The sequence below is a fragment of the Patella vulgata genome, chromosome 1, assembly GCF_932274485.2.
Source record: "Patella vulgata chromosome 1, xgPatVulg1.2, whole genome shotgun sequence".
NCBI classification, from domain to species: Eukaryota; Metazoa; Mollusca; class Gastropoda; family Patellidae; genus Patella; species Patella vulgata.
Window position 1 is genome coordinate 8,152,983 of NC_065879.2, and position 72,089 is coordinate 8,225,071.

Consider the following 72,089-nt stretch of genomic DNA (forward strand, 5'->3'; position numbering starts at 1 on the left):
CTCGACACAAACTAGGTCATTTCGGGACTAACATATGGTTTAATTTTTTTTTATTTCAATAATTCGCTTGCGCGTAGGGGTCTTTAGCAGTGGGAGGAAACCGAAGGACCCGGAGAAAACCCACGAGGTTGGACAGGCGACCCTACTCCTTGTCACGTACAACCGGGAATCGAAACCCCGCCAGTTGACTCAATGACAGACCGTATGATACAGCACGCGCGTGCTAACCATTCGGCCATCCATACCCCCTTTGATATTGCAGTATAATATATCCCATTGTTTATATTATATAATCGTATTTTATGTATTATAGGCAAATGTGAATACATGTTAAATTAAATCTTCAAACGTATGTAGGCCTATATTGCACTGTAGGATATTTACTTTCATGCTTATATGAGTGTACATATATTATATTTAGTAAATAAACTTTAAAAACAAAACAAACAAAAAGTAATGAAGATGGTAAAAATATGCAATAATATTTAAGGGTTAGTGCTAAGTACTAAATGATAAGGCCAGCTCAATATTTAGTCATAGGTCACGAGATGTAAACAGGGCTAGCGCTAACCCTGGACCTAGACCCAAAGCTTACCCTAACCCTAACTTACAATCTCGTCAACAATCACGTGCTCTATCCTTATTTACACCTCAACGACCTTGCCAATTGAGCCGCAATAAAAGACACCGGAGTCAAATGACCCCAGATGGAAATCAGAAAGAAGTTATAGTAGGCTAATTAATACGATGGGTATATTTAAATTTGTTCTACCAGAATGCATTAGAGTGTGGGATGATCTAGTATTCTAGATTGTCGCGCTTCGACCTTTAGCTGATTGGTTCAATGGCGGCGCAAAGGGGTGGGTGGGTGGGGCATTCTTACCGAAACCATCCTATTGTAAACCTACTATAAACAATAACACGTTAACCACTTGAGATGTGCATTTTATAGTTTCGTCGCGGCGAGAATATGTATTCACTTTGATTCGCTCACTCCGTTCGTTTGACACCTCCCTCTCTGTTGGGATAAGCTAGTGTTTTGTCGACAGACAGTATATGGTCAGCTCTATTATCTCGTCGACCAGTGTCGGAAATACTGCTAGACTGCATTTCCGGCAATCTATTTCTTAAAATATCGTCGCGAAAATATTCATTCACCTTGATTCACTCACTCGGTTCGTTTGACACGTTCCTCTCTAATCGGGTAAACTAGTGATTTGTCGTCAGACGGTATCTGGTAAGCTCTATTTATCCCAACGATTGCATTTCTGCCAGTTAATTTTTCAAAAATTTCTGGGGACGCCCCCCCCCCCCGCCCCGATACCCCTAGTTGAAACTCGCGCCTTTGCCCCATTATCCTTTGACTTTGCGCCGTCACTGGGTCGGTTACTTCAGGCATGCGGTCGTGGTTTCAATCCCTAGTGTGAGCGCATGTGGCTTGGAGATAGGGGCGCCTTTTCAACCTAGTGAGGATTATTCCGGGTAATATAATAAATGAAATGAAATGAAATGGGGTTTAACGTCCTACTGTTCTGCTCCTATACTGGGCTAATGAAGACGGGCATACAGTGTGCTATGAGGGAAATTTTGCCCGGACAGCGGCACTATCGCCTACTCCTATATCGAATTCCAACTGCCAAGGGATCTTTTACGTGCATTCCAATGTATACACGGGACCTCGGTTTTTCGTCTCATCCGAATGACTAGACAGCTGTCCTTGTCAGGCCCTCCGTTCTGCACCACTGACAAGGAGAAACCACGTTGGAAAATCCCAATGAACTTTCTCGGCCAATGCAGGGATCGAACACCCGACCTCCAGGCTAGCGAGCCAGCGTCTTAACCAACTAGCCACCGTGGCTCTGGTAATATAATAAGATAGGCCTAATACAAATCAGGCCCGTAGCCAGCTTGCTAGCTTCGGAGGGGCAGTGAAGTTTTTAGGGGGGCACACCCGGCACAGTCTACGGTAGGTATTTTAGAGCTATGGTCGGCAATTTTTGCCCCCCCCCCCCCGAAAAAAAATTGCCGACCCTGGCTGCGGGCCTGATACAAATGGAAATAAAACAAACCTGTATGTGATATCACCCTCGGTGGAAGCGGACGCTAAACACTAAGAACAACAAGACAATGTATGATACCGCAGTCCAATTGCTACACTTGGCAGATTCCAGTAGCCTACACTACATCTAGCCTCGGCTGTATGACGAAGTCCGCCATTGGAACTACTTTCAAGTTCCCGGATTACCAACGGCGTTGCCCATGACGACGCCTTTGAAGAATGTTTTATCATACAAATTCAAAGTCTGAAGCTGTTTTACTTTCATGTTTATCCGTTTTTCTTCAAACAAGGACAACTTTGCACTGACAATTCTACAGACTCTGTGAACGACGCAATTTTAAGAACTTGATTTTAGAAGCGGCAAGTTTTCCTAATAAATAAACCGGTGCCGCATCGCGTTCCTTTACGTGCACGCCAATGTGTGTACGCGAGACCTCATCTTCCCGTACCTTCTGAACGATTCTGGGAAAGAGATAGGGCCTAACTTTATGTAGGGAGTGAGAGAAATGGTGTTTAACGTCCACTCGACACAAACTAGGTCATTTCGGGACTAACACATGCTTCAATTTTATTTCAATAATTCGCTAGCGCGTAGGGGTCCTTAGCAGTGGGAGGAAACCCACGAGGTTGGACAGGCGACCCTACTCCTTGTCACGTACAACCGGGGAATCGAAACCCCGCCAGTTACTTTATGTAGGAATAATTCTTGGGATTAAAAGCCTGCGGTTTACAATGTTATAACAGAAATGAAATGGGGTTTAACGTCCTACTGTTCTGCTCGATTTGGGCTAATGAAGACGGGCGTACGCCATACAGTGTGTTATGAGGGAAATTTTGCCCGGGAAGTAGCACTATGGCGGGCCTGCTCTTATATCGAATTCCAACTGCCAAGGGATCTTTTACGTGCATTCCAATGTATACATACGGACCCTCGGTTTTTCGTCCCATCCGAAAGACCAGACAACTGTGCTTGTCAGGCCCTCCGTCCTGCACCACTGACAAGGGGAAACCACGTCGGAAAATCCCGATGAACTTTCTCGGTCTATGCAGGGATCGAAATAGTATTGTTATATTATCCTCATCAATTTATTTGTCAATTGTGCATAAACTTGTTAAATATCCCTATTCTTCATTGATCTACCTATCTATCAGCGCATTTAGGATACTCGTAGTGCGTTCCCAAACTGTTCCTGACTGTCGGAACAGCACTTCGGATGCAATGCCGGGTTGAGGATAAGCTTAGGGGCGTGGCCGATCATTTCGTAGGTTACAAAATAATTATCATCATCAAGAAATTTGTTCGTCTTCCCTCGCCTGTCTGGTCAGTTATATCTCATAAAATTCAACCATATTATGCCTTAATGATGTTTAATTGCCTATATATATATAGGCTACCTATATGCCTATGTTCAGCACAAAAAAAACAATTTTCATACTAATTGAGTTGCCATTAGGCTATTTCATATCCCTACTTTATCCTATAAAAGGGAAATGGTATTATTTGCGTTTATCCAGATACAAAGAGCTAGAATAAATATTTATTTGGTTCGCTCTACTGGGTTTTCGTTCTTTTCTTACATCTCTGGGAGATATTATAGGCTAATAACCTTGGACCTTACAAGGTTCACGCTAATACCTACGCCACTGACACCAACCCAAATGCCAATATTGCATGATCAACAGAAAAGAGAATATCACACTTTAAATGTAACAAGTAATAAATTTCACTTTTAAGTCTACTTTTCAGTGAGTTTTTTTTTTTCTCGAAATGATCACTAGAAAACGTCAAAAATATGTTTGCCCTCCGAAGACTGTGCACTTTAGGCCCTACAGTTCCCTTTTATTTGCAAAAATCCTGTATTCCTATCCCAGTTAAAATATATAATTTGGGTGATTACACAAATAGACCCCTGTCGTTATACGCATCTTCCAAAACTATATTTTAATAAACAATAACCCTCCCTGAGACAATGTTTTGCTATGCTACATCCCTTTCCTGAGAGAGCAAACACTAGAATACGAAAGCGCGGGAAATTTTGGTCCACTGAATAGCTGACTGAGCATGCGCAGTACAATGGTGTATTTTGATGGCGGCCTCCAATGAAGGAAGGGAACAGGTACATTGAACACTTTGCTTCTCAGCTTTCTGTCTTTTCTAGATATCCAAGTTTTATTCGAGGCAATTCATGTCATAATAGAGCAACGGGCTCTTATCCCATTTATTCCAAATAGAAAGATGGAAGCTAGCACAACGTAAAAGCCTTTGTCAAAGCATTCCGCGTGAATTAAAAATCGTCTGGCTGGGCGGAGAGAGGAAGTAGTGGTGTCGGCCGAAAGTGTGTCAACAACAACAGTCACTCAGAAAGGACTTGGCTTTCCAGAAGTGTTGTACGATCGTTTACAACAGTATAGCAAACATATCACTAATTCATTGCAATGTCAATCCTGACAAATAAATTGAAATGTCACAGTCCCGATTCATATTTCGTAAATTTGCTCGAGTTTGTGTTTGTTGAGAAGCGATTCGGCACTCGATGCAGTGAAGAGGAGAGGTTGCAATGTGCTAATATGATGGTGCTCAATTGAGGTCATTTGTCATTCTCATAACCTATTGATTAAAATCATTATTTATGAATTGAAAATAATATTTTATGATTAGAATTAAGAAAGGCTGCCAATTAATGTGATGTAAAATTAATTGTTCTACTTCTAACAGGATAAGTTTGTAGAGTGTAAGCAGTGGAAAAGAATCAAATGTTTTGGCATCAAAACTGATACTGATGAGTTCCAAATTGATATATAGGCCTATTCATCTCCAGCTCAGAAACGGTTTAACAAATACTTGAAGACAGTAGGTCACTAAAACACCTCAAATGAATCATCCACTTTTCCAAAACAAATCAAGACATCATAAATCTACCAAATCAATTTTTTCCCCAAATCAGAGGTCCTTTATCTTTTTAACTGTCTAGTGCAGTGATTCTCAACCAGTGTGTTGCAAGATTTTCAGTGTGCCGCGAAATTTTGAATGGCACACTAAGAAAATGTGCAAAACCATGTGATCCCAATTGAGTGTTCACTGCTGTCTGATAAGTTCATGGCTGTGTTTTTCTTTATTTAGTTTGAGTCATTCTATGTGTCTATGTCACATGGCATCGTTAGCCTTCGATATTTACTGGATTACAAATCCATTAATGATTAAATCAAAAAAAAGATAATCAAGATTATGTTTTTATCGTATTGATTAAAGAAATGATGATCGAGGCTAGGCCTAAAATACAATCACTAAATTCTTGATTCAGGGTGGATCAATTTGACTGAAATTTTCAGTAAATTCCCTTTACATTATCTAGTTTTTAACTATTGTAGTGAGAACTGTCAGCTCTTTATCTAATCTCCTATAATGTATCTATAATAAGGTTATCTTGACAGAAAAGAGTTATGAATTTTAAGAGCAAAACTTCGTAATGTTATTACAGTTTTTCTCTGGGTCCCTATTAATTTTTCTGGAGCCACAGTGGCTAAGTGCGCAAGAAGCTGGTTCGTTAGCCGAGAAAGTTAATAGGGATTTTCTGCTGTTTTCCCCTTGTGGTGCAGGACGGAGGGTCTGACAAAGACAGCTGTCTAGTAATTCGGATGGGATGGAAAAAACAGTCTTCTGTACACATTGGCGTGCATGTAAAAGATAGCACGCCAGTGTCAAAGCAAAATTTCACTCGTATGCCCGTCTTAGCCCAGTTGGAGCAGAATTGTATGACGTTAAACCCCATTTCATTTCATTAATTTTCCTATTACCGGTGTTATTGAGTCAACTGGCGTGGTTTGTTTCCCCAGTTGTACGTTACAAGGATTAGGGTCACCTGTCCAACGTCGGGGGGGTTTTCTCTGGGTCCTCTGGTTTCCTTCCACTGCTAGTGCTAAAGACCCCTACGCACAATCAAATTACTGAAAGAGAATTGAACGATGTTGGTCCCAAAATGACCTAGTTTATGTGAAGTGGACTTTAAACCCCATCTCTCTCTCTCGGGTATATTATTGCCAAAACTATATTTATTTGTAATACTTTTATGTTTTACCATGACAAATTATATATATTATAATGTAGAATTTCATTTGCAAATTTAGTTGTTAAATTTTAAGATTAAGAGTAAAACTGAGTTGTTACTGTAGTTCATATCAAAGTATAAATCTTTTACTGAGTGATTAAAAAACTAATATTTGATCTAATTTCTGGTCTGCAATGTTTTGATTAATTTGTGCATAAATATTGTGTAATATTTGTCGTCCACACTCTCCCACTGCTATACATTTAATTAAACCTAGGCCAATATATTGGAGTTGTTATTGGTGCATTATGTAACAGCTAACTCTGCCTATTATTACAGGTTTTTATTTTGGCTTCAAATGTTATATCGGATGACACAGATGTAAATGTATTAAAATACAATTGCCATAAAAATGATTTAATTTAAAAATGGAGAAGCGATAATAAATGCTACGATAATAAACAATCTGTCACAACTTCAAACAGTGGTAACTAAGCTCAGAAAAAACGTGATTTAAATGAAATGTTCTATATTAATTTTGGACAGGCCTGGAAATAACGGTTGTAGATGTACCTGACATAATGTCAGGCACTAATGAAATAGTACCGGACATTTTCAACTTAGTGCTGGACATGTATTAATAATATCAATAAAAAAGACAAATCATTGTCGGACAAAATGACAGGTGCCTTATTTCCAGGCGTTATTTTGGATTATCTATTGTGAAACTAGAGCAAGAATGTTCAGCTCAATATTTAAACATACATTATGCAAGAGCTAAATCTACCTATTGTGAGTCTTTCTTTAGGTCTGAAATGTTTTCTAACTTATTAATTAGACACAAGATACAATTTTATGGATACACAATTACTGAGTTTGATATTAAGCGACATTTCGACGCGGATACACTCGTCTTTATCAAGCAAATGATACAGTAGGCTTAGGTTCGTTTTCGGCTATCTTACATTACATCAAGAGACTTTTTAATGACAGCAATAAAATATTCTAATGAGACCGAAATGAAATGAGGTTTAACGTCCGAAAACGAACCTAAGCATACTTTATCATTTACTTGATAAAGATGAGAGTATCCTCGTCGAAACGTCATCAATATCAAACTCAGTAATCGTGTATCCATAAAATTGTATCTTGTGTTAATATGTTCAATTACTAAATGCCAATCAAAGAAGATATAAATTAGACATTTATTAATGAAACAAGACCATAACAACTCTCGATGACTTCGGTAGGCTGTGACGTTTATTTATTGGATTAGGTTCCGATTTGCTGTCCATTCGTGATTTAATCATGAAATGGATAATCGAGACTATGTTTTTTATCGTACCGACTTTAGTAATGATTGATGACTGAGGCTAGGCTGAAAATTCAATCGCTAAATTCTCGGCTCAGAGTGGATTAGTTTGACTGAAATTTTCAGCAATTTCCCTTTACATTATCTAGTTTTTAACTATTATAGTGAGAACTGCGAGCTATTTATCTAATCTCCCATAATGTATCTTTAAATCTTACATAATGTATCTTAAAGAAAAGTCCTGTTTTGTCACTCGTGTAAAAAGATTTTGAAAAGTAGGATGTGCATGATATTTGGATGCAAAGCCTTCTTAAAAATAGTTATTATTATAAAGGATTTTCTAAAAGTAGCTTGTGACCTAGTTTCTTTCCACTATATTAATATCACATACATGTAAGTATATACATAATTATGTCTTTTGTCAGGACTTTCTTTTTACTGTGTATGTATTGCAACCTTATAATACACTGTACCTGTAGTTTTTGAAAAAAATCAAAACATTTCAACCATTTTGAATTGGTTGACTGATAAATTTGGAGTGGCAATAATTATGACAGAATAAAACAAACCGATCTCATAACTCTGATCCTCATGGATCTATCCTGGCTACCAGTTATTTAAAGAACTGTCTTCATTTTGACTTTGGTCCGCCATTTTGTTTAAGAAGAAAATTCTAACCAATTATATGTACTGTCCTTCCTGTAGGTAGCGATAGTCTGTTAAAAGCCTTAACAACTTCGGGCCTTCTAAGTATTCTATGTGGAATTTCATGTAAGAATTTTCAGCCATGACATGCATTGGGCCTTCTAAATCTTCTATGTGGAATTTCATAAAAGAATTTTCGGCCATGACATACATTGGACCTTCTTAATATACTATGTGGAATTTCATAAAAGAATATTCAGCCATGACATACATGTATTCTATCTGTAATTTCATGTAAATTTTGTTAAATTTTAAAGTCCATTGATTGCATTGGTTATTTTTAGTGACTTGCTTGTATATTCTGCAGCACAAGGAAACCGTGTTGCATTAGTAAACAAGACAGGGGTGGGGGTGGGGGGTGTTGGATGGCCAAATGGTTAGCATGTGCGCGCTGTATCGTAAGGTCTGTCATTGAGTCAACTGGCATGGTTTCAATTCCCAAAGTTTTACATGACAAGGAGTAGGGTTGCCTGTCCAACCTCGTGGGTTTTCTTCAGGTCCTCTGGTTTCCTCCCACTGATAAAGAGCCCTACGTGCAAGTGAATTACTGAAATAAAATTGAACCATGTGTTAGTCCTAATATGACCTAGTTTGTGTTGAGTGGACGTTAAACCCTATTTCTCTCTCTTTCTGTAAGTACCAGGTTTTTTTTATTTAGAAGTGATGTCTGGCTGAGAAATGATTGTTTTTGTACCAATGACAAATAATCCACAGTCCCAGTTTTGTCATGGATTTCATTTCCCATGTGGTCTTTGAGAACAATCTTCCAAGGTCACTCTTGCAGGGTTGTCAAGTAAATTATGTCTAGTTGTTCAGAAGGGACAAAAAAAATAAAGGCCAGTCCATTGATATACATGTAATTGAGCAGTGAGACATTAAATCCAATTGCACACATAGGCATGGAAATAAAATTAACAAATATATATCTCTTTCTCTTAATGACCGATATATTGTAAGATATTAGTATGGCCAGGTAGTATTTAAATAAACACATTCACCCAATATTAAGGGGTAGACTTACACCATAACTGGGCACCCAAGATGGATTATCTAATGTAAGGGGATCCATAAACCCCAGGTGATATTAGTACCAGTTAAAATTTTCAGGTCTTAAAAAGTACCATTTAAGTCAGAGTTTTCAGTCATGTAGAACTGTCTAAACATTAGTTTTACAGACTAAATGTAAATGCTTTGATTACAGCCCTTTGATGTACAAGTGATTTAATCCAAGAAAAATATAGCAAAATGGTATATCTTTAAATGACACCATTTTTACTTATCTGAAGGCTTCTTTCAGAAACCGGGACTGTTGGATGGACGAATGGTTAGCGTGTGTGTGTTGTATCATAAGGTCTGTCATCAAGTCAACTGGCTTGGTGTCAATTCCCCTGTTGCACATGACAAGGGGAAGGGCGCGCCTGTCCAACCTCGTGGGTTTTCCCCCGGATCCGCCTGTTTTTCTCCCACTGCTCAAGACCCCCACTGGCAAGCGAGTTATTGAAATAAAACCTTATGTTAGTCCCAAAATGACCTAGTTTGTGTCCAGTGGACATTAAATCCCATTTCTCATTTAAAATAGCTGTTCCTATTAGAGGATGGGGGTTGGATGGCCGAATGGTTAGCATGCGCGCGCTGTATCATGAGACCTGTCATCGAGTCAACTGCCGTGGTTTCGAATCCCCGGTTGTACATGACAAGGAGTAGGGTCGCCTGTCCAACCTCGTGAGTTTTCTCTGGGTCCTCCGGTTTCCTCCCACTGCTAAAGACCCCTACACTCAAGCGAATTATTGAAATAAAAATTAAACCATATGTTAGTCCCGAAATGACCTAGTTTGTGTCGAGTGGACGTTATACCCTATCTCTCTCTCTCTCAGTATTGTATAAAGTGTTGTCTAGTCTAGGCTGTTGTATCATATATGTATATATTATGCAATGTCAGTCTATAAATTTTTCATCATATCTAGGTCATTTGTTATCCTTTATTTAACTCCTGTTACAAAATCTAAGCTTGTATTGATACTGTTGATTGATTCCTGCGGAAAGGCTGCACTGTTTATCTGTTCTGGAAGATTTTACAAGATTACATCTAAAATAATGGCTTATTTATATTTTCTATCTTGGTTAAATCTGGCTGTGCATTTAAAATGATCTGTACCTTGACATGAAATATGTAGGCTTTTGATTGATGAATGTATAACTAATGCTTGTTGTAGATTCTTATGTTTAAAGAATGTGGAGGCTTCTTTCTTGTTCTTGAAAACAAAGTATTATTGGGTGAATGAATTGAAATATGTACATACAGGTCTTATGTGTTTGTGACAAAAAAAATTGTCTTATTAATTGAACAAGCAATGACAAGCAAGCAAATCAAATAAAGCAATGACCCAAAACCCTTCCTCGAGCAGATTGTGTAGTTGAGTCAGTCTAGTAGAGCAACTTGAAGCTTACAGTAGAAATAGATTCTAGCTCACTCATGATAAGAGCAAGAGACCATGCTCTTACAATATTTATACTTACTCCCTACCCTTAAAATAATACTTGTGCAGTCATTGATTGTCCTTTGACAAAGATTTCAAGAATTGTTGGCAAAAGGTGTTCACTGGCAGATCTTATGAAAGGCACAGGGTACATGTACATACATGTATGTTTAGCTTTTCTGGAACTTCTGGCCCCAAGTTCACAAAGCATTCTCAGACTTGCGTTGAGAATTTACTCAACTTTCAATTACTGTTTATAAGAAATAACTTTGATCCAGAAACACAAAAAATTGCACATAGTTTCTTATTAGGGTATTTGATACATTAACACAACAACAGTTTTAATAATGGGCTATATTTTAGTTACAATAAGGCGAAAAATTTTGACTAGATTCTTGACTTAAGTCTGAGAATGCTTTGTGAACTCGTGTCACTGTCCAATTAAGAGATTTTAATAAGAGTAAATGACTATGTATTCTTCTGTAGTGTAGTTTACTCCTCTACATTTGATAAAAGCATACCTGTTGTTTATTATACTAGTTGTATCTTTGATAAAACAGGTTGGTTTTTTAGTGACATCCTAAAAAAGGCAGTCAGAGTGTGCTTACCCTTTTAGGAACACCTGATACCACTCTCCAGTTCCAAGGCACATAAATATATGTATATGTAGCTTGCCAATGCATTTAAACATACATTATGCATGAGCTAAATCTGCCTATTACAGATCTTTCTTTAGGCCTGAATTGTTACATGTACATGTAAGTTATGAATTAGACATTTATTAACATGAAAAGACCATAATCAACTCTCGGTGCCATCTTATGCATCAGATTTTCACTGGATTTGAATCCGATCTGTTGTTCAACGTTCACTGGATAATCAAGACTTTTTTATCATACCGACTGCAGTAATATTCTTTCAGCATATTCCCTTTACATTATCTAGCTTTTAACTATTATAGTGAAAACTGCCAGTTCTTTATCTAATCTTCCATAAGGCCCCTTTCATAAAGACATTACTTTCGGTCATACATATCTTTAAAAGTTTAATAAAACAGATTGTTTTTAGTGACAAATCCTATAAAAAACAGGATATACTTAACCTTCCTTGAACACCTGGTGCCACTTCCTAACTTTGGATGATGAAGGGAGTGACAATGTAATATGTATACAAAAATACATTTAGTAAAGACATTTCTATTACATGTATATGTATCTTTATAACAGTTTACAATACATATACACTGTACATTTGTATCAGTGTTGCATTTGAGTATAATTTAATTAAAAATGCATTCAAATAAACAGCAAAGATTAAACTGTAGAGGAATTCAAAATCATGAGTTACATATATATTAAGAAATGTCATTTGTTTGTTGAATTGATTAAGAAGTAGATTATTTAGCTGTATCTTTGTGATTTAAAGGAATTTTTTTTTATTGTTTTTGTAGTATAACTTTTAAGTATGACTGAGTACTGCGGGCAATGAACAAGGCTTATTTGTTATTTTCCTCATGGAATGTGTACAATTCCTTTTATAATGCATTATGTAAGAGCTAAATCTGCCAAATGCAGATCTTTCAAAAAAAACACAACACAAATTATATGGAATACAATCACTGGTTTATACACATATAGCACGACGTTTCGACAAGTATTCTCTTATCGTTATCAAGTACAAATGATAAATTAGCAAACTAAAATGTAATATTTATCGAAATGTTGTGCTATATGTGTATAAACCAGTGATTGTATTCAATATAAATTGTGTTGTGTTTTTTTAATGTGCTCAATTGCTAAATGCCACTCAAGGATTGCAGATCTTTCGTTTGGTTTCAAAGTAGGTCATTAATTAGTTAGACATTTATTCACATGCCTGGCCCTTAATCAACTCTTGACCATCGGATGTTTTAAATTTTCAACGGATTTAAACTCTATTATTGGCAGTTAATAATTGAATTAAAAAATGGATAGTCAAGACTTTTCTTATTATCGTAGCAATGACAATCCAAACTACACTGTTTGTCAAACTGCCATAACTTCACTCAGAATGAAGACTTTTGACTCAAATTTTAAACATGTTCCATTTCCAATATTTATATGTTTAATATGATGAGTACTGTCAGCTCTTTATCTAAATTTTATACATAATGCATCTGTAATGCAATACCGGTAATAAAGTGTATAGATAGCTTACTGTGTGAACCATCGTAAATTTTAAACGGATTTCTTCAATTATGAACAAACTACTTAACTTTGGTTATTATAAACAAACCTGTGTGTTTGTAATGAACTCCCGTTCGATAAAATCCATTGCACAACTAATTATCACAACGATGAGAACAAGTTCTCTCTTGAAAAATTTGAAAATTTACTTGTAATTTCGACAGAGTCGATGTCAACAAGACTCAGACAGTAGTTTAAGCTAGTGATGTGCGGTTTTTCGGTTTAACCGTACGATATCGGTTTTTACATATAAACCGAAAACTAAACCGATAAAACAAAAAAAATAATCATGCATTTCGGTTTTTACATATATCCCAAATTCCTAATTTTTAATTTACCCGTTTTTCGTTTCGGAAATGTTTGAAAAATTCCTAATTTTTATGTAGCCGTACTTCGTTTACTTGATAATTCCAAAATTTTAATGTGGCCACCACTTCTGTTTTTATTTTCGATCAACCAGACCCCCTATGTACATGTACAGTGTTTAATAAGTCTGGATGGCCTAGACTATTTATTTTCTCAATTTGGTTCGGTTTATAATCCCAATTTTTATGCAAGCCTAAGCCGGTTGTCAATAACGCACAATGGCTTCCTCAGATTTAATTTGGTGTTTGACAAAGTTCATCAGAACTTTTTTACAGTAACTTTATTGTTATTGGTATTGTGTCATTATGTTAATTTATTATTATGGTGTTGCGTTTAACAAAGTTTGTCAGATCTTTTTTTACAGTAACTTTGTTTTTACTAGTCATAATTAAAGTCATATAACAGTAAAAAAAACTTGTTTACAATTTACATCAATATTTTTTATATCTTTTCTACCTTAGAACTAAGTATTTCTATAAAATAACCATAAATCAGTACATTCATAATACAGTGTTTAAATGAATAAAAAACCGAAAACCGAAACTGAGTTTTTTTGCCACAGGAAAACCGAAAAACCGAAACCGAAAGAAAATTTAAAAAACGCACATCACTAGTTTTAGCATCCAGAAGTTTATATATCGGTATAAAATATTGAGAAATACTAGAAAACTGTATTTGTAAGATATTGTTTATTAGATTCTAACAAAATCAGTTTTGTTGTCAAACTTCAGTACTGAAAGTTAAAGAAAGGGGCTACAGATCAGTACTGCTAGCACCAACAGTTATGGTTAGATCTATTTGATAAGGCCAACTTCCATGTTTGGTCAAAGGTCGTGAGATGTAAACAGGGCTAGTCCTAATCCCAACCCTAACCTTGGACCTAGCCTTAATTAATACTTACTAACCCTAACCTGCAATCTCGCCAACAATCACATGTCCTAACCTTATACTTACATCTTGGCGACCTTGACGAAAATTGAGCTGGCCTTAAGAAGTAGATCTAGCCAATTTCTACCCTGATTTCTTCTCTTATTGGAAATGCTTTATAAACACAATTTATAATTCATAGAACATCTCTCACTCAACCTGACTGCCTCAAATTCCTAGAATATGAATATCGTACAGGCCTGTACTGGTTAAACCTTCGTTTATTTTTCCTCACGAATTAAATGAGTAAGATCAATGATCTACAGTATACATGTACATTTACAATTGACACAAGCTATATTGATCAAATCTAAAATATATCATTTGTAAATTGAATTAAACATGCATTATAGTAGACCATTTATTTAATAAATTGTTTCAATGGCATTTAGTAATTGAACTGGAATATACATGTACAGGTCACAATTCTATGGAATACAATACTTGGTTAATGCTGACCAACCAGAAATACCTTTTAATTACATGTACCCAAAGAAGACAACAACATTCTAGTATTGTTGTGTACATGTATATATTGTCATATTTTATCACTGCTTGATAATGACTAGAGAAGCCTAGTCGAAACATCGCTCAGTAATAAGCAGTAATTGTATTCCATAGAATTGTGACCTGTATATGTATTTAATATCAGTATGTGTGGTTGAATTGAAGTGCAGTTTCAATAGTTCCTGACGGTATGTCTGTCAGGTACAAATAAAATCATTATTTCCAGACCTGTTATGTAACATTGAACTTGGAACGAGAAACACATTCTAAACTAATCTAGTTGTGGAATTTTATTGGCATAAAAAAATTGAAGTTGTGAAATGTCAGGTTCCCTAACTTAATTGTTTTGGGAGATGCTATTGTAGGTCCATTTATATAAATGTTTATTTTGGGAAATACTAACCCTAACCTTAACCCTTTTAAGAGGGATAAAGGGTAAATTGGATCCAAGTTCAGCCTCCTAAAAAGGCTTAAGGTTAGTATTCCCCCCCAAATACTCATTTATATAAAGCGGCCATTGTGGACTCTAAAAATTCCCGAACCTCCCCAGCCGGCCTACAATTAGCATTTTCCAATTGTTTTAGCCAGATTATAAGTTTGAATCGATTATAATATTAATGTGTATGCATGTTTCACTAAGTTAATAACTAAAGAATAAGTTTGAAGAATGAAGATGGGAAAGACTGGCAGAGGCACAAGCACAATGTTTGTCTTCTGTATTATTTAGACATTTTAAATTTTACTTGGCTATGTTACCACTGTAAAGTATGACTAGTTTTTGCTGTTTATGATTGGTTTCGTAGAAGACAGGGTATTGCTCTGTCTAGAATGTTTGATCATCAGACAATATCTAATATTTAATGGAATAATCCATGTTTATAAGAAAACAAAATTCAAATGTCAGTGTTCAATAATCTCTGGGCATGGATCTACAGAGATTGACAAGTGTTGTGATATTTCAAATCCAGTTTATCAGTAATTGACTTTGTGAATACTGAATGGGAATTTTGTACTGGTATTAAACTCTTGCAAATGGATTCATAATCCTTCAAATGATCAGCTTAAATTCCATGGTCAGTCGACTTCAGTGTGTGTGTGGATGGATCCCTGGTACCGGATAAAATATGATTCTTAAGTTCATGTGCGTCTGCGTTGTATCATAAGGTCTGTCATTGAGTCAACTGGCGTGGTTTCTATTCCCCAGTTGTATGTGACAAGGAGTGGGATTGCCTCTCCAACTTTGTGGGTTTTCTCCGGATCCTCCGGTTTCCCCCCACTGCTAAAGACCTCTAGGCTTTAGCGAATTATTGATTATTGAAATAAAATTGAACCATATGTTAGTCCAAAATGACCTTGTTTGTGTCAAATGGACGTTAAACCCTATTTCTCTCTCTCTTTAGTTGTTATTAAATCAACATTTGAAATTGGTATATAAGTTATATCATGGACCTTATAACAGTATTATAAGGTACACCATTATATCACATCATGTTCATTTGTACAGTTTTCTAGTTTAGGTCTTATTACTTTTAGATCTTTACAAAAGGAAATCTATTTTTATTATCCAGAGTTTATATAGATTCATGTAGGAAGTGTATTTCCTTGATACCGGTAATTGACCAAAGTTTGATTCTCTGAAGTGTGGTTTTCACCCCATAAGACTTAGTGGTATGCACATTTAGCTGCATTTATGGAAATAGGTCAAAATGAATAAATGCATCTAAACATTCTTTTGATATTTTTTTTTTTGATATTTAACACCTTTACGTGTATGTCTAGCCTATATTACTGACTTTTAATCGTGAATAATTCGATTTAAGTTTTATTGTCTTTTTTTTTGCATTTTCAAAATTCAATTTAATGTTAAAACATTGTGCATGTAATAGATGCATTTGGTTTAAAAGAGCCATTGTAGTCTGAAAAATCCTTTGAGTTGAAATACAAGGAAACAGTTGAGCTAGCTAACCCATTGCTTCTGCTTGGGCTGTGACCTATTTAGCAATGGCTGTTATATCTAATTGGTGTTACCCCCCTGTAAATCTAGCTTAAGCTTTAGATGGATATGCTGTAGATTGCAACTGAACCTTGGTCTCTGTAATAATAAAACTGATTGAAATATATACCTGTAAGATGATCATATCAATTGTGCAATGTGCAGGCTTATAGTATCTGATCATATGAGAATATTGTTTTGTGTAATCTGTTTCATTACTCAAGTTATAATTACAGTCTTGTGAAGAAATTGATTTTTGATCTAAAAGATAAAGCATTGGTGTGTATCAATGATCAGTAGATTTATAGGCAAAATGTTTTCGGGTGAGCACATGTATATATCGTGAGCACATTTCTGTATAAGCAGTGTAACACTACGCCAATTAGAACTGTTCTGGGTATCATGTCTCCAAATGTTGAATCTTGATTTGTGGAAATTTTGAAATGCAAAAGGTCCTATTTCTTAATCTTTAGAAATTCTCAGATACACTCTTTTGACACTTGGCCCACGATATGTTAAGTGACTGTCATGGAAACATAGTTTAAGTTTAAATAAAGACACGAATGACATCAAAAGTTTTATATACTTAGAAGACCACTATATTAGCTACTGGTGTTGATATGGAGGATAAGAGAAACCAGCTTAACTTTTCTAACAGAAATGGTCAGAGGTTGAAGTTAATGACGCATCCTAATTAAAAAATTAAATTACTGGTTTTCTTTTTAAGCTTTTTTATTTTCCACACGTGTGTGTTAAAATAACAAAGTTAAGATACATGTTGCTTAACTAACACCAACATATTTAAACCCATCGGCTATGAATATTTAAAGCCAATGTAAAAATGGATAATTGACACTTTGTTTGGTGATCGAGACTAGGCTAAAATTAAAAAGCTAATATCTTGGTTCAGAGTCGAGTAATTTGACTGAAATTTTCAGCATATTCTATTTATGTTATCTATTGTTTAACTATTATATTGAGAACTGTCAACTCGTTAACAAATCTACCATAATACCCGTTTAATGTAATGAAATATGTTTTGGGTAATAGAAACACTGATCTAGTATATGTTACATGTACTGATAGCTGCTGTTTAAAGAAATCAGAAGATAAGAAAATGAAAATTTCTGTGCCACCAAAGAGATTTACCTGAATTGGTGCCTGACTATGTCTTATAGATGCTGGGGGGTTGGATGGCTGTATGGTTAGCACGTGTGCGCTGCATCATTGAGTCAACTGGTGTGGTTTCGACTCACCGATTTTACGTGGCAAGGAGTAGGGTCGCCTGTCCAACTTCGTGGGTTTTCTCCGGGTTCTCCGGTTTCCTCCCACTGCTAAAGACCCCTACGTGCAAGCAAATTATTGAAATAAAATTAAACCATGTATTGTGTTAGTCCCGAAATGACCTAGTTTGTGTTGAGTGGATGTTAAACCCTGTTTCTTTCTTTCTCTCTGATTCGAAACATTATTTACCTTGTGCTTTATTAATTTTAGTTGGTTCCTGACAAAGTACCAGAGGCAGAGCATGTTAATGGTATTGGGCCAGAAGAAAAGGACACACAAGATGTGACGACAGTTTCCAAGAAATCTGTAACTAACGGCAGCAGAGTGACAAGTGATACAGTCACTTTGATTGACAAAATGTTGCCGGAAGATAATTTAAAAGTTGTTGAAAATAATAAAACTTTACTTAATCACGATGAATCGAAAGCAAACAATAATAATAGTAACACAAACGATGTAAAATCCATCGAAACTTCTAGTGACGTAAATGTTAACAATAATAAGGTGGAGGAGGAGAATGGCATAACAAATGCGATCCCTTCACCGCTTGTTGTCAGCACAAACGGCGTTGAGATCGCAGAAGAAACAAATTCTGAAAATAAATTATTCACTGTGACGGACACACCAGTTGAACAATCAAATACCGAAACATTTTTACCAAAAATTTCTCAAGAACCCAAAGCAGCAAATAGTAAAACACAAAACAATGTCAAATCTGTGCCAAAAGCGAGAAAGTCTGGCGCTCCTGTATCTAATGCGATTAATATAAAAATGGTGAATTTAGCGCCAATAGCCAACATGAAAGTTAAAGTTTCCGATTTAGAAAACGCCTTAAATTGTGACAGTAGTAGTAGTAAAGTGCTAGATTCTACTAAAGTGACCTCCGAAAACAACATTGCACCGTCCGAAACTAGTAGTAGTAGCAAAGGTGGCGCAAAACAAACATCTGCCAAATCGAAAAAATTCAAATTCAAAAAGTTAAAAAAGCGAAAATCAGGGAATTATGACTTTCCAAACAAGAAAAAAAACTATAAGAAAAAGAAATTTGAAATGACCAGTGGGGATGTTGTGGAAGAAAGTAGTGAAAAAACCGTGGATGAAAGTTTCACAAATTTACGAACAGATGAGAAAACAGTTAATAAAAAAGTAAAGTCAGGGATAAAATCTCCTGATCGAACTTTCATGGATATTTTATCGAGAAATAACCATTTAGCGTTTAAACGACGTTCCAAGTTTGGATGTAAAAAAGTCCTACAATCCAAGTCTTTCAAAGGGAAAAGTGTGATGGATCTCCTGAGAAAAAATAGTTTATCACCTAATTCTAAAATTAAAACGGTGAGTGAACTTCAAAAAGACCAAATTAGGGGGTGAATTCAGGTAGTAGGGTACATTTTAAGGTGAATTCTACTGGTTTGTTTATTACTGGCCAACATCACGGCTAGCATATCTGTTAATGGTGAAATAAAATTGCACGTTCTTGAAACACGATAATAATAGATACAATTGTACTCTTTGAACAGGGAGATGGCTTTGACTGTTACCTAATCCCTAAATCCGTTTGACATTGATTCTGTGACTGCTCACCAAATTCCTTTGCCATTGACTGTTTCCTAATCTCTATAGCATTTTTAGTTCCCTAATCACTATATAGCATTTGCAGTTCCCTGATCCATTTGGCATTTGCCGTTCCCTAATCTCTTTGGTCTTTGCTGTTTCTTTATCTCTTTGGCATTGACAGTTCTCCAATCTCGTTGGCATAGACTATTCCCCAGTCTATTTTTCCTCCCACTGCTAAAGACCACTACGCGCAAGCGAATTATTGAAATAAAGTTGAACCATATGTTAGTCCCAAAGTGACCTAGTTTGTGTCCTGGATGTTAAACTCCATTTCAGTCTCTATTTCACATAGACTGTTCCCCAATCTATTTCACATTGACTGTTCCCCAATCTATTTCACATAGACTGTTCCCCAATCTATTTCACATGGACTATTACCCAGTCTATTTCACATTGCCTGTTCCCCAGTCTATTGGGCATTGTCTGTTTCCCCAATCCTCTGTTTAAATCAGTCTGCTGTTCTAAAACACACCTTACTTAATTTAACCTTAAATATTGATGAAAATACATTGTCCATTCTTGGAAGGTATCTGTAATAAATATTTGAGGGTCATGCTAAATTTTTTTTTTTTTGTTATTCTTCAGGAATTGGTGTCGCCAAGTAAAGGTAAGGAATTGAAACACTTACTCTTTTATTATGGTCTAGTCATTTGGATGGGTCGAAAAAACGAGGCTCTGTGTATACATTGGCGTGCACATATAAGATCCCTTGACAGTTAGAATATGGAATAAGAGTAGGCCATTGTGTCGCTGCCTGGGCGAGATTTCCCTCATAGCACACTGTATGGCGTAAGCTCAGTTTCATTAGCCCAGTTTAGGCGCAGAACAGAAGGACGTTAAACCCCATTTCATTTCTTTTATAATGGGGATCTTTCGTTATTATCGAAAAGATGGAATTGGAATCACAACACTATCACGTGTATCTGTCTTGTCTCCTAGCTCCCAGAGAAAGCAGAGACTTTTCAAATAAAGTTCAATTATTTTTAGGTTAAGCAGAGGGTGGGTTGGATGGCTGAATGGTTAGCGCGTGTGCATTGTGTCATAATGTCTGCCATTGAGTCAACTGGCGTGGTTTCGATTCCCCGGTTGTATGTGACAAGAAGTAGGGTCGTCTGTCCAACCTCATGGGTTTTCTCTGGGTTCTCCGGTTCCCTCCCACTGCTAAAGCCCCTACGCTCAAGAGAATTATTGAAATAAAATTGAACCATATGTAAGTCTTGAAATGACCTAGTTTGTCAGGATTAAGGTGGGGAATATGATCCTCACTATAGTGGATATTTGAATACAACAAACTTTTACTGATTATTTGGTTTGCTTCTTTATCATTAACAAATCAAAGAATTACAAGTTTTTAAATGTACATTTATTTGGGAAATATGGAGGTTTGTAACATTCATTAAACATAGATTATGTAAATCTGCCTATTTTTTTAGGCCTGAAATGCTATATAAATTATTAATTAGGCATTTATTAACATGACGAGACCATAATCAACTCTTGATGCCATTGGATGGCTCCGAATTTAAGTAGATTGAATGGTTCGGCCATTTAATGATTTAATTTAAAAATTGAGAACCACTTACGCTCATTGCACACATCTTGTCAAACTACAACCCTTAATATCTTCGCTCAAAATAAAGTAATCTGAATATTCATTTTGCATTATCTATTTTTGAAATATAGCGAGAACGGTCAGCTCTTTATCTAAATCTTACATAATGCCTCTTTAAGTTTTAACTATGGTGAGGAATAAGTATGTGCCAAGGGAGATAACTCTATTTAAGCTTGCTTGTTTTTTTGTATATTCAGATACTGATAGTAGTGCTAGTGGTACAGACCTTGATCTAAGTAAAGGTAATATCAATTATTGCTGTATGATTTGTCTGGACATAATGCTACAACCTGTAAAAACCAAAACAGAAAACCAAATGAAAGAAATTAAATATATACTCCACCCGTTTTTTTTTAGATATTACGGTATATAGGCATGTTCATGCATATTATATCATATATTCTACTTAAACATACATTATGCAAGAGCTAAATCTGCCTATTGCAGGCCTTTCTTAATCTTTAGGCCTGAAATGTTATCTAAATTATTAATTAGACATTAATTAACTTATCCAGACCATAATCAACTCTTGATAGCATCGCTAGCCTGCGATCTTTATTGGATTACGTTCCGATTTGCTGTTCGACTTCCATTCATAATTAAATCAAAAAATCGATAATTGAGACTATGTTCTTTATCCTACTGACTTTAGTAATGATGATCGAGGCTAGCCCCAATATTCAATCGCTAAAATTTTGGTTCATAGTGGATCAATTTGATTGAAATTTTCAGCAAATTGCCGTTACATTATTTAGTTTTTATACGCCCACATTGAAATGTGGTCGTATATTGTCGTCGCGTCCGTCCGTCCGTCCGTCCGTCCGTCCGTCCGTCCGTCCGTCTGTCCGTCCGTCCGTCGGTCCAGCGTCCACAATTGGTTGTGGACTCTCTAGAGGCTAAAGTTAATATCTGATTGACTTTGAATTTATATACACTGTTTAAGGTCATGAGAAGAAGAAGCCTATTGATTTTCAGCGATTTCCGATAATTACTGCCAGAGTTATGGCCCTTGATCACTTCAAAAAATCTTGTGGACGCTCTAAAGGCCAAAGTTAATATCCGATTGACGTTAAATTTATACACAGTGTTTAAGGTCATGAGACGAAGAAGCCAATTGATATTCAGCGATTTCCGATAATTACTGCCAGAGTTATGGCCCTTGATCACTTCAAAAAATCTTGTGGATGCTCTACAGGCCAAAGTTAATATCCGATTGACTTTAAATTTATACACACTGTTTAAGGTCATGAGACGAATAAGCCTATTGATTTTCAGCGATTTCCGATAATTACTGCCAGAGTTATGGCCCCTGATCACTTAAAAAAATCTTGTGGAACGCTCAACAGGTCAAAGTTAATATCCGATTGACTTTAAATTTATACACAGTGTTTAAGGTCATGAGACAATGAAGCCTATTGATTTTCAGTGATTTCAGATAATTACTGCCAGAGTTATGGCCCTTGATCACTTTGAAAAATCTTGCGGACGCTCTAGAGGCTAAAGTTAATATCCGATTGACTTTAAATTGATACACAGTGTTTAAGGTCATGAGACGAAGAAGTCTATTGATTTTCAGCGATTTCCGATAATTACTGCCAGAGTTGACTTCAGATTGATACACAGAGTTTAAGAGCTTGAGACGAACAAGTATATTGATTTTCAATGAATTTTTATGACTTGAACAGCTAAATCCATGATATTAAAAGTTTTGTATACTAAACGTTAGCATGGGGCAGAACTTTATAAAAAACCAAACAAATTCTAATCGTTTTCTGATAATTACTTCATGAGTTGTTACTCTTAATCAGATTTTAGTGTATTATAAATGTTTCATTACCGAAAGAAGTAAAAATATGCGACAATACTTGTTGACTGCCCGGACGATTTAGCTGCTGTGGGCGTATGTTTTGTTGCCTGGCAACCTATCTTTAACTATTATAGTGAGAATTGCCAGCTCTTTATCTAACCTCCCATAATGTATCATTATAGTAACTGAATCTAATACAGTACCTCATTTACTGACGGTTAGATCTATTTGATAAGGCCAACTTCCATGTTTTGTCAAAGGTCACGAGATGTAAACAGGGCTTGCTCTAATCCTAACCTTGGACCAAGCCCTAATGCTTACCCTAACCCTAACCTACAATCTCGCTAACAATCACATGCCCTAACCTTATTTACATCCCGGCGACCTTGACGACCTTCAAGTCGGTGGTGGCCAACTTGTGGCATATTGGACCATTCCAAATTCTACATTGGACCATTTAAAGTTGTGCATTGGACTGGTCCAAGTTGCTCAATGGACTATTCCAAGTGGAACGTTGCACTTCATGATGATAATGATAAGATATAAAAAAGAACCTGTGTGACTTTCTTTGAAACATGCTAATCAGACCATATGAATATGTAACTGTATATATAATATCTCATTGTCGGTGATATTACTAAATTGTTAGTAGATGTTAAATAAAGCTATTTCTTGCACACTTTCTTTAATTATTGCACAAAAATGTATCACCAACGTTTCTTTCACTAAGGTAATATATGGCACATCTGAAGTTGTACAAATATTTGGCACATAAAAGAATGGTAACCCCTGATTTAAATAGTCTTTGGTGACTTTTATAATTTAATTAAGATGTTTCTCACGCAAAATTGTATTACAATTGTCGTACAAACTCCCGGTTTAAATAGTCTTTGGTAACATATATAATTTAATTAATATGTTTATAATGAAGAGTATAACCTACACTACATGTATCTCCTGTTTTATTGTAGAATCTGTAGGTGAAGAAAATAATGAACAAAGTTTAGCCAACAGAAAACGTAAATCAGAAAGTAAGTTCCCAGTTTTAACTCTTAGCTTCTTCAGCTCCATAGTCTCTATCCCCAGTGGTCTCAGTCCGTTCTACTCCACTAACCTCTGGGTTAATCCATGGGGAGGACACATTCAAGTTATCTGCCCTTGATGATTGTGCTATTTTTATCGACGAATCCCATTAATCGTTAATTGTAAAGGAAGTTGGCGAAGGGAAGTAAATCTCATCGTGTTGCAACAAGCCGACATAGTGTTGAGAGCCCTGGTTGTACGTGACAAGGAGTAGAGTCGCCTGTCCAACCTTGTGGGTTTTCTCCGGGTCCAACGGTTTCCTCCCACTGCTAAATACCCTTATGCACAAGAGAAATGTTGAAATAAAATTGAACCATGTGTTAGTCCCGAAATGACCTAGTTTGTGTCAAGTGGACTTTAAACCACATTTCTCTCTCTTTTATTTAGATATTTATCTTTATAATTATATTATATTAGTTATTTATAATTGACATTTTCATTTGAATAGTTACAGAAGAGAATCCGAATGTACAAGAGGAATCTGATTTTAGCCAATCAACTGTGTTTCTAGCAGGTATGTACAGAGTGTTGCAAGAGTTTTGGACTCGAATCATCGAATACGGCCAAAAAATGCTGCTTTTCCGGGGGATTCTTAGTGAATCGCCAGCGTGCCAAATCACAGTGTTTCGCGTTGGAACATAGTGATTCATCGTGCATTATGGTGAATCGCTTGCGTGGCAATATCGTAATGAATCTTGCATGTTGAAGAAAAATGTACTTTATTTAAGTTGAATACACGTGTTCACCTTGAGCGAGGCTCAAACTATTTTTGTCTATAATAAATTTGAAGCCTAGTAAAACAAAAATGCTGCCGTGGAAACGTGTATATGTATCATGTACAGGCCGGTTTGATTACTAACCAAGTGATTTGTTAATTAATCTGGGGGGGGGGGGGGAGCGTCATTTACCGACAATCTATATCGGTTAAGATTTTTTTGAACGTACATCTATTACGTGGGCTATGCATGTATGCGAACAGTGTGAGCATCTTGCAAATTTTTAGACCTGTGATCATTTGTTCTTTATCTAAAACTTCCACATCGTGGCAAGTTGATGTAATCGATTAATCATTGGCGGCTATCAAATCCAAATTTTAAATTATATACGATGAGCTTTTACACATTACTTCATTACTCGCAGGTTCAGTTAATCTAAATCAACCATCCATACAGCACAGTGCCATACATCATAAATCACTCCGCAATACGCAGAACGGTAAGTCACATGGTCAAAAACGCGCCAAAAATTGAGTTGTTGGGGTAGGGATGGGCGATGTTTCGATATTGTAGGTATAACCGGTATGAAAATTCTAGTAACGAAAATATCGCCTTGTAAAAAAATAGCTGCATTATCGTATCGTCACTAATATCGTCTTCGAAAAATATCGCGGTGTTGAAAATGAGAGTTAATTCCCTTTCTTCTTAAAATAAGTCTTGTTATTCGTAGCTACAGTCAGCTGATGCGGGGAAAATATCCGGTAAAAATTAAATTATTCTTCGCTAAAGTAAATGCAATGACTTAGTTAGAATTTGATGAGCAAATCGAAGTTCATGGAATTAGACAAGATGCCGGCGTCAATTCGTCGTCAGTTTCAACTCAATCTGACGATAACCCGTTATTTAGAGGCGGACGACAACTTGTTCCAAAGAAAAATTGTACAAGCGATGTTTGGTTGTATTTCGGCTATGACGAATCTGACGAACAGCAGACAACTATTGTTTGTCGATTTTGTATGCGAACAGTCGGCGCTAAAGGAGGGAATACAACGAACCTGTATCAACACCTCAAAATTCACCACCCCACGAAATATACCGCATGTAAACAGAAACTTGAAGGTTGTTTTAATGAACAAAGTATCAAATATAGAAAACTGTCTTCGAATTCTTGTCATACCACCACCACCACCACCACCACCACTCAGATGTCGCTAAAGGACTCATTTCCTTATGATAAAAAATCTAAGAAGTGGATATCCATGACAAATTCAGTTACTCACTTTTTGGCTAAAGATATGATACCCATATTTACTGTTGAGAAAAGTGGTTTCCGAAATATGATGAAAACCTTTGATCCTAGATATTGTTTACCTGGTAGAAAATATTTTTCAGACATTGCCATCCCTGCTTTATATAACACTGTACATGATAAGGTTTTAGAGGAGATCAGACGTAGGCCTGTTTGTTATTTTGGGGCTACTACAGATATGTGGAGCAGCCGAAATATGGAGCCTTACTTGGGTTTCACTGTGCATTTTATAGACGAGGATTGGCGACTCAAGTCCAGACATCTGGAGACTTTATATTTTCCGTCTGACCATACTGCTGAAAATTTGGCATTGGGTTTGAGGGAGATCATTACAGCATGGGACTTTCGAGAAACTGACATGGTATGCATAACAACTGATAATGGAGCCAATATCACAAAAGCAGCATCGTTAAATAATTATCTTCGTCTCCAGTGCTTTGGACACAGATTGAATTTGGCCATAAACAATGCATTAAAAGACCAACGCATCGATAAGGCTGTAGCTTCCTGTAAAAAAGTAGTATCAGCATTTTCTTATTCCTGGAAGAAAAAACGTGAACTTTTGAAAATACAACAAAAATTACATATGCCAGAACACTGTTTAATATCAAACTGCGACACGCGTTGGGGATCTCTTCAATCAATGATAGGAAGATATTTAGAACAAGAGAAAGCAATCACGCAAGTTCTCTCTCCAGACCGCAAAAGTTTGTCATTAATACCAAAATGGCAGACTGTATGTGTCATGGAGTCTGTTAACAAAGCTTTGGCGCCTTTGGCCGATTTCACCGATGCCCTAAGTGGTGAAGATTACGTATCGATTTCATCAGTAGTACCAGTATTACATTTGCTAAATAATGAAATTTTAGTCAACGAACCAGAGGATACTGAGATGACCAAAGAAATAAAATCTAAGATTTTAAAATATCTAAATGAAAAATATTCCGCTGAGTCAGACCCAGAATCAAGAATTCTTCTAGAAATAGCAACAATGCTAGACCCAAGGTATAAAGACAAATATCTCCCACCAAATACACAGCCGGAGATCAACGACATACTTATTAGATTCATCGCATCAACAAAAACAATACCACCTGCGCTGTCTATCACATCATCGCCATCTGATACAAATGAAAGTATGTCCCAAGATGATGGTAGCGTGGTGCTAAGAAAAAAACCAAAGATGAATCTGGGAAAATTGTTTAAGAGGAGAGAGTCATCTGAAGCAGATATATCGTTATCACCGGAAGAACAGATCGTGAAAGAATTAGAGCGTTACCTTTTTCTCCCATCTATTGACTTCGAGCATAATCCGTTAAGTTGGTGGAAGGACAATTGCAATATTTATCCTCACCTAGCCCTATGCGCCCGAAAATACTTATGTGCTCCTGCAACATCCTGTCCATCAGAACGTTTATTCAGTACTTCCGGAAACGTAGTTACTTGTTCAAAAACACGCCTCAAACCAGCAAAAGTCAACATGTTGGTCTTTTTAGCTAAAAATTTAGATTGAACTGAGAGCTTAATTGTTGAACTGTATTACACCTTACATTGTCGCAAACTGACCATTGATATGTTTTAATTGTCTTCCTTATTTAACTAAGGTTATGTGGTTTTTACAAGTGGATACAATTAGTTTTTTAGTGTTTACTATCTGATCATATTTTGAACACTAAGTAGTGTTGTAAATTGTTTTTGAATTTTAGACAGCTATATGGTGTTTTAAAAAGGGAGTTATATAGTGACTTAAACAAATTCCCAAAGAATGGGAAATGAAAACTAATTTCGTAATTCTGTCCCTTTTTTATCCGCATAAAGTGGGTTTGTTTTTAGTTGTGTTTTCGTTTTGTTTTATTTCTTAGATTAAAATATTATGACTCGCTGATATGGGTGTTACTTGTTTCTCATATATGTGCAGGCAAAATCTGCCCCCCTCCCCCGTAACCCTGTTTACATTGATATATCGATCTGTCATCCTGAAAAATCAAAACAAAATATTAAAAAATGCGATACGCTATAATTATGGTCTATATCATGATTATTTTACAAACAAACAGCATACTGGATATCGCCACAATATATAGCGATATCACAATATGAATACTGAAATATCGCAATGTTGAAAATAGCAGATATCGCCCACCCCTATGTTGGGGTCAACACAGGAACTATATTCTTACGCTGTGATACTTCACAAATAATATTGAACCAATCTTGACCATTTTTGGTATATGATAATAATGTATTATGCCGTATGACACATTTAAAAGATATGGTGTGGATGTGTTTGTGTGCAAGGTGGGGTATGTTCTGTGAAGGTCACAAAAGTGCCATGTAATTATTTTACAAATTATGTATATGTATTCAGCCAAGGGATAGGCTACACTCAGGTTCTATATTCGTACGCGATATCACCTACATGTAGGTGGAAAAGGGCGTAAAATCTCCGCTGTGACAATATACATTTATTGTCATCGAAATCACTTTGGCGGAAGCGGATATTAAATAAAGTTATTCACACACACAAATGTACTTAATGTACATGTCATATATTTATACAAAGGACACTAGTGTGTTCACCTCATTATAATTCACTTATTTTGGGTACACATTCTGAATTATTCCTTGCTCAACAGTTTTTCTACATCTGACTTTCCGTATTCCTACTACATATACATGTACCCTATGCAACCTATAAGCTTATACATGTATGTTTACGTGTAAAATTTAGACATAGCATCTCGAAAGTTGTACAAGAAGGTCTACATGTAAGTTTCGTGATTGATACTGCATATTTTAAAATTAGTATGAGTACAATTTATCGGCAAATATTTTTTGATTCTAACTACTATGATTTATGTTATATGAAACAAACGCTGATACTTGTCAACTACCAAGTTAGGAGACAAAGGCTTTTGACAAATCTACAGGAAGCCATTTCACTCTATAAGGTTGACGAATTGAGTTTATTAATACAATGTAATCATCTTCTATCGTATACAGTATGAATGTTAAGCAAGCTATTCTGTTTTATTAATTAAATATAAATAAATTAAATACCATCGGCTTTAAAGCTGCAATTTCATATTTTTAAGTTATATTTTTAAAATTTATTAAAATAAAGCCTTAAAATAGATGGTATCCATAAACCGTCCTACCTTGTTAAAAAATAATCCTATTAATCCTGTAATTCACTATTGCCAGCTGAGAAATTGGCAAAAATATCATTTTCAACTTAAAATTCCAACGTTTGAAGGAAGCTAATGCATGGAGGCAATGGGAAAACAAGGGAGGTAATTGTGTTATTTCCTGTGTAAATGATTTTTAAGTGTGGGAAATAATGCCCATGGTCGTATAATAGTGAGTTGATAACCTATTGAGCAAAAGACATAGAAATAATTATGTTTTGACTTTCTTAGAAAATATGAAATTATTGCTTTAAGGTAATACTAAATTACACTCTTCTTTTAAACAAACAATTCATATCAGACATATTCATGCATCATAAATCACTGCATTTTCCCGAAGCCATGACTGCAAGTTTTACATCATCTGGACGTTGCTAGATTACTTTACTGCAGACACGTGAACAGTAGCGTCTAATCAGAAGTTGTGACTCTTAAGACAATCAAATCTACTATAGCGATCTCCACAGAATCCTTGACCCTTGACATTGAATGAACTTTGAACATTGCAACTTGATTATCACAGGTAGACATTTTAGCTGGAAAGCATGAGACCGGGTATTTGCGAAATCAAGGGATCTGATAGGCTCACAAGCTGGGTGAATACCCAGTCGAAATTAGTGCCGAAATATGCAAGGTATTACATGAAGGTCGTGATAATATGTACAGAGTTAAAGCGAAGATGAAATCGCCGGGGCAATGGTATACCATGTGATCTGAACACCTGCCAAATCTCTAACAACCAATGGGTTAATAGAATGAACTCTGGGGCTATATTCTTAGGGGGGTTGGATGGCTGAATGGTTAGCGAGCGTGCGCGCGCTGTATCATAAAGTCTGTCATTGAGTCGACTGGCGTGGTTTCGAATCCCCGGTTGTACGTGGCAAGGAGTAGGGTCGCCTATCCAACCTCGTGGGTTTTCTCCGGTTTCCTCCGGTTGCTAAAGACCCCTACGCTCAAGCGAATTATGTAAATAAAATTAAACCATATGTTAGTCCCGAAAGGACCTAGTTTGTGTCTAGTGGACGTTAAACCCCATTTCTCTCTCTCTCTCGCTATATTCTTACGCGATAGTTTGCAAATATATTTTCTAAAGGTGTAACCATTAGATTGTATTTGAGCTTGACTCTAAAATTAAATAAACCCTGTTTAATAAAGGCAATGAGAATTTTCAAGTGTAAATATATATTCTAGAAATTAGTGGACTTATTTGTTGTGTATTCATTCGCCAAGTGAACGAGTTCTATACTTGTAGAATATCACAATAACACATGCATTACTCCTTGGATGTAAATGGATAAAGATTTCATCATGGCTAAAGCAACTACATTAGATTATGTAAATTTGATAGGGACAGTAACACAAAACATAATTAGAACAAGATTCATTGACAATTAAAAAGAATATTGCAAGAATCATCTGTCGATCATTCCCCGAACTCCATTTCATTTCATTTTGTCTATCATTTCTGGGGGAGCAACGGTGGCTAAGTGGGTAAGACACTGGCTCGCTAGCCTGGAGGTCGGGAGTTCGATCCCTGCATTGGCCGAGAAAGTTCATCAGGATTTTTCGATGTGGTTTCCCCTTGTCGGTGGTGCAGGAAAGACAGTCTGACAAGGCAACTGTCTAGTCATTCGGATCGCACGAAAAACTGAGGTCCCGTGTATACATTGGCATGCACGTAAAAGATCCCTTGGCAGTTAGAATTTGATATAAGATTAGGCCATACTGCCGCTGCCTGGTCAAAATTACCCCGATAGCATACTGTATGGCGTATGCCTGTCTTCATTAGCCCAGTCGGAGCAGAACAGTAGGACGTTAAACTGTTAAACTTATTTCATTTCTTGATAAAGATGATAATAATACAGCAGACACACATTTCTTAATAATTGTTGATATATTTCAGGTAAGAAAAGAAAAACTGATGAAAGTGGAAACATGACACCGATTATTACAGTTGTACCTGAAGTTAAAACATCACCTACACCATCAGGGCTCCGATCTCTACTCCCACCTCATCTCCAACAATCTAGTCAGCCAAACAATGCAGCTGATACAAATAAACCACAACCAATCGCAAATGTTGATCAGCCGAACACAAAATCGAAGGGATTGGCTAAACCTATGGGTGCAAATGCCAAACCATCGATCTCTAGTTTAGCAACAAAGAATTCTGAAGCGTTGAGGGCGTTGCTGGTTAGTGGCCCAACAGGAGGAATACCCAGGGATCTGTCGACGTTTAATAATATTGTCGGAGGGTTTACTAACAATGTAGGAAAGGACATGAAACCAGGGTTAACACCGAATACACCTAATGGTTTAACGTATCCGGTTACCCCACCAAAAACACCAGATAATGATGCAATGGTATGTCGATATTAATTCTATATTTGGGAGTAACGTTGGCTAAGCGGGTAAGATGCTGGCTCGCTGGCTTGGAGGTCGGGTGTTCAATCCCTGCATTGGCTGAGAAAGTTAATCGGAAATTTCTGATGTGGGTTTCCCTCGTCGTACTGATAACCTGAAAATTAGGTGTCTTAAGGTTTGCACGCCTGATTTTGATACATTCTTCAAATGTGTAAGTAATGATTAATAGTGTGCGCTTGTTTATTTATTTATTTATTTATTTTTTCAGAACACCCAGTGTATATCACCAGATCGGGACATCATACCCCTATGTTGTTGTAAAATAAATGGTGCTGCCTTTAACAAATTAGCCACTGGTACTCTTTTCTGTCAAGCACTTGATACAGTTGATCGGAAGGTAAGTTTTCTGTTATGCAATTCCTTGATATCCATACGTCTGTCTGGATAAAAAATAGATTTTGTGTGAAACAGGTGTTCTGGAAAAAATGGGTTCACTAACATCATATATCTGGTTCTACAAATTGTATTTGTCCCTTCTAAGTTTATTCCTGTGCGGAACAAACATTTCCGTTTCATTGAAAATTCCAATAAATAATTCATTTTTAGAGATAATTTTAAATTCAAGTGGTTACGAAAACCCTATATATGATATATCACAAGCCTTACCTTGCGTGATACTCACCCAACTTCAAATTCGTTTTTTCGTTAAATTTTGGCAGCCATTTTGGAAATCGAACAGAACCCCAACCTAAAATGACGTCAAAGAAGTGACATAATCTCAAAATTGTCTTCGGGGACAAATTTTAACACAGAAACAACCTGTCCCCAATTATCGTTTCGATTGTGACACACTAGCTAAACATTCACTAATTTGGTGCCCTGCCTCGCCGACGTTTAACATTTTAAATTTGACAGTCTACTTAAGACTTTTGTTGAGTTTGTGGCCACTGCAGCTGTACAGGGAGGATCACTGGACTAAATGAATAACGTAAGAAGACCACACACATAATTTGGCTAAAATTACTCTGAACATGATTTGGTAGTAAACTTAGAAAATAGATCATGAAAACTTGGAAAAAAAAATGATTTGGAAAATATATGATTCATTCAACAACATGTATCATATAGCACCAGATGTAGCATTTTCTTGCGAACATTGTGAGCCACATTCCATATCCATAGGTCAATCTGTTCAGGAGTTATGAAGGTTTCCCCGATGTGCTCAATTTCAATGAAATAACGGGGGCCATTTTTAAAGGTGGCCGCCAAAATAGATTAAATTTCAACACTTCAGCCACCAGGCTAACTGAAAATCATGGATGAATTTATTCATCAAATTGGTAATGATGCTCCAAAATCTCATGTCTGTCACATGGACTAATTGGAATAAGAGGGAAAACCAAGGTCCTCCGTTCACATTGGCATGCACGTAAAAGAACCCGTGGTAGTTCAAATTTGCTAAACAATAGGTTGTAGTGCCACTGTATGGATTGGAAAAATTTCCCCTCATAGTATACTGTATGGTTTATGTCTGTCTTCATTAGGTGGATGTATGGCCGAATGGTTAGTGTGTGCGCACTGTATCATAAGGCCTGTCATTGAATCAATTGGCAGGGTTTCGATTCCCTGGTTGTACGTCACCAGGAGTAGGGTCGCCTGTCCAACCTTGTGGGTTTTCTTCAGGTCCTCTGGTTTCCTCCCACTGCTAAAGACCCCTACGCGCAAGCAAATTACTGATATAAAATTGAACCATATGTTAGTCCTGAAATGACCTAGTTTGTGTGGAGTGGACGTTATACCCCATTTCTTTCTCTCGCTCTTTTACATTACCTTTTTTTTCACTCTTACAGTGAGAACTGCCAGCTTTTTAACTAATCTTCCATAATGTATCATGTATATATTGATTAAATATTTATTGGGTTGGGGGGGTTGGATGGCTGAATGGTTAGCGTGCGCGCGCTGTATCATAAAGTCTGTCATTGAGTCGACTGGCGTGGTTTCGAATCCGCGGTTGTACGTGACAAGGAGTAGGGGCGCCTGTCCAACCTCGTGGGTTTTCTCCGGGTCCTCCGGTTTCCTCCCACTGCTAAAGACCCCTATGCGCAAGCGAATTATTGAAATAAAAATTAAACCATATGTTAGTCCCGAAATGACCTAGTTTGTGTCGAGTGGACGTTAAACCCCATTTCTCTCTCTCTTATTGGGTTGATTTATAGTGAGAAGAGACAGTTGTGATTATCCAGTCACTCTTACAACTCTGTAAATTCTCATTTCATGTTTTAACATGACCTATTTATTAGATATTTATTTGTTTGATTAATGTTGTAATATGATATATTAATTAGATATATTTATTTGTTTGATTTAGGTAATGGGATGTTGTAATAAAGTAACTAACACTCAGCTAGTTAGACCAGGTGTTAAAATACCTTTCATGGCTATCTGTGAAGCTCATCGTCTTAAACTTAAAGCTCATCAATGTTGTCCTGGTTGTGGACATTACTGTACTCAGGTTAGTTATAATTAATACACAAGAAGTGGCATCAGGTGTTCTAGAAAGAGTAAGCATCCTCGTTCGTTCGTTCCTGGAGTTTTACGGCCACTTCCACCAAGGGTGATAAGGGATCACGTGGGTAAGACGCTGGCTCGCTAGCCTGGAGGTCGGGTGTTCGATCCCTGCATTGGCCGAGAAAGTTCATCCCGATTTTCCGGCGTGGTTTCCCCTTGTCAGTGATGCAGGACAGAGGGCCTGACAAGGACAGCTGTCCAGTCCTTCGGATGAAACAAAAAACCGAGGTCCCGTGTATACATTGGAATGCACGTAAAATATCCCTTGGCAGTTGGAATTCGATATAAGAGTAGGCGATAGTGCCGCTGCCTGGGCAAAATTTCCCTCATAGCACACTGTATGGCGTATGCCAGTCTTCATTAGCCCAGTTTAGGAGCAGAACTGTAGGACATTAAACTCCATTTCATTTCATTTCATTACCAAGGGTGATATCAGAGACAATAAGCATGCTCCGATTGACTTTGAATTTATTTCCAATAGTTTCTGCCAGACTTACTACCCTTGATAACATAGCAAGCTGTTGAGGAGACTCTAAAGATTAGCGACATATACTTGGTTTAAAATTTATACACAATGTTTATGTTCATAAGATGATTTTCCATGAATTCGAATAATTAATCAGAGTTATGGCCCTTGGTCACATAGAAAATTTTTGTGTAACCCTAAAGAGGCTAACGTTATCATTCAATTAACTAAAAATCTTAACATTGTGTTTTTGTGAATGACTGATTCCTATTGAAAAGGGGGATGACAGCTGAAACATATTTGTTGTGTTTAATTACTTCATAACTCTACTCGAGGGGTTGGATGGCCGAATGGTTAGCATGTGCGCACTGTATCATAAAGTCTGTCATTGAGTCAACTGGCATGGTTTCGATTCCCCGTTTGTACGTGACAAGGAGTAGGGTCGCCTGTCCAACCTCTTAGGTTTTCTGCAGGTCCTCTGGTTTCTTCCCACTGCTAAAAACCCTTACGCGCAAGTGAATTATTGAAATAAAATTGAACCATGTGTTAGTCCCGAAATGACCTAGTTTGTGTTGGGACTGACAGTTTTGATCTTTGCTAGGACATAATTTAAAATCTCACAATTGCAGTTGTGTCAATTCAGGATGCTCCGGACTGACAACCGAGCATCCCCCATAGTTACTATTACCGTCTGCATTAGCCCAGTCGGAGCAGAAAAGTATCACATTGAACCCCATTTCATTTCTTTATAGCCTCTATTAGGAAATTATAAAAGTATTTTTCAATATCTGTTTTCTCTAATTTCAGGGAAAATTTTATCAGTGTCGGAAAGAAGGACCATCTATTCATAATTTTCACAAACAATGTCAAGTTTTTAAAGATGGAAAATATTACTGTCCACATTGTGGTGAGGAATCGCTCCAGTTCGAGGTCACCTTGAGTTTGAATGATGAACCTTCAACGTTATCAGATACAGCATCTACAACACAAGGCCGCATCAGTAAACGTCAAACAGCCGCAACGTAATTATTTTTATTTTTCTGTGCCTGTATCTTGTTGATCCCATACCACTATTTTTGAATATACTAAATTTTCTCACATCTTTGTAAGTGTTAAGAGGATTGGGTGGCCAAATGGTTAACCTGTTGGATATCCAGTAAACTATTGTGGTTTTGATTAACTGCTTGAACGTGACAAGGAGCAGAATCACCTGTCCAGTTCGTGGGTTTTCTCCAGGTCGTCCGGTTTCCTCTCACTGCTAAACACCCCTATGTGCAAGCAAATTTTTGAAACAAAATTGAATCATATGTACGTGTGCAATGCAAGGGAAGTGGAATTTTCAGAAGAGATGCTGTTCCTTATATGCACCCCAATCTACACACAGATGGACTTGGGTATCACTATACTGGTCAGCCCTTTAGGCGCTGCCTCAGATCTTTGGGGGGGGGGGGGGGTGGATGGCTGAATGGTTAGCGTGCGCGCGCTGTATCATAAAGTCTGTCATTGAGTCGACTGGCGTGGTTTCGAATCTCCAGTTGTACGTGGCAAGGAGGAGGTTCGCCTGTCCAACCTCGTGGGTTTTCTCTGGGTCCTCCGGTTTCCTCCCACTGCTAAAGACCCCTACGCGCAAGCGAATTATGTAAATAAAATTAAACCATATGTTAGTCCCGAAATGACCTAGTTTGTGTCGAGTGGATGTTAAACCCCATTTCTCTCTCTCTCTCAGATCTTTGGTGCTTATCGACCCATGCTGGGATTCGAACTCGGAGCATTCTAGTTAAAGAGTCCTAACCGTGTTCACTCAGTCTGATTAAAACACAGATCCCATTTTGTTTCGTTTTTTATATTTCAAAATTTCGTTTTACTTGTCTTCACAACACTAGGATCTGGAATAATTGTTATCATTGACGTGTTCTAGTTGATGTTTGAATTAGCCAATGAAACTGTCTGTTATGGCGAGTTCTTGGCGTGCTCTGCAAGGAACTGTGGGTAAACCCCTAGAAACGTCAACACTGATTGATTAATCAATGTCTAATGTCATAGGGTCAAAAACCGCTCGTCAGATCTTCATGTAGTGTAGGTTATCGAAAAAGAAAAAAAACGAACGAAATATAGATCTGTATTTTAATCAGATTGCGCTTTCACTACTCGCTTGTAAAATAAAAGAAATGAATATTTAATTAAAATGGCAATCTTTATTGATCAAATTGTTATGTAAATATTTTTCAGTAGTATAGCAAAGATGTCCTTATTAGGTGGATATAAAGAGAAAGGAAGTGAGAAAGAGACACCTGGTATCAAATATTCTTTAGGATCAAAAACTATTTCTTTAGGTAAATCAAATTGTACTCATTTAGAACATTGCTTACTAACCTTAGGTCTGTGAAAATTAGAAGTTTCCTGAAAAACCAAAAGAGGTTTGTGGGCAGTCCACGTGGGTTCATGAAAAAGTAAAGTTCGGTATGAAAATATTGGTATTTGAATGTTGAATTCCAGTAGTAGATTTCATTTAAAAAAACAGTAATGGTCATCATCTTTCTATGGGTTGGGAGCCACGGTGGCTAAGTGGGTAAGACACTGGCTCGCTAGCTTGGAGGTTGGGTGTTCAATCCCTGCATTGGCCGAGAATGTTCATCAGGATTATCCGACGTGATTTCCCCTTGTCAGTGATGCAGGAAGGAGGGTCTGACAAGTACATTTGGATGGGATGAAAAACCGAAGTCCCATGTATACATTGGCATGTACATAAAAGATCCCTTGGCAGTTAGAATTCGATATACGAGTAGGCCGCTGTCTGGACAAAATTACCCTCATAGCACACTGTATGACGTATGTCTGTCTTCATTAGCCCAGTCGGAGCAGAACAGTAGGACGTTAAACCCCATTTCATTTCTATGGGTTGATCCACCATAACATTGCTTCTAGCATTTTTTCAGGTGCCTTCTGACCCCTCACAGATTAATAAAATGTCCTAACTGGTCCACATGTTTTAAAATATTCGGAACCACAGTCCTACAGGAATAGTAATTTGTTACAAGCATTTCATATTGTCGGAAACACCGTCAAAATAAGTTTAACTATGGGAATCAGACTTGAAATATTAAAAGTTTAATTTTTATTCACTTTGATTTCTTTGAGTACTAGAAGAATCTTTCAATTGTGGTATTATTACTAAGAGTCGGGGGGGGGGGGGGTGGGGCTGGAAATAAAGGTTTTAGATGTACCTGACAAAATGTCAAGCACTAATGAAATAGTACCTGACATTTTCAACTTAGTGCCAGACATGTATTAACAGGTGCCTTATTTCCAGGCTTGAGAGTTGGCTTTTAGAATTGTTAACCTTGTCTTCAAGATATTTATGTTCTTTGAAAGTTAGCTCTAGTCAGCTTTATTAAAAGTGAATTTATTTCAACAGATAGTTTACCCAGTGGACCAGATAAAAAGACCTTACAGAAAATACTGGATAATTTGGGACAAGAAAGGTGAGATTTATTCTGATAGTATTGCCCTGATATATTAAACTGATCATCATTTGCATTTTTCGAATAATATCCATTTATTACGGCTTGAATTTTATTTAAGAAAACCAAACCAAAATATATCAACAGTAGATAATCTCTTGATTTGGATTAAAGTAGATTAAAAAAAAAATTATTGGTGAAGTTGGCTGATTTTGATCATATCCTAAATATGCTCATTCATTATATATTTGTAAATACTGAATGGAATTGAAACTATTCTTGGGCCATTATTCCTTTTAGGGAGGTTTGATGGCTGAATGGTTAGAGCGTGCGAGTTGTATCTTGCGATCTGTCTTTGAATCAACTGGTGTGGTTTAGATTCCCCGATTGTATTTGACAAGGAGTAGGGTCGAATGCTCTCTCTCTCTCTCTCTCTCTCTCTCTCTCTCTCTCAATATTCCTTTTAGAAATTCAACTATCGGAATATTATTGTTTGCAAGAAATTCAAAATCCCTCAAATGACCACCAGAGACCTGAGATTGACACTTGTAATCGTTTATTAGATATACAATGTATAAGAAAATGTATTTTTGAATTTCAGACCAAAGAAATATCGTAACTTAAGTAAATCATTATATCAACCAGCATATGATGGCGAGGTAGAAAAATGTATTTATATACTGAGTAAGTCAAACAGTTTTATCAAACTTTGTATACAGATCAACCTCATTAAAATACATATCATATTTCGTTTCGTTTTTTATAGTTCAAACTTGCGTTTTACTTGTCTTTACTGTCTGGAAGAGTTGTTATATAAACGGCATTCTGGTTGATGTGAGAAATTAGCCGATGACACGGTCTGCTATGGCAAGTTATTGGCATGCTATGCATGGAACTGTGGATATCCTACTAGAAACATCAACATTGATTGGGTAATCAAATATCTGATGTCATAGGGTCAAAAGCTGCTTGTATAACCCCTGATGCAACCTCCCACTACATCTGGTCAGATCTTCATGCTGTGGAGGTCATCGAAAGTGTAAAAAAAAACCGATACGAAATATAGATCTGTATTTTAAATTAGATTGTATACACATCAACTTAGAATGTAATAGTTGTACCTTTTCCTAATTCGTTGCAGAAAAATATTTCATTTACCTTTTGCAAATTAGAAATTTCTCCAATTTAATCATCTTTGTGTTTCCATGGAAACAATTTTGTCTTAGGTTTTTGTTATACAAGGGTACTGGGTATTGACAACCATATTCTTGCTCATTCTCCTTTTTCAGGAAACACTGCAATTAAATCATTTAAGTTCTATTTATAAACGCTCTAAAAAGAATTAAAAGTTCATTCAAGTCTTTCTTAAACGTGTAATTCAAAATAATGGGTTGTATCTTTATTTTTCAGTGGATGGGTCGGATCCAAATCAACGTTATAGTGAGCATGAAGATCAGACAGCCATACATGCAGCAGCTAATAGTGGTCATCTTGCTATTGTTCATATTCTTGTACAGGTATTGTCACTTAATAAAACTTGTTACGCTCCAAGGGGTGAGTGGGGGTTGGATGGACGAATGGTTAGCATGTGCGCGTTGTATCATAAGCTCTGATATTGACTCAACTAGCGTGGTTTTGAATCCCCGGTTGTACGTGACAAAGAGTAGGGTCGCCTGTCCAACCTTGTGGGTTTTCTGTGGGTCCTCTTGTTTCCTCCCTCTGCAAAAGACCGCAAGAGAATTATTGAAATAAAATTTAACCATATGTTAGTCCCAAAATGACCTAGTTTGTGTCGAGTGGATGTTAAACCCACATCTTGCTCTCTCTTATTTAATAAACTTGTTACACTTCATTCTATGTCAAATTTAGGATTACATTAAATGTTTAGATGAGCTGAAGAAAGCACATGTTCCCCAGATCTTGAATAATACATTTTCTCAACAGTCTGTGTTCCTCCTTGTTTCTCCATGTCACTGGTGCAGGATGGAGATGAGGTGCTCAGTCGTTGATGAATGAGACGCGTGTACTTAAGCTGATAGAACCCTTGACATTTAGAATTCAAACTAAGAGAAGGCCGGAATGCCACTATCTGCGCAAAACTTCCATCTTAAAGCACTACATGGTGTGGACATCTGATAAGCCTGAGGCTTATTGTACAAAACTTGATAACATAAATTATAAACAAGTCAAAATTCTATGGAATACAATTACTGCTTATTACTGAGCGACGTTTCGACTTCTCTAGTCATTATCAAGCAATGGCTAGAAAAGCCAAGTCGAAACATCGCTCAGTAATTTTGACCTGTATATTCCAGTTTACTTACAAAATGCTATTGAAACAATTTAACATAAATTATGCTTGTAATAGTTCCATACCATAATTTTATGTGTTTATTTTGTTATTTTCTACAGTGTGGAGCTGTTGTACATATACAGGATAAAACGTTAAGAACACCATTAATGTGTGCTACAGAGAATGATAATAAATCTATCATACAATATCTAGTTAACGCTGGGGCATCTGTTGATGAAAGGGTAAGTAAAATAATAAATCTATTATACAATATCTAGTAATATAAAAAATCTCATACAGTATCTAGATAATGCTGGGGCATCTGTTGATGATGGGGTCGGTAGTTATTGATAGTAAAGAATGATACTAGCAGGCTTGGAAATAACGGTTTTTGAAATAGTATCTGACATTTTCAACTTAATGGCGGACATGTATTAATAATATCAATAAAACAGACAAATGAGTGCCGGAAAAAATGACAGGCACTGGAGATTTAGTGCCATACAAACCCTGAATCTGTGCCTGACTTTGTCTGTGGCAGGTGCCTTATTTCCAGTCTTGGATACTAGTTAATGCTGGAGCATCTGTTGATGATAGTAGACAATGATAATAAATCTATCATACAATATCTTGATAATGCTATCTGATTGGATTTATATTTATACACAGTATTTATGTTCATGAGTCTAGTGGTGTGGTTGCAATTACCCACTTGTATGTGACAAGACGTAGGGTCCCCTGTCCAACCTCGTAGGTTTTCTCCTCATCCTCTCGTTTCCTCCCACTGCTGAAGGCCCCTACGTGCTAGCAAATTATTGAGATAAAATTGAACCATGTGTTAGTGCCGAAATGACCTAGTTTGTGTCGAGTGGACATGAAACTCTCTCTGTCACAAAGTACATAGCGTCTTTCTTACCTTTTCATGTAACCAAAGTAGTTGATATTTACTAAAGGGTTAAGCCGGGGAATTACGCACTTCAAAATAAGCTCTAAGTGAAATGTATTTTAGATCTGTTATAAGAATTAAAGATACATTATGTATGATTCAGATAAAGAGCTATGCATTCTTGCTATAATAGTTCGAAAATAGATAATATAAAATGAATAATTTGAAAATTTCATTCAAGTTATTCTATTGCGAGCGAAGATATTAGCTTAAATCAAAATATGGCTGAACTGTACTAATCTATTTAATATCGGAGAAATCCGATGCCATCGAGAGTTGATTATGGTCTGGATAAGTTAATTAATGTCTAATTAATAATTTAGATAACATTACAGACCTAAAGAAAGACCTGCAATAGACAGATTTAGCTGTTGCATAATGCATGTTTAATATATGATGTATATTTTGTAGGGAGAAGATGGTATGACTGTATTACATTATGCTGCTAAGTTAGGAAGTATGGCTGTTATACAATATCTAGTAGAAGTTAGAAAAATGAGTGTTAATATCACTGTAAGTCATTCTAACAGAATAATACATGTTTGTGAAATGGCTTTATTTAAGGTCCCTCATAACACACTGTATGGTGTATGTCCCTTTTCATTCGCCCAGTCAGAGCAGAACAGTAGGACGTTAAACCTTGATATAATCATACAGACATGTTTACTTAATAGTAAGTCTAAATGGACAGCAACAAATACAAGATGTAAATGGATTCTCCCTCATTCAAGTCATGTGACAAGGCCGATACAAACAAATTCTCGCAGCATTGGGTAGTTATATGATATGAATATGATTTGAAGCAAACTTTTGATGGATTAATAATATATTTTTAATCAACATATATCATTAAATCACAGATTTTATATGTAAGAAGGCATGAGGAATTAAACGGCATATAAGTTAAGCTATATTTAATGTAACATATTGTTGTTAATTTACAGGATGACGGAGGATGGACACCAATGATCTGGGCTGCCGAGTCAAAGTATGTTGATACTGTTCGTTACTTAATGTCACATGGTGCAGATCCAGGCATGAAAGATGATGTAAGTAATTTTATAATGATGCTATACGTTACTATCTTACTTTCTATTAAACAATTTCTAAAGTATTACAGCAAAGTCATCATACAGAGATTGGAACATGATAATCCACAAGAACTAAGCTTCTAATTGACCTAGAATATTTAAGCGAGAGAGAGATGGAGAGGGGAGGGGGGGAAGGAGATAGAGAGAGTTTAACATTCATTCACTGACACAAACCAGGTCAATTCGGAACTAACATGGTTCAATTTTATTTCAATAATTCTCTTGCGCGTAAGGGTCTTTAGCAGTGGGAGGAAACCAGAGGACCTGAAGAAACCCCACGAGGTTGAACAGGTGACCCTACTCCTTGTCAAACGTACAACCGGGGAATCGAAACCAGGCCAATAACAGACTTACGATACAACACGCACGCAGTAACCTGCCATTCAACCACCCTAAAACTTGGTGTAAAAATTTGATTATCTTGACTTGAGTTGGATGATGAATATTTTCTGGGCTAGACAACTGTACGTCTGGCTGTCTGTTAGTCACCGTTTTGGGAGGGAGGAGGGAGACATCAGCCTCGCTGTTGGCTTTTTGTATATGGGATGATATAGGTGCTGTGGGTTTTTTAGTGAAAATAAAGTTTCTCAGTGTTTATAATTGCTGTGATTTCTATTTCCAGGAAGAAAACACTGGCCTACACTGGGCAGCATATGCTGGGAGTGTTGATATTATTAACTTGGTTCTATCTGCTGGATGTGAAATAAACGTGCCTAATGAACATGGTGATAGACCTCTGTAAGTTGATAGTTTGATTTAATTCTGTTTTATCTCTCTGGAGGGTAGTCAGGATTTTGTCTTCCTTCTTTCAGGGAAAGCATCAGAGAGAGCAGAGGACTGTTAATATGGGTTAGTCTGACCATTTTGCCATTTTGGGACACTTTAACTCTGTTTGTTGCTAAATGAGGTAGAATGTTCAAATTTGGTGTAGATTTCTTTACATGGTATTAAGTAGTGTTGGGTCATGTTAACACAATGGTTTCATTACATCAATACCTCGACCAAGTTCAGTAATGAGTGATAAGCGATTTCCTTGATTGATGCTTTATAAAAATATAAAGGCGCAAATAAATAATTTTTTGGGGGTTTGATGCAGGGGACATCAGCCTAACTGTTGGCTTGTTGTATATTAATTAAATATCATGACTAACAAATTTATTTTGAAGAGTTGGGGGATGCATGAACGTAGCTTGAATTTATTTTGTTTTCTATTTGTAGACATATTGCAGCTCGTAGATCTCATTATGAATGTGTGGTGTAAGTATGTTTAAATTATTAAAAAATTCATTAAGATAATCATCTTCTTGGAGAACGCTAGATCGGCGACGGTCCTGCACATTTTAGCACATATGACGTCATATGCGGATGTGGTTTCAATTCTCCCGTTGTACGGTTGTACGTGACAAGGAGTAGGGTTGCCTGTCCAACCTCGTGGGTTTTCTCCAAGTCCTCTGATTTTCTCCCACTGCTAAACCCCTATGCGCAAGTGAATTATTGAAAAAAATTGTACTAAATGTTAGTCCTGAAATGACCTAGTTTGTGTCAAGTGGGGTTAAACTCTCTCTCTTTCTCTCTCTCTCTTCCCTTATAAAATGGAATATGAATTTAAAATCTGTATTATTTCTTTAGATTATTATTAGCACGAGGAGCAGACGTAGAAGTGAAGAATAATGAAGGTGAAACGCCATTAACAGTTTGTTTAGATCAGACGTCACCAACATGGATGGCTCTAAAGGTTAACAAACAGCTGAAGGGTTTTGCTGCTAAGCGTCTCGGTAGATCGGAAAAACTACTTCACAGGTAAACTCTTCTAGTCTTGGGTCTGCGTATATCATTAGTTAAAACAATATTTTATTCAATAAACTCAATCGGATTGGCTGTTAAAGATCCCTGGACAGTTGGAAATCGAAATAATAGATGTCCAAGCATAATTTTCTTCATAGAACATGTTGTTTTTTGTCTTAAATAGCCTGGTTGGTGCAGAAAAGTAAGACATTAAATTTCTGAGTTTATTGTGACTTATGTTCACATTACCTAGACCAGTTGGTGCAGAAAAGTAGGATGTTCAACCCTGTTTTATTTCTTAACCCTTTGGATACCGACACCATGAACAACACATTAGCCTGCCAGGGTAAAAATGGACCAAAATATTGTTTTTGTAATACAATGACCCCTCAGGACCCGAGCATCAGATAAAAACGGATAGAATGTCATGACTAGAATACTGAGAAGCCGGTATGTCAGCTGCCACAGGTACCTGTTTGTTACTGATTGGTCAAACAGGTACCCATGGCGGCTTGTACTCAGTGAAATGGCATCTGGGCCGCTCGGGTCCAAAGAGTTAAGACAGAAAGGTAAGCATCTAATGGGTACATCAACTTTAGTTACTTGAGTTAATAATGTTTGAACTCTTTATGGTTATTTTAATTTCAGAGATGTGTCTTTGGGTCGTGAAAGGAATCCAATAGCTTGTGTTAATGCTGTAGATGATGAATCATTCCCCACAGATTATCTATATATTATAGAGAACGTAGAAACATCGCCGTTAAATATCAACAGAGTTATAACTAGTTTACAGGTAAGACTGGATAATAGTACAAATTGATCAATAGTTAAATAAACAGTTTACAGGTAAGACTGGATAATAGTACAACTTGATAAATAGTTCAATAAACAGTTTACAGGTAGGACCTGGATAATAGTACAACTTGATAAATAGTTGAATATCAACAGTTATAACTAGTTTACAAGTAAGACGGGATAATAGTACAACTTGATAAATAGTTCAATAAATAGTTTACAGGTAAGACTGGATAATAGTACAACTTGATAAATAGTTCAATAAACAGTTTACAGGTAGGGACTGGATAATAGTACAACTTGATACTTGTTCACTGGTAGGACTGGATATTAGTACAACTTGATACTCTTTCAGAAGTTATTTAACTATTCTATAGTCACCCAAGCTAATAAGTAGTTTTGTGTATTGTTCTATCCAGTTACTAAATGCCTCTTAGACATTATATTCATGAATATTCGTGAATATTTACAGATTATCAAGTTTCTAATTAATACACTTTGCAAATTAAAAGGAATATCAGTCTGTTTAATATTTACGAGGATATGGTAAATTGAAAATTTTGAAAAATCAAAGCCCCCTGTAAACGATATTTATCTCAGTGGGTCGAGTAAAGAAAAACTTTAAACTACATTTCACTTTCGTGGGGTGTTGAGTGCTGGACAGAATCTACTAATGAAATGAAATATTTTGTTTGAAAGATGTGATTATATTTGTAGAGTTGTCGATGTAAAGATGATTGTTCCTCCATGTTTTGTGTCTGTGCTAGAAGTACCATTAAATGTTGGTATGATAAGGTATGTGTCATATACATTAAATATCACATGGTGAACACACTAGAAATAAATGAAATGAAATGAAATGGGGTTTAACGTCCTACTGTTATGCAACAACTGACCTAATGAAGACGGGCATTCGCCATACAATGTGCTATGAGGGAAATTTTGCCCGAACAGCGGCACTACGGCTTACTCTTAATCGAATTCCAACTGTCAAGTGATCTTTTACGTGCACGCCAATGTTTTTCGTCCCACCCGAACAACTAGACAGCTGTCCTGGTCAGGCCCTCTGTCCTGCATCACTGACAAGGGGGGAACCACGCCGGAAAATCTGGATGAACTTTCTCGGCCAATGCAGGAATCGAACACCCGACCTCTAGGCTAGAAATAATCATTAGGGCAGAAAAGTAGGGTGTTAAACCGGATTTCATTTTGTTTTAACTACATAACTAGGGGACTGGATAACAATGTCATTCATTGATTTTAATCTTTTCCATGTTTTTATTGTAATTAAAGGGGCATTATGGGGGATTAGATAAAGAGCTGACAGTTCTCGCTATAATAGTTAAAAAATGAATAACGTAAAGAAAATATGCTGAAAATTTCACTATGAACCGAGATATTAGCAATTGGGTTTTAGGCCTAGCCACGATCATCATTCATTAGTAAAGTCGGTATGATAAAAAACAGCCTTGATTATCCATTTTGACGTTAAATCATCCATCAAAAAATGTATTCAAATCCAATAAATATCGCAGGCTAGTGATGGCATCTAGAGTTGATTATGATCTGGATAAGTTAATTTACGTCTAATTAATGATTTAGATAACATTTCAGGCCTACAGAAAGACCTGCAATAGACAGATTTAGCGCTTGCGTAATGTATGTTTAAGTTGAAATATTGTTATTTTAGATGGGCCGTGTTATAAGTGATTTTAACATTGTGGAACCACCATTAGTATTTGAGTGTAATCGAGCCTGTAGATGTTGGACAAACTGTAATAATAGAGTGGTACAGAATGGAATTACGTAAGTTGACATTTGACTAATTGGAATTGTATGGCTACCTTAACCCTTTAACTTCTGGTACATGCATGTAAATCTTGATTACCCCACTTCCCTGAAGAGGTTAGAGAAAAGTTTTGTTTATGTTAGCATCGAGTTCTGTATCCCATTTTTGAAACCGCCCAAGACTACTTCTCCCTAGCCATAATTGAAGTGTCTGCGTCATAGAAATAATAAATTGTCCATTAAATAGGTGTCACAGGGTCGTTATGAAGAACACACCAAAGACATGTAAGATTCAATAGGCGTTTTTGTGAGTCGATTAGATTAGGTTTTGATTTGCTAGTACGATTTGGTATGATTTCGAGTTGATTAACTATGGTCCACAAATGTGAAATTTGATAATTACGATTTGGTAAGATGGCTGCCATCAGGGACACCGATCAGAAAAAAAATTGTCTCTGCTAACATGACGAGGGGGGCGTGTGTTTCACGTGTAGTCCAAGTTACCTACAGATTACAGTGACACTGCTGGCACCCAGAGGGCCTAAAATTGCTTAGAGCCAGAGGTGATCTAACATTCTTGTGGACTATAAAGTTAACATTAAAGGAGCTTAATCGCTAACATTTGGGACCTAGAAATTGACAAAAGTGGGTCGCAATGCATATAATACTGTAATATGAATGTATATAAACTGATTTACATTCAATGGTTTCCGTTTTTACTCCAATTTCAAATCCGTTATGTTCGGCGAAATAAGCCAGCAGTCTCAAGCGAGTGCAAATTTCTAGCGTCACGTCTGGTTATTCCAGTTTACATACACCGTTTGATTTGGTGCAATGTGTCTAGCCTCGTCCCTCGAGTCTCTTGATACAACTAGGGCTGAAGCGCATTATGGTACACGATTCGTGTACCAATGGTAAAATGTTTATTTTGTCTTAAATATTGGATATCAAAAGCCCATCTTTTCCCGTAAAGATTACAACATGAATGTTGATATAATTTGACAAATAAATCGTGTTTTCAATGTTGAAGATTTTGGATGATATTGAGTTAGAGACTTAGCTACTTTAAACACATCAAATGCGTTTTAAAAAAACATTTTTTATGGAGAAAAACAACAATAAGCATTAAAAATTACTTGCGATGTCGAACATTCCGCCATGTTGAAAACGTCAAATCTAATCGCCTAAACACCTCCTGGGACGATTAGGTCGATTTGCCTAATCAGTTGAGTTAAATCGTCTCACAAATGTAACGATTAGCATAATCAACTTGGTTCACAAATGCGTATAATAGCTAATCGGTCTAATCTAATCGGTTCACAAAAACGCCTTTTATTTCAGGTTACTGAATTTTACATAAGGGAAGTAACTCTCATGGTTTCTCTGCAAGTTATTAAGTCCTGTTGCCTAACATTTTTTGAGGCATAGGATTTACCTAGTGATGAGCCATTTTGCAAATGTAAACATTCAGTATTGAACGATAAATAATTCAAAACATTTTGATGATTAAATGGTGTTACTCAAAGACATTTGTATAAATTGTAACAATGTTTAAAATTGTTTGATTATTTTATACAGAGCTAGACTACAATTGTTTCGTACAAATGGAAGAGGATGGGGTGTGCGTGCCCTTACAGACATTCCTAAAGGCAGCTTTATCTGCGAGTAAGTGTGTGTTTTAATTAAACCAGTCTAATGCTATTGATGATTGGGGTTTTGTGGGGGTGTGGTGGGGGGAATGGTTAGAGCATGAGTGCTGTATCATTAGGTCTGTCATTGAGTCAATTGGCATGGTTTTGATTCCCTGGATGTACGTACCGAGGAGTAGGGTCGCATGTTCAACCTCATGTATTTTCTCCCGGTCCTTTGGTTGCCTCCCACTGCTAAAGACCCCTACGTGCAAGTGCATTATTGAAATAAAATTGAACCATATGTTAGTCTCGAAATGACCTAGTTTGTGTCAAGTGGATGTTAAACTCTCTCTCTCTCTCTCTCTCTCTCTCTCTCTCTCTTTATTTAAATGAATATGGTAAGTCTTTTAACCTTGCCACCCTCCCCGAAGTCTTTCTAAGGTTATGTGATATATTTATATGTATATTTTACAGGTATATAGGAGAACTTATATCTGATTGTGAAGCTGATCGTAGAGAAGACGATTCATATTTATTCGACTTAGATAATAAGGTTTGTATTTATTCCACATTTTTCAAGCCTGTTCCTCCTATGAAGTGTGGGGCGTTGGGTGGCCGAATGGTTAGCACGTGCGCGCCGTATCATAAAGTCTGTCATTGAGTCAACTGGTGTGGTTTCGATTCCTTGGTTGTACGTGAAAAAGAGTAGGGTCGCCTGTCCAACCTTGTGGGTTTTCTCTGAGTCCTCCGGTTTCCTCCCACTGCTAAAGAACCCTACACGCAAGCGAATTATTGAAAAAAAATTAAACCATATGTTAGTCCCGAAATGACCTAGTTTGTGTCGTGGACGTTAAACCCCATTTCTCTCCCTCTCTCCTATGAAGTGTTGCTTAGTCTTTCTGATGGAGCAAAAAACCTTGGCATTTGAGATTTGGTGAATGAAAATACCACTGTCTAGGCAATATTCGCATCTAGAGTATTGCGCACGAATAAATGGAAAAAAAAATTAATCATTTTATTCTCAGAAGATGGTAGTAACACTTCTGTCCCGGTGTTGGCCGAGAAAGTTCATTGGACATTTTTCCGGCTTGGTTTCCCCTTTGTCAGTGGTGCAGGACGGAGGGACTAACAAGGACAACTGTCTTGTCGTTTGGAAGGGACGAAAAACCAAGGTCCCATGTACACATTGGCGTAAAAGATCTCTTGGCATTTGGAATTGCATATAAGAGTAGGCCGTAGTGCCGCTGTCCGGACAAAATTTCCCTCATAGCACAATGTATGGCGTATGCCCGTCTTCATTAGCCCAGTCATTGGGAGAAGAACAGTAGGACATTAAACCCCATTTCATTTCCCTTATAACATACTTTGTAACTGTTCTTGTCTACATTCTTCCATTTCATTTAATAACGTGTGGGGGTTGGATGGCCGAATGATTAGCACGTGCGCGCTGTATCATAAGGCCTGTCATTGAGTCAACAGGCGTGTTTTCGAATCCCCGGTTGTACGTGACAAGGGTTTTCTCCGGGTCCTCTGGTTTCCTTCCACTGCTAAAGACTTCTACGCGCAAGCAAATTATTGAAATAAAATTAAACCATATGTTAGTCCCGAAATGACCTAGTTTGTGTCGAGTAGACGTTAAACCCCATTTATCTCTCTCTATAATGACATGTTTACAATATTAACAGGATGGTGAGACATATTGTATAGATGCTAGGAAGTATGGTAATATAGCACGATTTATTAATCATCTATGTGAACCCAACGTTATTCCTGTTAAAGTTTTTGTCGAACATCAAGACCTCCGTTTCCCTCGGATCTGTTTCTTCTCATCTCGAGACATTAAAGCTCATGAAGAGTTAGGGTAAGTCTGGATTATCTAGTCTCTCTGTGGACGTACTGCTTATGAAAACTTAGGATAAGTCTTGAATATCTAGTCTCTCTGTGGACGTAGTGCTGAAAAATATAGTATTCAAATGCAAGCATTAAAAAAATACGTTACTGGTTATTGATGGAAACAGGAAACTGAATTAATTTGAAGTCTGGATCTCATTAAATGTCTTGTAAATTACAATATTGTCAATGTTGACCCTTTAAAAAGCACTATCGGGAGCCACGATGTCTTAAGTGGGTAAGACACTGGCTAGCTAGCCTGGAGGTCACATGTTGGATCCCTGCATTGGCTGAGAAAGTTCATAAGACTTTTCCAGTATGGTTTCCCCTTGTCAGTGGTGCCGGACTGAAAGCCTGACAAGGACAACTGTCTAGTCGTACGGAGGGGACAGAAAAACCAGAACCTGTGTATACGTTGGCGTGCACATAAAAGATCCCTGGACAGTTGGAATTCGATATAAGAGTAGGCCATAGTGCTGCTGCCCTGGCAAAATTTCCCTCATAGTAGAACTGTATGGCGTATGTCCGTCTTCATTAGCCCAGTTGGAGCAGAACAGTAGGATGTTAAACCCCCATTTCATTTCTAAAAGCAATATCAGTCTAAAGTGGGTTTAATTTTACAAAAAAAAACTGGAGTGATTTACTGTCCAAATTCTGCTCAGTAGTTATTTTTATGTTCGGTTTTATTGTCATGCACGTTAAAGAACCTTTGGCAGATAGAATTTGAAGACAAGCAGTTGGGAACAATGCTGCCCGAACAAAATTCTCCGTTGCGAATTGCAGTCGTAACCATAGAAATGAAATTTATATGTTAGTTGTCCCAGAGCGTCTGTAGTATTGCTTTGACACGACCAGGTTCCATTTCATAATTTAAAACAAAATTTGTAGTAGAAAAAAAGTGAACTATATTTTGTTGTTGGTATTTTTCAGTTTTGATTATGGTGAGAAGTTTTGGATTATAAAATGGAAACAGTTTACTTGCACCTGCGAGTCCATCAAATGTAAATATTCTAAAGACACAATACAGAAAACCCTGACAGATTATAGGCTACGTCATGGTGTCGAGGATACAGGCTTAGACACTCCTTCAGCCCCAGAAACAACAGAATCTGCTGCCCCTCCACCACCTGCTCCTTCAAATCCACAAGAACTTTAAATAGACTGAACCAAGTTATATGTACATGAAATCACCAGAGCATTTGTCATGAAATGAAACACAGATGAAATTGTAGATGAAAATATGAGTCAGATTACAGGGAGGGTTCGTATAAATTCTGATAAATGCCCTCCGTGAAAGACAGTAAACAGATCCAGAGAAAGTACTGGACGAATAGATTATCTAGAAATACAAGAAGAATAAATGATCTAGATATACTGCAGGAAAAGATTATCTAGATGGACAGAAAGAATAGATTATCTAGATATACTGCAGGAAAAGATTATCTAGACATACAGGAAGAATAGATTATCTAGACATACAGGAAGAATAGATTATCTAGATATACTGGAAGAATAGTTTATCTAGACATACTGGAAGATTATCTAGACATAAAGGAAGAATAGATTATCTAGATATACAGGAAGAATAGATTATCTAGATATACTGGAAGAATAGTTTATCTAGACATACTGGAAGATTATCTAGACATAAAGGAAGAATAGATTATCTAGATATACTGGAAGAATAGATTATCTAGATATACTTGATTATCTAGATCTGTTCAAGGAAGATTTCTAGAGGTTTTGAGGAGTCAAACATTTAGGGCAGTTTTGAGAACTCTTTCTGTAAAATACTGTATTTGTGAATATGAGCTATGAAGGAAGTTTTTGTCTACATGTGTGATCTGTTTTTAGCATGTCAACATGATTAACAGATTATTTTGGAAAATGCTGAATAATTTTTTTTAAAAAGCTGTGTAATATATAAAAGAATCAAATATTACATTATCGACTGTATAGAAGAATTTGTATATAAGAATATTCATGTATATAATTATCTCTGTGTGTGTGTGGATCATGTTAAAATTATTGATCATCAATATCATTCATCTAATATCACATCAACCTAATATCACATCAAATCACATCAATTTAATATCACATCAAACTATATGTCATCATAATCAGTCAATATCTGGCCCTTAAGTTCACAAAGCATTCTCAGACTTAAGTTAAGAATTTACTTAACTTACAATTACTGTTTATGAGAATTTTCTTTGATTCAGGAATACAAAACTTTGTTCATAGTTTCTTATTGATGTATTTGATACATTAAAACAACAAAATTTGTATAGAGGGCTGTATTTTAGTTAAAATAAGGCTAACAATTTTGAGTGAATAGTCAACTTAAGTCTGAGAATGCTTTGTGAACTCGGGGCCTGATTTAGAACAACAGTTATCATAGCCATTTATTTATAGGTCTTTCATAAGGGAGACAGTTGAGAAGTGATAGTTCATCTGTTCCTGTATACAACACGCACATTTAAGATAGATATTTTTACAAATATAACATTTAGCTGAGTATTAGGTCTAAAGTCTATATGTTTGTATTCAGATAAGGAGATGATCAGGGTCTGAAATCGCTTCTCTAACTTGGCAAGAAACACAGATTTAATATGGTGTTATTTTCTCTTGAATTTCCTGAGATATCAAATTATTTTACTTGCCTGTTCTCTATTAAAGAAAGCATCATCAACACCTCAAGACCTCTTGATGTACATGTACCTATATTTTCGCGGAGTGCCAATGAGAAAACGCCGCGATTCTTGAACGGAAAAAACACCGACCAAGGACTAATTTCATACTTCCACTAGACTAGTACTGTAGAAAAACGCTGTGTGTTGATTGATGGTCAGTAAGACTTTCTTCTATTGATGATGGTGTTTAAATGGGAATAATGATCAATAGGATATAGATGGACCATCACATTTAATATTACCAGTAGATTTGGTTATAGCTTCAGTTTGATATTACATGATGTATCACAGGGTATGCTTTCTCTAATATTCCTGAATCCGAGTCCTCCGGTTACCTACCACTGCTAAAGACCCCTAAGCGCAAACGAATTATTGAAATAAAATTAAACCATATGTTAATCCCGAAATGACCTAGTTTGTGTCGAGTGGAGGTTAAACCCCATTTCTCTCTCTCTCTCTGATATTCCTGAAGTTGTGGTACAGAGTATGTTTACTCTCATATTCCTGAAGCAGTGCTAACAGTCACTGCATAAGGTCTGTCATTAAGTCAGCTGGTGTGGTTTCAATTTCCCGGTCGCCTGTCCAACCTCTTGGGTTTTCTCTGGGTCCTCCGGTTTCCTCCCACTGCTAAAGATCCCTATGCGCAAGCGAATTATTGAAATAAAATTAAACCATGTGTTAGTCCCTAAATGACCTAGTTTGTGTCGAGTGGACGTTAAACCCCATCTCTCTCTGTATGGATTAAGCTGTGAGAATTTGTTGAAAAAGACTCTGTAATGTTGAGAGCAATGTAGTAATAAAAAGAAATGTCAGAATTTAAACCAATTTAAATTGTTATTGTATCTTATTTTTTATGCCTTGAAGGGGGGGTTGGACATAAGGTCTGTCATTGAGTCAACTGGCAAGGTTTTGATTCCCCGGTTGTATGTGACAAGGAGTAGGGTCGTCTGTCCAACCTTATGGGTTTTCTCTGGGTCCTTCGGTTTCCTCCCACTGCTAAAGAGCCCGAAATGCAAGCGAATTATTGAAATAAAATTGAACCATGTGTTAGTTACGAAATGACCTAGTTTGTGTCTGGACAAAACCCATCTCTCTCTCTTTTTCTCTCTCTCTCTGCCTTGAAGTTGTAGATATCTTTAAAATAAAAACTGTTTTAAACCAAATTTAACCAAGTATAAACAAATCAGCTCATGAATTCAATGCTAGTTTACATCCTTGGTAATTTTGCGCTGAAACTCCCAGCATACAATGATGTCCTGTTAGGCCAAAAAATATTACCTGTGTTGGAATTTTGTATTTGTTGGCAGAAAACTATTGACCTGGGAAATGGAGAGAAAAAAAGTTTAGGTTCAATGAATTTGGCTACATGAAATTAAGTTATCTGATTAGCTGAACACAAAGGTTTTTTTTTTTGGTTTTTTTTGGCCTCATCTTTATCCTCTTGGTTTTGTTGGGTTTTTGTTTTAGTGTAGAGTATAGATATGTTATTTGCTTGGATCTGCCTATCGATATTCTTCATGCATCTTGTTCTGTACATCCTTGAACAAATTTCCTACTGAAATATTTATCACAAATCCACAGATTGTAACTACTATCTCCTTTACTTACTTCCAGAAAAAAAAAGAAAACTGAAGATGAATATGTAAATTCACTATTATTTTTTTTTAATAAATCCCTCTAAAAAGAACTGAATGAACAAAAGGGTTTTTTTTTTCTTTAAATAAATGTTTTTCATTAGAATAAAATAGATAAAATTTAACCATGGTTTCATTGCACATTGATGTTCTGGATGGATGGATGTGAAAATGTAAGCAATAAATAAGTTATGGTTTGATATCGTGTTTAGCTGACAATATTTTGAATGTTATGATTTCAAATTCTGACTGGTATTCCAAATTTCTTTTGTCCATTGCAAATCACACGGATATCATCTGTATATAATCAGAGTTGTCAATTAAAATATTATCGGCTAGATCTAAGGGTATAATTTTCAGAGCACGAGTAGAATTTTGGTCTAGAATTTGAAACATCATTTTGGGATATAAGAAGGCAACTGTGTTTAAGATCCCTTGACAGTTGGAAAACAAGAGTAATAGTACACTGTCCGGGTAAAATTTCACTGACGGCACAATGTATGGCCTGTACCCGTCTTCATCCGCCCGGTTGGTGCAAACATGTTGGAAAAGATACATTATGTAAGATTTAGATAAAGGGCTGGCCGGTATTTCGATAATAGTTCTAAAGTAGATAATTCAAAATAATATATCGAAAATTTCACTCAAATTACTTTATTCTGAGCGATGTTATTGCTGTTTGAATTTTTGACAGATTGTTTATTATCGTAACAATGTTTCTTGTTAATAGAGACCTGCTTCTCCATTTTTAAATTAAATCATTAAATGGTAATACATGTACTACAATAATCTTTAGATTATGGAAAACCAGAACAAAGAAAAGTATAGAAGTACAATAATCTTTATATTATGGAAAAGTAGAGCACTAAAAAGTATGGAAGTACAATAATCTTTAAATTTTGGAAAACTGGAACACTGAAAATAATTTTTATATTATGGGAAACTAAAGCACTAAAAAGTATGGCAGTACAATAATCTTTATATTATGGAAAACCAGAACACTAAAAAGTATGGAAGTACAATAATCTTTATATTATGGAAAACCAGAGCACTGAAAAGTGTGTTAGTACAATAATTTTTACATTATGGAAAACCAGAGCACCGAAAAGTGTGTTGGTACAATAATCTTTATATTACCGAAAACGGTGTTAGTACAATAATCTTTATATTATAGAAAACCAAAGCACTGAAAAGTGTGTTAGTTCAATAATTTTTACATTATGGAAAACCAGAGCACTGAAAAGTGTATTGTGTGTGTGAGTTAGTTTTATTTAACGTCCGCTTCCACCGAGGTGAAAAGTGTATTAGTACAATAATCTTTATATTATGGAAAACCAGAGCACTGAGAAGTGTGTTAGCACAATAATCTTTACATTATGGAAAACCAGAGCACCGAAAAGTGTGTTAGTACAATAATCTTTAAATTATGGAAAACCAGAGCACTGAAAAATATGTTAGTACAATGATCTTTTAAAAGAGCACTAAAAAGTATTGAAATGGACTGGTTTAACACACAAATGAACAAAACCTATGTGTAGGTACTTATTTCATACAAATTAAAGTCCAGAAATTAGTTCATGTTATTTTTTTCTCCTTTTGTTTTTGAGAAATTTTCTGATATTAGTCATCAAGTAAAATATAAATATTTTGTAGCAACCACTTATTTGATAATATATTAAAGTTATGTTATTTATTATTCAGCGTCAGTAACGCCTGTCAACAGATTTGAGATGATTTTTTTTTATCATGTTTTTTTGGAACAATTTTAGAGAATTTAGATTTCTGTATAATATTTGACTGTGGTGATTTTATTTTAAAGTTGGTTTACAATCATATATTATTCATATTTTCTACCTAAACATAATATAAATATGATACAGGGAATATCCTGTGGTTGTATGTAATTGGAACTGTACATTAAAATTATATACATAATGACCCTTGTATAATTTATAATTTATTTATGCCAAGAAGTGATGTTGTAATGGACGCAAGAAGGTGAGTTCCTAAGTCTCCAAAATCCAATCCACAGTTCAGGGACAGGTATTGAAATCGTCTCTGTCCGTCCTACCTTTGGTTTCGAATCCCCGGTTGTACGTGACAAGGAGTAGGGTCGCCTGTCCAACCTTGGGTTTTCTCCGGGTCCTCTGGTTTCCTCCCACTGCTAAAGACCCCTACGCACAAGCTACATATTGAAATAAAATTAAACCATATGTTAGTCCCGAAATGACCTAGTTTGTGTCGAGTGGACGTTAAAGCCCATTTCTCTCTCTCTCCCCCGTCCTACCTTGTTTTGTTTACGAATCATATCTACAGGAACTACACACGAACACGCAACAACATACGGCTAAATCTATTTGTTAAAGTCAGCTCAGTTTTTGTCCAGGTCGCTGAGATGTAAATAAGGTTAGGGCATGTGATTGTTGGCAAGATTGTATGTTAGGGTTTAAGTAAGCATTGGGGCTAGGTCCAGGGTTAGGGTTGGGATTTGCGCTAGCCCTGTTTACATCTTGTGACCTGGCCTTACCATTTAGCACTATCCATAGCAACACTGGTCTCGTATATACATTCTAAGAAGAGGGGGAATGGATATTATCATCTTACAAGGAATTAAAGCCGCCAATATCATCCAGTCTTCGACATTGCCACAGACATGACTTATTGGTCAATTTAAATCAACATTGATGTTGTTACCTTATCCTAAAAAGATGGGCTTCGGGTATCCCGACTGTGAACAATAATTAATTTTGCATGGCTTACTTAACATTAAAATGTTCTCAAATTAATAGTTTAAATTTTAAATAGGCCAAAACAATTAAACCAACCTTGTTACAAACAAAAAATGACTTACCCAGTAAACCTATGTTGAAGTGGTGAACAACCGGAAGTTAAAGAACGAGGAGCCATGACCGAAACAAAAACATGGCTGGTAGTGACCAGATTAAAGTAACCAGATTTACACGTATCACACTTGTCACCCTGTACGTTATCTTTACAATGACACGCACCTGTTGTTATATCACATGATCCGGTTGAACTTCCTTCCGAAGAACAACTACACATTCTGAAATAATCACGGTGGCTAAGTGGGTAAGGCACTGACTCACTAGCCTGGAGGTCGGGTGTTCGATCCCTGCATTGGCCGAGAAAGTTCATCCCGATTTTCCGGCGTGGTTTCCCCTTGTCAGTGATGCAGGACGGAGGGCCTGACAAGGACAGCTGTCTAGTCATTCGGATGAGACGAAAAACCGAGGTCCCGTGTACACATTGGCGTGCACGTAAAAGATCCCTTGACAGTTGGAATTCGATATAAGAGTAGGCCCCGTAGTGCCGCTGTCCGGGCAAAATTTCCCTCATAGCACACTGTATGGCGTATGCCCGTCTTCATTTCCCCAGTTCGGAGCAAAACAGTAGGACGTTAAACCCCATTTCATTTCATTTCTGAAATAATAAAAGATCAAGATCATGCTTTCAGAACTTGACCTCCAGTTCTTTCAGTTCTTTCAAAAAGTTGGCGCAATATAGCTCGGTTGGTTCTGACGTGCCATTTAACACCATTTCATTCATTCATTCGTTTCTGTCCAATAGGTTAAAACTCTTATGAGAGAAAACTAAGACAATAACGGACCAAACAATTACCAAAACGGATCTTTTCATGTTAAAGGGCCAATCCCGATAATATTTTGGAGAATAAAACTGCTTAATTTTGTGTTAAAATCCCTTAAAATCCTCAACATTTATAAAAATAATGTGTAGACGAAATTTACCTTTCGTTATCAATTACAGCAGATTGGTCATTCATTGTATAGACCTCTAAAGGAACGGGAATCGATTATCAGGTCACTCAACGAAAAATTTGACCCGAAATCTTAAAAGGGTTACGTGTCCGGATAAGCAGTTTTTGACATTCACGTCCAAACGACTCAATATTTTGAGCTGAAAGTTTGAGACAAGGTAAATACACCATTCCTCTATATTTTGGCGTTTAAATTTCATACTTACTCAGACTTTTATTTTTGAGACTCTGTTCAAATCGGGATAGTCCCTTTAATAAATGTCTAATTAATAGTTTATATAACATTTCAGATTTAGCTCTTGCATAATGTGTGTTTAAGCCGTCCTAAAGATCACCGGCGTTTTAAAACAAGCTTAAAATGGAAATGAAATGAAATGGGGTTTAACGTCCTACTGTTCTGCTCCGAACTGGGCTAATGAAGACGGGCATACACCATACAGTGTGCTATGAGGGAAATGTTGCCCGGACAGCGGCACTACCAGGGGCGGATCCAGGAATTTTCGCAGGAGGGGGTTTGCCAGGTTCCTGGGATTTTTTAAGAAATACATGGTCTCTATCGTCATTTTGGCGTATATACATACACATTGAGCTTTTTAAACAGAGAAATCCAACATCCTGTTTAGACGTCAATTTTTATTATTTATTAATACGACGACATTGTGACTCAATTTAATTATTGATGCAAAGCATTAATTGTGATATCACATATATCATTAACTCGCGCTTTGAGTGCCCATCCTGTCGCACCATCTGACGATAAAGGATAAAGCACAATTATGACACTTTTCTCATAAAAGAGGTTGTTTTACAAAAAAATTTTTTATGTAGCTGAGAGCCCCCCCCCCCCCCCTGGATCCGCCCCTGACTACGGCCTACTCTTATATCGAATTCCAACAGTCAGTGGATTTTTTACGTACATTCCAATGTATACACGGGACCTCGGTTTTTCGTCCTATCCGAATGACTAGACAGCTGTCCTTGTCAGGCCTTCAGTCCTGTATCACTGATAAGCAAGCATATTATACTAAACACAATTAAAACTAGAATAATATTTTTACCAAATGAACCAAAGCAACGTGATAAAAATCAAATCGCGGATTAACTTCGTTTCAGCAAATTTTATCATGCGACAACAAACGATATGCTCGGATTATTTTACGATGAGCAAAAGTATGAATTAATTTAATAGACCTAATAATGCTCCCAGCAATAATAAAACTAAACAATAAATCGACTCGCACCGGTAACTTTAAAATATTAAAACGAATATCTTTTTTTTTAATTCTAAATTAAAATTAATAGATCCCACGTTTGAATTTTTTTTAAAGTTGTATTATGAAAAAGCTAAATCTTCCTAATGCAGATTTTTCGTTTGGCCCCCAAATGTTATATTAAATCATTAATTAGACAGTTATTCCCATGCCAAACCCTTAACTTTCTAGAACATCGGATGGCTTTGATTTTCAACGGATTTAAACACGATTGCCTGTTAATAATTTATATAAAATGGATAATGGATTAAGGTTTTATTTTTGTTTTGTGTTTAAATGATATACATTATGTTACAATACAATATCTTGTCTTATGTGGATATCAAATGAAATGAAGGGGTGTTTAACGTCCTACTGTTCTGCTCCGACTGGACTAATGAAGACGGGCATACGCCATGCAGTGTGGCATGAGGGGAATATTGCCAGGGCAGCGACATTATGGCCTACACTTATATCGAATTCCAACTGCCAAGGGATGTTTTACGTGCATTGGTGTTCTCGCGAAGGAACCTTGAAAGTTTAGAGACGGAACCGGTGGTGGTGGTGGTGGGGGACCCTCCTCAGTCACATAAAAAATGTAAAACAACACTTTTATGAGGAAAGTGTCACGGCCGTGTGCTTTATCCTTTATTATCAGATGATGGGATGGGATTGGGATTCAAAGCGCGAGATAATGATATAAACATACGTGATATCACAATTAATGCTTTGCAACAATGAAATTGAATCACAATGTGATCCTATTAATTCATAATAAAAAAAAATGACGTCAAACGGGGTGTTGGAATTCTAGTGTGTATGTATGCCTACGTAATTTGGAGACGATGATGGCATCATGCATTGTCTACTATCAAATTTCTTTAAAAGGAACCTGGCAAACCCCTCCTGCAAATCTTCCTAGATCCACCCCTGCAGTTGCCAAATGAACTTGAGTATAGATAAAAATGCCTCTTTCTAGGCATTGTACATGTTACCATAGTAATACTAATTACCATATTGTGTGCACGAGACATTAAACTCCATCCCAGTTTAATAAACTTTCAGAAAAACAAAATGGCGTGTATAATTTATACATCATGTACGCCTGATGAACATTTGGCAATTTTAATTTTACAAGTCATTAAATCACGTCTATTATGTTTTGGACGTTTTCAAAATTAATGAAAATCTTTTTAATAATGATAATCATAAAAGGTGAATGAAGTTTTTATTAGTTCAGAAGGCTGAAATACCTGGAACTGAGCGGACATAACTAGATGAACATGGGCATCCCTCAATATGTAAGTTCTCATAGTTTCGTGCTTTCAAAACAAAATCATATTAAATTAGGGATTTTTAAACAACTATGGTCGCCACATGGATTAGAAAACTTCAAAGTAGGCGACCTTTTAATTTTAATCGAAAATTTACTTTTTCAGTTACTACAAAACAATGAAGTAGCTATATTGTTGATATTGAATTAATTTTTGCAAGGAGTTAAAACAATGGCATTTAGTAATTGAATTGGAATATACAGGGGCCTGTTTCACCAAATTTTAACTAAGATAAAATCCAAATTTTAGTAATTCGATTGGATAATATTAGATTGATTTTAGTGCTTAGCCAATCAAAATTGGAGTATCAACTAAAATTTGGATTTTATGTTTAGTTAAAATTTCGTGAAACAGGCCCCTGGTCACAATTCTTTGGAATACAATTACTGCTTATTACTCAACGACGTTTCGACTAGACTTCTCGAGTCAGTATCAAGCAATGATAAAATATGAAAATATAACAAGACAATATATACCAATCTGTTTTACAGAGTATTACGAAAGTCTTCTAATATCTCTGTAAAAGATGACTGCCTTCAACACATGACGTCATATCACGCGGCGTCAATTATTGGCTCAATGGCGCGTGCATTGTTTAAATAAAACGTTACTGATTCGAGCAGAATGGCACCTTTTACTTAATTTGTCGGGGGAAAAAAGTTAATATTTGTGGCTCATTAAGTCGCATTGATGTCATCCTTATCAGTGATTGTCGCGGCCTAGCGAATATTTACTGCGGATCAATGTGAATATATACATGTAAACAACAATACTAGAGAAGCCTAGTCAAAACGTCGTTCAGTAATAAATGAAATGAAATGACATGAGGTTTAACGTCCTACTGTCTCTAGTCGAAACGTCGTTCAGTAATAAATGAAATGAAATGAAATGGGGTTTAACGTCCTACTGTTCTGCTCCGAACTGGGCTAATGAAGACGGGCATACGCCATACAGTGGGCTAGGAGGGAAATTTTACCCGGGCAGCGGCACTATGGCCTACTCTTACATCGAATTCCAACTGCCAAGGGATCTTTAACGTGCATACCAATGTATACACGGGTCCTCGATTTTACGTACCACCCGAACGACTAGACAGCTTTCCTTGTCAGACCTTCTGTCCTGCGCCACTGAAAAGGGGAACCACGTCGGAAAATCCCAAACTTTCTCGGCCAATGCAGGGATCGAACACACGACCCCAGACTAGCGAGTCAGCGTCTTACCCACTTAGCCACCGTGGCTCCCCGCTCAGCAATACTAAGCAGTAATTATATTCCATAGTATTGTGACCTGTATAGTTAAAACATTATAACTATCTACAAACTTATCGAATCTTACCAACCTCCAACGTTTTAAACCTCTAATTCTTCAATTGGTTTGCTATCAAATTTATGTTTGCTTGGAGCAAGTGTTGTAATGTATAGTTTAATGGTCGAGAGCGAGACATTCAGTGATATATTGAAACAACAAGAGGGCAGTAGGCCCGAGTGTTTTTACAATATATTACGCAATGCCTTAAGCTCGAGACATTCCGCACGTGCTTTTACAGTGAAATACGTCACGCGAGTCAAATATTTCACTAGTATGATTAATGTACGATTGGCAAGTTGCCTGTATGATTATTTGAAACAATGGTACGCCAACATCATGATGCCATATTCTTATCTGGAGAGCATACGCGATAAATACTATCTGTGTAGACTGAAATAACCAGACGCTAGAGATTACCATTCGATTGAGACTTCTGGCATATTTCACCGAACATAACTGATTTGGCATTGGAGTAAAAACGGAAACGATTGAATGTAAATCAGTTTATATACATTCACATTACATTATTATATGCGTTGCGACCCAACTGTGTCAATTTCTAGGTCCCAAATATTAACGATTTAGCTCCTTTAAAGAAAAATAATTTTCTAATTCTAATTTAATAAGTATGATTAAAAGCCGATTAATGGCGTTAAATTATTCTTGTTTACGTTGGCTTACTTTCATAAAAACAAACAAAACTCTTTATGTCGGCTCCACGATAATGTGATTTAAAGGGACTATCCCGATTTGAATAGAGTCTCAAAAATAAAAGTCCGAGTACGTATGAAATTTAAGCCCAAAAATATAGAGGAATGGTGTATTTACCTTGTCCCAAAATTTCAGCTCCAATATTGAGTCGTTTGGACGTGAACGTCAAAACTGCTTATCCGGACACGTAACTCTTTTAAGATTTCGGGTCAATTTTTTCGTTGGGTTTCCTGATAATCGATTCCCGTCCCTTTAGAGGTCTGTACAGTACATGACCCACGTGCGAAAGGTAAATTTCACCTACACATTATATTTATAAAATAAAAGTCTGGTTTTATCCAGACACCGCATAATACAGCTTGGGACACCGATCTCCATTTCCAGATGAAGACCGACGGATTTAAGTTGTTTAAAAACGTATCAAATATATTGAGTTAGTTGCTCGGCCCTAAGGTAGAGGATTGTAAGGGATTTTAACACAAAATTAAGCAGTTTTATTCTCCAAAATATTATCGGGATTAGCCCTTTAATGAATTACTGATATAACATTAACTAGACCCTTTCGCAGAATGTCTAATGTGTGCCGGGGGATTGGATGGCCAAATGGTTAGAGCCTGCGTGTTGCATCATAAGGTCTGTCATGAGTCAACTAGCGTGGTTTCGATTCCCCGTTCGCCTGTCCAGCCTCTTGGGTTTTTTTTCCGGGTCCTCCTGTTTCCTTCCACTGCTAAGGAACCCTACGTGCATGCGAATTATTGAAATAAAATTGAACTAGATGTTGGTCCCGAAATGACCGTTAAGCCCCATTTTCACCCAGACATAGTTTAGCATCGCTGATCATCACTTACATTTTCAGACAAAATCAAAAGTTTCACGGCATAATCCACGCTATAGAATATACTCAAATTAAAGATACATTAGTTAAGAGTTTAATAAAGAGTTGGTCATTCTTGCTATAATAATTCAAAAATAGATGAAAAAAATAGAAAATATTGACAATTTCATTCAAATTACTTGTAGTTTTGAAAAGATGCGTGCAAAGTGGTAACCAGGGCACTGGTATAATCGGGCTTTGGCCTTGCTTTCCCATTTTTTAATTAAATTTTTAAATGGCGAACCTTTTTAATCTAGTTAAAATCTCGAGTATCTATGCCATCGAGAGTCGATTATGGTCTTGTTTTGTTAATAAATGTCTAATTAATAGTTTATATAACATTTTAGGCCTAAAGAAAGACATGCAATAGGCAGATTTAGCTCATGCATGATGTATGTTTAATTATTTAAAATTTAATATAGACAAAAAAAGAAGAAGAAAAAAAACATATATCACCGGCTTTGATGCAATCGGATTACAACGGGGTCCATCAAAAGGTTTTGCCAAACTCTTATAGATTGCATTGTTCTTTAGCGTGGTTCCCCTTTGTCAGTGATGCAGGACGGATGGGACGAAAAACCAAGGTCCCGTGTACACATTGTCGTGCACGTAAAAGATCCCATGACAGTTGGAATTCGATATAAGAGTAGGTCGTAGTGCCGCTGTCCGGGCAAAATTTCCCTCAGCACACTGTATGGTTTATGTCCGTCTTCATTAGCCCAGTTCGGAGCAGAACAGTAGGACGTTAAACCACATTTTATTTCATTTCATTTTCTGTCTTCTTTATATCATCTGGGGATGTCGAAATTATCAATCCATCAAAACATTGTAATTATTCAAAGGAACTGAACTATTTGTGAACTAACATTTCTGTAAGAGATTCACCTACCACGATATTTTGTTTATTCAATTTACCTCAAATGACCATCAGTGACTTTCGGGTAATTGATTTGCGCTTGGCAAATTTGAGATCGATTTCACAACGTGGAAATAAACCACCTTTTCAGTATTTATGTGACATTACTTTTTGTTTTTCGTACCATGGAAAACAAGTAGCACCGTACTATGAACTCGAAACTGACGGTAATGTCCGTCATCCCTCCCATCTTGGAAATGTGACGTGTTATCAAAATTCGATGCGTATTTGTCAAATGAACGCAAATATGTAGGTGTATGTGTAGGACAAATGTGTTGGCTGAAATTGCCCATTTCTTGAAGATGAAGGCTCTGGCATGGCTAATTCTTGTAAACGTAGATTCTTAAATCACTCGTCACTAAATATGTAGCGTGTATGTAATGGAAACCATACTGTTCTGAGGATTACGATGGATTTTATTCATCTTCTGTATGATTGCTTCACATATAGTTTCAGCCTCTAGAGATTTTAAAGGAACACAAACAACGAATCTTGTTATTTCGTCGCAAACAACCATTAGATTTTTAAATCCGGTTGATGAAGATGGCATACTCTTGAAATCAAGACTTAATCTATCAAAAGTTCTATAATGTGTAGGAATTCGGTTATGAAATATGCGAACTTTGTCTGTTTTGCCTTTAAATTGTTGGCATTTGAAACATGATTTGATATAGGAAGAAATAGTGTCAAACATGTTAGGAAAGTAAAATAATTTTCTCATTGTTAGATATGTGCGAACAATACCTTGGTGATTTGAAAGTTGACTATCGTGGTAGATATTGATAAGGCTATGACACATTGATTCGGGAATGGCTAATTGCAATGTGAATGTTTCATCTTTATGAATGATAAGCCTGAATAAAACTGAATCGCATAAAAGATATTCTTCGGATTTTAATTGAATTGTCTTTGCTGACTTCTTATTGGCTGGCAAAATGTCATGACATAAATAATCGTAAATTGGCTTAAAATATGGCGAGGTTTCTTGTTCGATACGTAATTTATTCGCATCTATAGAAAGATTATAATCTCTGTTGATTTTCCGTTTAATAACGTTTAGGAGTTTGTTCAAATCTTGTTGTTTTGGAAAATTCTTTTGAACAATATTCTCACAGTTATGAATAACAGGTCGCGGAGGAATACACAATTCGATAGGAACCTCGATTTCCTCATCTTCAGATACTAGAGGTTTATTAACTAGTCTAGGTTCAGAATTATTAGAATTCTGGGCATGCGTTGTCTGGGAACTAGACTATGCGAGCTGGAATTTGGTCGTTTAATGCTTTGAAGACGAAGTTGAGTAATTTGAAATTTATCCTTTGAAGAATTTGGGAGCCAGTGTAGGGATTGAAATACAGGGGCGATCTGGTGAATGCTCAGACATTTTTGTACACAAATTTTAAGTTTGTAAGACACAAATTCTGAGGATGTCAGGAATGATTTTCTTCCTTGATATATTTTTATTGATATATCTAAAGCATGTCTGGTGACTGGTACACAGTTATGTTACCTTTTCGTTCTGTGAATCAATTCTGAATGACAACACTGGTTTAAACTTCATGGAAGTCAAAGTGTAAATATATTTGTTTCATTGTTGAAAATTAAAGTTAAAGTATATATCATTCACGTCAAAAAGAAGGATATGATAAGAATCTGAAAGCGCGGGAATTTGAAATAGGGACTTTTGTATGGCGCTGGTACCCACTTTCCGCAAATCAAAAATTTGGCTAAGAATGGTGGTAAGATTGACCATGTCTTTGGGGTGCTTCTTCTAAGGTATTTGCCATTTTTTTGATGAAGTGATTGATAATGGTCGTACACAACTCTTTGGATTATTTTATTTGCAAAATAAAGTCTGATTTCTGAAATAGATATTATAGGTAAAATTAATTATATTTATGATATGTTCGTCAAAAAAGTATTAACATTAGTGTTACTTTGCTCTTATTTTTTGAAAAAATTTTCACAAGTTGTTTTCCTTTATTTTGTTAATGTAGAATGGTAATGAACTGCTCTTTTCATTTTCTTTGTTTTATTTGTTTCGTTTGAATTTGATTTATCTGTTAAGTTTTTGATTGTTTAATTTTTGTTAATGAAGTTGATTCTTTTAAACTTCGTTTTTTTATTTTTGAACTCTACTTGGTGTAGGTGTTCATCAGGTAATACCTCGACTGAGTTCAATATAGAGATTAGCCGGTTGATTTGTTGGATGTAAACCTTTGAATGATAGCGCCTAACAGGCAGCTGTGTTTAATTATGTTCTCCTGATTAGGGTTTCACACTGCGTAGCTTGTGTGAAACACTATTGTTTTTGTTAAAATTATTAGGGTTTCACACTGCGTAGCTTGTGTGAAACACTATTGTTTTTGTTAAAATTATTAGGGTTTCACACTGCGTAGCTTGTGTGAAACACTATTGTTTTTGTTAAAATTATTAGGGTTTCACACTGCGTAGCTTGTGTGAAACACTATTGTTTTTGTTAAAATTATTATTAGGGTTTCACACTGCGTAGCTTGTGTGAAACACTATTGTTTTTGTTAAAATTATTATTCTTATTATTATTATTCTTCTTTTGTTTTGAGTAGATCTCAGCAACTGATTGTCGGATTGTTACGATTTCTTCGGTTTTATCGGAAAAGTGGGTGTGACTTAGAGGATAAAGCTATTTTGAACGTTCTGCGACAATGCGAAATGTCCGAAATCACCGAAGCTATCGTTTTTAGAAATATTGCAGTAATTTTAACAATAATCATTGGATTTTAACTTTCGATGCATTTTGGCATAGCCGGAGACGGGGCACATAGCTACGCTACTTTTGATTTTTGATTTTCGGCAAATCTTCGCAGATATTAGGCGCTAAATTTAGAAAATTTAAATTTTTACAAAAAACTTTTTTATTTATGAATATTTTTTAATCGTGTTTTACACAAATATAACGAGTCCTCTGACTTGGGCAAAAATGTGAAAATTTTTTGTCTCGGTAATTTTCCTTGGCCCCCATTGGCTAATTCAGTTTTTCAGTCCTAGATTAATTATTTATTGTTCGATTTGTATAAAACAAAGTTCATATGCCCCGTTGTCTCAATTGTCATTTTTTTTGTTACCAATAGTGTTATCTGTCGGCACCGGAAGTGGCGTAAATTGACAAAAAACTACAATTTTGACAGTTAGGTACCATTTTTCGAAAGCAAATATTATTTTTTTCAAATCTGGTATAACTGAAATTGTGCGCCCTTTAAAGGCGCACAAAATGTTGGGACCATTTTTTTTAATTTCGATTCCGTTTTCGGGCTATTTCGATTAAAAGGTGAAAAAAGGTGTAAAATTAAGCTATTTACAACCCATCCAGCGTTTTCATATTTTAAAATATTACTTCGTAACTTTCATAAACTCGTAGCAATAATCTATACGGAGAGAATGTATGTGAAAATTAATTTGTAATATGCGCAGTTGCCGAGAAATGGGCAATTTTGCATGAGTCACTTTTTACGCTAGTTTGCCTGTAAAAGAGTCAATTATTATTCGATTTTCATAAAAGTGACACCATTTGATGTGTAATGTCAATTTTAACTAGGTCAAACCAATTTAACATTTTCAATATCACCGGAAATGACGTAATTTGGGCAAAAATTGTATTTATAGCCTTCGAAACCAGTAATTTATTCAAATGAGTCATATTTGTTATTTGTTTAAAATTTTGATATTTGATTCAAATCAACTAATACAATGAACCCTTACGATCATATAGATATCACAAAATGGTTTCTAACTTGTTCAGTTGCGGAGAAATAGGCAATTTTCAACAGGTCACTTTTTAAGGTTTTTTTGTCAATAAAAGTGTCAATTATTATTCGATTTTCATGAAATTTTCACTGTGTGATACATAATGCCATTTACGATATCATACAAGTAATTTAAGATTTTCATTATCACCGGAAGTAACGTCATTTTGGCAAAAACTGTATTTTTAGCCTTCAAAACAGATATTTTATTCAAATGAATCAGATTTGTAATGTTTTTAAAATTATGATATTTGATTCCAATCAACAAATAGAATGAACTCATTCGATCATACAGATACCTCAATATGGTTTCTAACTTGTACGGTTGCAGAGAAATAGGCGATTTTCTACAAGTCATTTTTCAAGGTTTTTGGTCTATAAAGGTGGCAATTATTATAGGATTTACATAAAATTTTCAACATGTGATGATGCTATTTCTGATTTCATAAACCAATTTAACATTTTCATTATCACCGGAAGTAATGTAATTTTGACAGGATCACTGACATGTAGCAAATGAATTGATTGCTGGATTTGGTTGTTTCTGCGTCCATTTTATTTCATGTGTGCAATGCTTATGTGGAAACCTGTTTAACGGTTTCATTGGTACCGGAAGTGACATAAGTTCAAGGGTAACGTGGCACCGGTGAAACCCGTCATTACTGCTTCGCAGTTCTAGTTCTTATTATTATTATTATTCTTCTTTTGTTTTGAGTAGATCTCAGCAACTGATTGTCGGATCGTTACGATTTCTTCAGTTTTACTGAAAAAGTGGGTGTGACTTAGAGGATAAAGCTATTTTGAACGTTCTGCGACAATGCGAAATGTCCGAAATCACCGAAGCTATCGTTTTTAGAAATATTGCAGTAATTTTAACAATAATCATTGGATTTTAACTTTCGATGCATTTTGGCATAGCCGGAGACGGGGCACATAGCTACGCTACTTTTGATTTTTGATTTTCGGCAAATCTTCGCAGATATTAGGCGCTAAATTTAGAAAATTTAAATTTTTACAAAAAACTTTTTTATTTATGAATATTTTTTAGTCGTGTTTTACACAAATATAACGAGTCCTCTGACTTGGGCAAAAATGTGAAAAATTTTTGTCTCGGTAATTTTCCTTGGCCCCAATTGGCTAATTCAGTTTTTCAGTCCTAGATTAATTATTTATTGTTCGATTTGTATAAAACAAAGTTCATATGCTCCGTTGTCTCAATTGTCATTTTTTTTGTTACCAATAGTGTTATCTGTCGGCACCGGAAGTGGCGTAAATTGACAAAAAACTACAATTTTGACAGTTAGGTACCATTTTTCGAAAGCAAATATTATTTTTTTCAAATCTGGTATAACTGAAATTGTGCGCCCTTTAAAGGCGCACAAAATGTTGGAACCAGTTTTTTTAATTTCGATTCCGTTTTCGGGCTATTTCGATTAAAAGGTGAAAAAAGGTGTAAAATTAAGCTATTTACAACCCATTCAGCGTTTTCATATTTTAAAATATTACTTCGTAACTTTCATAAACTCGTAGCAATAATCTATACGGAGAGAATGTATGTGAAAATTAATTTGTAATATGCGCAGTTGCCGAGAAATGGGCAATTTTGCATGAGTCACTTTTTACGCTAGTTTGCCTGTAAAAGAGTCAATTATTATTCGATTTTCATAAAAGTGACACCATTTGATGTGTAATGTCAATTTTAACTAGGTCAAACCAATTTAACATTTTCAATATCACCGGAAATGACGTAATTTGGGCAAAAATTGTATTTATAGCCTTCGAAACCAGTAATTTATTCAAATGAGTCATATTTGTTATTTGTTTAAAATTTTGATATTTGATTCAAATCAACTAATACAATGAACCCTTACGATCATATAGATATCACAAAATGGTTTCTAACTTGTTCAGTTGCGGAGAAATAGGCAATTTTCAACAGGTCACTTTTTAAGGTTTTTTTGTCAAAAAAAGTGTCAATTATTATTCGATTTTCATGAAATTTTCACTGTGTGATACATAATGCCATTTACGATATCATACAAGTAATTTAAGATTTTCATTATCACCGGAAGTAACGTCATTTTGGCAAAAACTGTATTTTTAGCCTTCAAAACAGATATTTTATTCAAATGAATCAGATTTGTAATGTTTTTAAAATTATGATATTTGATTCCAATCAACAAATAGAATGAACTCATTCGATCATACAGATACCTCAAAATGGTTTCTAACTTGTACGGTTGCAGAGAAATAGGCGATTTTCTACAAGTCATTTTTCAAGGTTTTTGGTCTATAAAGGTGGCAATTATTATAGGATTTACATAAAATTTTCAACATGTGATGATGCTATTTCTGATTTCATAAACCAATTTAACATTTTCATTATCACCGGAAGTAATGTAATTTTGACAGGATCACTGACATGTAGCAAATGAATTGATTGCTGGATTTGGTTGTTTCTGCGTCCATTTTATTTCATGTGTGCAATGCTTATGTGGAAACCTGTTTAACGGTTTCATTGGTACCGGAAGTGACATAAGTTCAAGGGTAACGTGGCACCGGTGAAACCCGTCATTACTGCTTCGCAGTTCTAGTTATTCTTATTATTATTATTCTTCTTTTGTTTTGAGTAGATCTCAGCAACTGATTGTCGGATCGTTACGATTTCTTCGGTTTTATCGGAAAAGTGGGTGTGACTTAGAGGATAAAGCTATTTTGAACGTTCTGCGACAATGCAAAATGTCCGAAATCACCGAAGCTATCGTTTTTAGAAATATTGCAGTAATTTTAACAATAATCATTGGATTTTCGGCAAATCTTCGCAGATATTAGGCGCTAAATTTAGAAAATTTAAATTTTTACAAAAAACTTTTTTATTTATGAATATTTTTTAGTCGTGTTTTACACAAATATAACGAGTCCTCTGACTTGGGCAAAAATGTGAAAAAATTTTGTCTCGGTAATTTTCCTTGGCCCCCATTGGCTAATTCAGTTTTTCAGTCCTAGATTAATTATTTATTGTTCGATTTGTATAAAACAAAGTTCATATGCTCCGTTGTCTCAATTGTCATTTTTTTTGTTACCAATAGTGTTATCTGTCGGCACCGGAAGTGGCGTAAATTGACAAAAAACTACAATTTTGACAGTTAGGTACCATTTTTCGAAAGCAAATATTATTTTTTTTCAAATCCGGTATAACTGAAATTGTGCGCCCTTTAAAGGCGCACAAAATGTTGGGACCAGTTTTTTTAATTTCGATTCCGTTTTCGGGCTATTTCGATTAAAAGGTGAAAAAAGGTGTAAAATTAAGCTATTTACAACCCATCCAGCGTTTTCATATTTTAAAATATTACTTCGTAACTTTCATAAACTCGTAGCAATAATCTATACGGAGAGAATGTATGTGAAAATTAATTTGTAATATGCGCAGTTGCCGAGAAATGGGCAATTTTGCATGAGTCACTTTTTACGCTAGTT

At 36.2% G+C, this 72,089-nt stretch overlaps 1 protein-coding gene across 1 annotated transcript; it reads left to right on the forward strand.

Moving 5' to 3' along the window:
- The first annotated feature begins 4,121 nt into the window (after positions 1–4,121).
- Positions 4,122–43,353, forward strand: LOC130014219 (probable serine/threonine-protein kinase nek3). Its single transcript, XM_056103114.1, has 19 exons — positions 4,122–4,176; positions 18,112–19,236; positions 20,104–20,125; positions 21,328–21,372; positions 23,909–23,968; positions 24,469–24,534; positions 25,161–25,235; positions 31,137–31,597; positions 31,866–31,994; positions 33,966–34,109; positions 35,439–35,653; positions 36,861–36,964; positions 38,047–38,113; positions 38,694–38,776; positions 39,503–39,609; positions 40,505–40,627; positions 41,743–41,844; positions 42,276–42,384; positions 43,334–43,353. Exons 1-19 carry the CDS (start codon positions 4,147–4,149, stop codon positions 43,351–43,353), a joined length of 3,087 nt encoding a protein of 1,028 aa, XP_055959089.1. The 5' UTR covers positions 4,122–4,146.
- Positions 43,354–72,089: the final 28,736 nt, after the last annotated feature.

Excerpts from the sequence above, each read along its gene's own strand:
- LOC130014219 (XM_056103114.1), top strand. The coding sequence starts at position 4,147 with ATGGCGGCCTCCAATGAAGGAAGGGAACAG. Across the intron at positions 34,110-35,438 it reads GTGGACATTACTGTACTCAG|GGAAAATTTTATCAGTGTCG; the intron begins GTTAGTTATAAT and ends CTCTAATTTCAG. Across the intron at positions 40,628-41,742 it reads GGGCATCTGTTGATGAAAGG|GGAGAAGATGGTATGACTGT; the intron begins GTAAGTAAAATA and ends TATATTTTGTAG.